The 54,473-nt window shown below is 37.9% G+C and overlaps 3 protein-coding genes and 1 pseudogene across 5 annotated transcripts; 1 reads left to right on the forward strand and 3 right to left on the reverse strand.

Annotated features, from left to right (window-relative positions):
• Positions 1 to 6,794: 6,794 nt before the first annotated feature.
• Positions 6,795 to 42,148, reverse strand: LOC113099766 (adhesion G protein-coupled receptor E1-like). 3 transcript variants are annotated; one of them, XM_026264712.1, is made up of 18 exons: positions 41,841 to 42,148; positions 39,630 to 39,695; positions 35,012 to 35,155; positions 34,801 to 34,929; positions 33,884 to 34,003; positions 31,059 to 31,190; positions 30,922 to 30,971; positions 30,754 to 30,840; positions 30,508 to 30,661; positions 29,095 to 29,211; positions 13,506 to 13,708; positions 13,219 to 13,389; positions 12,941 to 13,135; positions 11,538 to 11,755; positions 10,999 to 11,157; positions 10,738 to 10,909; positions 8,139 to 8,234; positions 6,795 to 8,053 (listed from the first exon to the last, which is right to left on the reverse strand). In XM_026264712.1, the coding sequence occupies exons 1-18, from the start codon at positions 41,866 to 41,868 to the stop codon at positions 8,009 to 8,011; spliced, it is 2,286 nt and encodes a 761-aa protein (XP_026120497.1). In that variant the 5' UTR covers positions 41,869 to 42,148; the 3' UTR covers positions 6,795 to 8,008. The 3 variants fall into 3 exon arrangements, with proteins under 3 accessions (XP_026120497.1, XP_026120498.1, XP_026120499.1); XM_026264713.1 differs by lacking the exons at positions 13,219 to 13,389; positions 13,506 to 13,708 and adding exons at positions 28,524 to 28,694; positions 28,816 to 29,015 and having other exon boundaries at positions 6,796 to 8,053; XM_026264714.1 differs by lacking the exons at positions 6,795 to 8,053; positions 8,139 to 8,234; positions 10,738 to 10,909; ... (3 more) ...; positions 13,219 to 13,389; positions 13,506 to 13,708 and adding exons at positions 23,205 to 23,563; positions 23,641 to 23,721; positions 24,874 to 25,045; ... (3 more) ...; positions 28,524 to 28,694; positions 28,816 to 29,015.
• Positions 13,923 to 20,441, reverse strand: LOC113099767 (latent-transforming growth factor beta-binding protein 1-like; annotated as a pseudogene).
• A 128-nt stretch (positions 42,149 to 42,276) lies between the features above and the next one.
• On the reverse strand, positions 42,277 to 45,950 carry LOC113099768 (zinc finger protein 501-like). Its single transcript, XM_026264715.1, has 5 exons — positions 45,876 to 45,950; positions 45,264 to 45,431; positions 44,881 to 45,147; positions 44,739 to 44,805; positions 42,277 to 44,444 (listed from the first exon to the last, which is right to left on the reverse strand). The coding sequence occupies exons 2-5, from the start codon at positions 45,429 to 45,431 to the stop codon at positions 43,432 to 43,434; spliced, it is 1,515 nt and encodes a 504-aa protein (XP_026120500.1). The 5' UTR covers positions 45,876 to 45,950; the 3' UTR covers positions 42,277 to 43,431.
• Positions 45,951 to 46,171: 221 nt separating this feature from the next.
• On the forward strand, positions 46,172 to 51,558 carry LOC113099769 (zinc finger protein 883-like). The gene is made up of 4 exons (XM_026264716.1): positions 46,172 to 46,229; positions 46,483 to 46,650; positions 46,767 to 47,184; positions 50,527 to 51,558. The coding sequence occupies exons 2-4, from the start codon at positions 46,483 to 46,485 to the stop codon at positions 51,537 to 51,539; spliced, it is 1,599 nt and encodes a 532-aa protein (XP_026120501.1). The 5' UTR covers positions 46,172 to 46,229; the 3' UTR covers positions 51,540 to 51,558.
• Positions 51,559 to 54,473: the final 2,915 nt, after the last annotated feature.

Below are 54,473 nucleotides of genomic sequence, written 5' to 3' on the forward strand. Positions count from 1 at the left end.
GCGTGTCGATTCAGCGTAGTAAGACTCTCGCTCTCTCTCTCTTTTGCATGTGTGAGAAACAGCGCTATCAGTAAAGCGACGGTGTGTCGTGCGCCTTCACAAAGAGTTTACAGAGCATCAAATATAGGTGCGCTGTGCGTCTATTGAGATGAACTGAAAAGTTCAGATCGCTTGATGGAGAGAGAACTCTGAAGCTCAGATGCTGAAATTAATGCAAGCGTCTGTGACAGTGGGTATAAAGATAGTCTGGAAGCAGATGCGAGATTAACAGTTTAATGGGATGAGATGAAGGTAAATACACAAACAAACAATGATGCTGAGACGACAACACTCCGTGGTGGTGGTGAGGAGGTGAGGAATCCTGATGGTGGCGGAGAGAAGGTGAGTAATTAGGGTAAGGGTATTTTTGGGGCCTGGAGAAGTTTTGTCATGTCCTGACATTTGTGCTTTTTTCAGTTTCTTATAAATATCTAAATGGGTAAAGTCGAATTTTAGTGTAATCGGCACAAACTGGGCTATAATAATATGTGAAATGCATGTATGATTGTGTTTTTGAGAAAAAAAATGTTATGTGTGGTTAGTGAAAACTAAAAATGTTAAAACACTTGAATAAGGCAAAAAAAACACACATAAAGAACAATGGCTCCCGGGATTTTTGAGAACTGGAGCTTGTAGCCTAGAATTTTTCTTTCTAAATTACGTGAAAATCATCTTGTTTACTCACTTACTGATTTAAATTTTCTAAGACACTTTTTGTTGGTAAAAGTCATATGCAAGTAGGCGTCAACTATCATGAATATCATTGTGATTTACACCTGAGAAGACAAAGGCCTGCATAATGAGCTGCATAATGAGCCATTCAGTCAGCTGTCACTGAGAGGGAAGGGTTACAAGAAAGAATGTAACCCTTACATTATTATTATCATCATAATTATTATTATTATTAATGTTGAAAAGAGCTGAGAATATTTTTCAGGTTTTTTAGGGGGGATGAATTAAAAGAACACCATTTTTGTTACATTTGTTACTGTAACATTTATTTGTTACATTTATATTATTTACATCAAGCTTTTGAATGATATAGTATTGCATATTGTTATTGAAACTTCATAATATTTCACTTAATTATACATTTAGTCAGGAATTAAAGTTTGGAAAGTCTAACTAGTAGGCTAAAATGTTTACACGTTATGTGAAAACTATTACAAGTATATAAATAAATATAAAGAGACTTACTCATGTTTATGATCTCTGCTGAATAGAGGACTTCATTATTTTTTTTCTGAGGAAATCCATTTCTCAAATCCTCAACCACATCATATCTTTTTGGGGTGAATTATGTCTTATTCCTCTCATCGCGAAGCAAACAGTAAAATAAAAAGAACTTGAAGAACAGTCTTGCTGCTTTTTCTTCTGTGTGGGTGTATTCACCCACTTCAGGTTGAATCTGAATAGCGCGTTCAGCGTGGGGGCGTGGTCACATTAGATATAATGAAGGGAGACGTGAAAAACAGACATCGCATTGTTTTCATATGGATTACTTTATCACAGAAATTTTGTTTTCGGCAGCACCTTATTTAGTTTAAAAGTAGACATGTCAAGCTTTCTATAGATATCTCTCTCATGTCTCTTCGTTGAGTATTCACTGAGTTACAGTTCATTTTAATGACGTGTTTGTACATGACGATCAGCGCAGACAAAGGCTGCAGACAGCACACCTTGTTTGTTATCTTTATTTTATAAGTGAACAAAGTTTTGTTGTTATTATGTCTGTATCCAAAAAAAAGTAGACCCTTTACAGATTCTATTGATGTATTGCTCTTATCTGTACGATTAAAACTGAAAGTGTAATTTAAGTTCCTTTCGGGGTTATCAGGAGAAAATGACTCGTAACGCGTATCCGCGTTAATCGACTCCTTCAAACGTATTTTATAATGTTAACTTCAAATAATACTTATAGTAATTTAAAAATGTGGAAGCATTGGATCTGGACAGGAAGGTTAACTCTAGGAGGGGTGTGATTCTGCCTTCTCACATCGCGATACAGGTTCGTGGACCTGCGTATGGCGATTTCGATTTCATATTGAATATCGTTACAGCCCTAATGGCTACTAAGTTATTTCACTCTCTTAACTTATGATTTTACGAGTTTCTTCAAATCCTTTTTCAAACTTAAAAACATTCAAAGAGAAATGAACAGAAGATATTTTACTTCACAGTAGCCCTTTTTGTAGACTTTATCCTAAATTAACTGGAAAATTCAATAAATCAGAACATTACTTTTCTAATGAACATTTCACTTTTCAAACAGAAAGTTACTTTTTTTTTCTTTCTCTGTGGTGTGTATGCATGTGTTTCATGTTCAAAGGTCCAGTCTCTAAGGAGCCTTAGACAGTCTCCCTGACCTAGTCACCGTCATATCACATATGATGCTGGAGGCAATGGAACTTCCCTGAGGTGTGAACGGATGCGTCGCAGCCGTCCTCCCTCAGGGGTCTCCACCTCGTATGAGCGTGGTGTCTGTGCCTGACTAACAACAGTCCCTTTTGTGTGTGTGGGTTTGATCCACACATGCTGTCCAGGCTGGAGAGGTGGTAAGGTTTGAGTACAGTGACTCCGATTGAATGTTTGTTGCTGTTGCAATTTCAACACTGTGTCCTTTTCTCTGAACCTCTCAAGATCGGGCCACTGTGGTTGTAACTGCTCTGATGATATTGGGACTGGTGTTCGAATTCTCCTCCCCATCAGCAGCTGTGCTGGGGAGCTCCCGTGTGCCAATGGAGTGGCCCTGTAGGCCAGCAGAGCTTTGTGGAAATCTCCCTCTTTCACTAAGAGAGACTTAACTGTTCTAACGGCCCGTTCAGCCTCCCCATTGCTGCGGGGGTAACGGGGGCTGCTTGTCACATGGGCGAAGTCATAATCCTGTGCAAACTGAGCGAAATCGTGACAGGAGAATTGCGGACCATTGTCCGTGACGAGCACTTCTGGGCATCCCTATCTGGCAAACACAGCTTTAAGTCTGGCAATAGTCTGTTTTGCTGATGTGCTGCCAAGTAGGGAACAAACTTCGATATAGCGAGAGAAGTAGTCTATCACAACTAAATAGTTCCCATTCTGCCATTGGAAGAGATCAGCAGCAACCCTCTGACATGGTCTGTTTGGTAGTTCTGTTGTGAGCAGAGGCTCGACTGGTGTTTGAGCTTCACGTGCGCAAATCTCACATCTCTCGACCATTTGCTTTACAGCAGACGTGATACCTGGCCACCAGACTGATTCTCTGGCCATGGCTAGGCATTTGTAGATACCTTGATGTCCCTGGTGCAGTCGCTGCAGGATGTCAGTTCTCATGCACTCAGGGATTATAAGTCTCTCTCCTTTCATAAGCAGTCCTCATCCTTCATGCAAAACTGACCTATTGGGCCAGTAGGGCAGCAGCTGCTCATGCACATCTCGTCTGTGTCCCGGCCATCCATTTGCAATGTATCGGCTGAGACGTTTGCAGGTGTTATCTGACGTTTGTGCACTCTTAATCTGTTCCATCTTTGTTGGTGTGGCTGGCAGGCTTTCAACTATGCTGTCCAGGTAAGCTTTGCATTCTATTTCCAGGTCTTGCTCTGCCTCTGTGGCTGCGGTTGGAAGAGGTGCTCTGGACAAGGCGTCAGCTGTTATCAGATTTTTACCTGGAACATGGATAATGTTAAAGTTAAATCTGAGCAGCCTGAGTCTGAATCTGATAATCCTCGGCGGGAGGTCATCTAATGCTCTAGATTTCAGAAGTGTTATGAGTGGCTTGTGATCAGTTCTTATGGTAAAGTCCAGTCCACTCACATATCCACGCAAGCGCTCGCATGCCAAGGTCACAGCCAAAGCCTCCTTTTCTATATGGGCATATCTTGATTCGGCTTTGCTCAGACTTCTAGAAATGAAGACGACGGGTTTCCACTCTCCATCTGTCTGTTTTTGTGTCAGAACACCTCTGAGTCCATATGACGAAGCATCCGCCGATACCATGGTTTTTTTCATGGTGATTTGGGCTGTACTGGGCTAACACAGTCTCTGATCCCAATTCCTTTTTTGTCTCCAGGAATGCTTTCTGTTGGGGGGCTCCCCATGTCCACCTGTTCTCCGTCTTCAATAGGTCACGATTGGGCTTTGTCAGATCTGGCAGTCGTTGCGAAAATTTGCCTACAAAGTTCACCATGCCCATGAAACGGTGAACATCCGCCACATTCTTTGGCTCTGGCATCTCCAGGATTGCCTTTATTTTTCCTGGATCAGCTCTGATGCCCTGAGAATTGATGACATGACCCAGGAAACGGATCTCTGTCAGGGCAAACTGGCATTTCTCATTTAGAGTGAGCCCAGCCTCTCTGAATTTCTGTAGCACCCTGTGCAGTCTGTCGTCGTGCTCTGCCTGGTCTTTCCCTATGACCAGGACATCATCAGCGTGACATAGGACTCCGTCAACACCATCAATTCAATTGAGAAATCCTCTTTTGAAAATGTTCGGTTGCCGATGACATACCAAAAGGTAACCTTTTGAAGTAAAAGCGCCCTTCTGGTGTGATGAACCTAGTTAACAGCATGGAGTCTTTGTGGAGTGGGACCTGCCAGAAGCCTGATGTTGCATCAAGCTTTGTGAAGACTCTGGCTCCTTCCAGCTTGGCCAGTGTCTCATCCACTGCCGGTAAGATGTGTCTCTCTCTGATGACGCTCTCGTTCAGACGGGTTAAATCCGCGCAAATACGAATTTTCCCAGACGTTTTCACTATGGGGACCATGCCCGCACACCATTTAGTCGGTTCTTTAACCGGAGCTATGACCCCCATCTTCTCCATACGGTTTAGTTCCTCTTTGACTTTGGCCCGGAGAGGAATGGCCACACGCCGTGGGGCCGAGAGGGCATGGGGTGCCGCGTTGTCTCTCAGCTTAATTTTATACTCCCCTTTTAGGATACCCAGCCCTTCAAATACCTCGGGGTAAGTGGAGGGAAAGTGTTTTTCTGCATCATCAATGCTATTGAGCTGAGGGATCATCTGCAGTCTGCGGATAGCTGGGAGACCCAATAAGGGTATGGTCAGGTCCTTGACGATGAACACCTCCTCCTCAATCTTTCTGTCCCCTCTCTGAATGACCGCATGCACTATCCCTTTTACGTCCAGAGGTTGGTTGGCGGGGCCCAGCAGGGGTCTGCACGCCGCTGAGTGTCTGCCATATCTATCCTGTTTGAATTCTGTTTCTGGGATAGCCGTCACAGACGCAACTGTGATACTTTAAAGCATAACGGCCTGCCATTTATGGTGAGTATTTCAGTCCATGTGGATGACTGTAGATAGTCAACCACACCCAGATAAGCCGCCTCATCCACTTCAATTGAATCCATCTTTTGAGCTGATCTGCACACATTTTCTACACTCAACGTCTTTTGCTGGGCATTCAGTCCATGAATGTTTTGGGGTTTTACCACACTTCCCACACTGTTTTGGCTTTGATGAGGTAGGCTGAGGCTGAGAATAGCTTCCGCGTTGGAAAGATTTTTTCCTATGAGCCAGACTTTTATTTTTATGAGACAGTGCATCCATTTGTCCTGGTGAATCAGCTGACCGCAGAACAGCTTGTTGCTTTTTCACTTCCTCGTGCTGCCTCACTTGAACTATAGCTGTAGCTAAATCCAACTTTGGGTTGAGCTGAAGTTTTTCAGACAATTTAGCATCACGTATGCCGACAACAATTCTATCTCGAATCATTTCCTCACGTAAGGCGCCATATTTACAATGTTCAGCTAACTTGTGCACTGCTGTGATAAAGTTTTCTGCAGATTCGCCGACGTCTTGACATCGTTTATTGAACTTGGCTTGTTAGTAAATTACATTATGTACTCCTACAAAATGTTCATCAAAGGCTTTTTTTACCTCGTCAAAGTCCTTTTATTTCTCATCTGTCAACTGCATCAAGCTCAGAATATCGTCAGCCTTATCCCCCATTGTATAGATGAGAGAATTCACCTGGTATGCACCGTCTTTTTCTTTCAGTCCAGACGCCATTCTGAAGCGTTCAAACCTTTTGATCCATGCAGGCCACGAGCTTGGCTCAAAGTTGAATGATCCCGGTGGTGTGATAGTGAATATGTGGTCCATCCTGTGTGCTTTTAGCTTGCCGCTAGCTGTTATGGCTCTCGCCGACTTGCTCTTTTTCTTGCTCTACAGGTCCAGCGTTTTCACTCTACACACCATTAAAGCTGCTCCGACTTCTTGTCTGTGCCACTAGACTCTGTCTGTCATGGGTTATTCGTCTCTGACCATGTATTGTTCCTCTATAACTTTGTATTCAAGGACACAACTATCAGGATGTAAACAGATAACTTTTTATTCCACTTCTTCTTCGTAATCACTCTGCACTCAAACATCTTCAGTGCCCCACCGTGGCCATAACATGCCATTACAGTCTGCTGGTTTTGTTTGACGCTTGAACTGGTAATATATTGTTATTTGTTATATATATATATATATATATATATATATATATATATATATATATATATATATATATATATATTTACTATATATATATTTACTATATATCAGATGTCAGTGAAGTTTATATATATATATATATATATATATATATATATATATATATATATATATATATATGTATATATATATATATATGTATATATATATATATGTATAGAGCCTGTATGTATATATATATATGTGTGTGTGTGTTTGTGTCTAATTTAAACAAAATTATCTTTTTCACACCCTCGATATTTGACGTTGTAATGATCGTTTATTCAACTGTATCATTCAAAAACATTTAGCACTGTAAAAATATTTTCTCATCTGAAACAAGTGACAGCTTGTAAAACTTCTGCTTCATTGCGTCATATTCATTAAACAGTCAGCCCTCAAATGTTTAAGAAATCTAAGTTCTTATAGTTACTGTCAAGTTCAAACTATTTTTAAACGATTCAGAAAATGTACTAAAATTTCACCATAGAAATATATAATTTTTTTTATTTATTTTCAATTATATTGCTGATGTGCAATAACATATCCAAAAGATAAAAAAAGAGGTGTCAAGTTATACATAATAATAGAATCCAGTTTTGAGTCATCTGCTCATTCTGATCGATTTACCTGATTGTTATTGGGCTGATTTTCTCTTCATGTGCTCATATTCTCGCAATACTCTCTCAGATCTGAAGGGGGAGGCGCAACACAGAATAATAAGCTGACCACATGTTTCCTCTGCTTGTGTCAGCTCCTCAACATGTCCACTTTCCAGCACTTTCTGCACTTGTTTCCTCATCAACATGCTAAGACTATACAGAGAGAGCAAATACAGTGTATAAATATCAATCTTCAAATTAATTAAGAATGATAAAAAGTTTTTAGTTATATTAATATATAACATGACAATTATTCATTTATATGCCCATTCATTCCTCTTTCACTCATTAAAATGAATTAATTTTAGTTTGCATGTAGAAAATTGCATATAAAAAGAAATCTTTACCAATGTAATGAAATATAAACATACATATCACTTTTGGTTGCAACAGTCATTACATTTCTGTATAATGGAGGCAGAAACAAGAGAAAAAACTTAGAAATCTGTTAGAAATCCTCATGAGCTAAAATATAAAGATGTTTTGACATCGCTTCTAAAGAATGACTTCATTAACTGGTATAATAAAAATAACAAAACGATGCTCTCCCTCAACACAATGCAACAGTTATCATTATAAAACAACAGTCTGCAGAGGTCATCCTTCTCTGCTGGCCTTAACACTGTCAGAATCACTCAACTTGTTTTAATATATTTTTTCCTTTATATATCTCCGTCTCCAGTAACAGATGATGCATATCCCGTGTGTTGAACAAGCATCAGCAGTATTCATCAGATGATGTCTGTGAAAGTGTACTGTTGAATTAAAGCTTGTGAAAAGACTTCATTTGACACAGAAAGTCTCTATGTGTCTTTTCAGCCCATGACAAGTGCTTTACATCTGTGACTCTGCTGTGCTTCCGTCGCTCCGCAGAGGTTTCTGTAAAAGTCAAAGGAAGAATGAAGAAACTGAACCCAAAAATGCTGCTTTAATGTCCAAAACACTCAAACACAGACTAACGTACCTGACTGCTGTTGGTCTGGCTGGTACTGGTTCTGCGTTTGGGTTTCTTCTTGTGTGGACACATTCGGACAAACAGATTGTAATACTCCATCCTGACCTGAAGGGGGCAACAGGCAAAATAAATGATATTTGACTTGAGGAGCACTAAGTTTCGGACTCTTCTTAAACAAGAAAACAGCCTATTATGTTTGTAGATATTTACAGAAATTACAGTTTCTGGCAACTCCATTTGCATGCATTCAAAATAGTGGTCAAAGACGTGGATTTAGATGACTGATGCTAATACCAATATCTTACACAGCAAAATCCCCAATGTTAATTTAACACTCTGAGTGTAAGTAAAGTAACACTGAAGCAGAGTTGAAGTTAATGAGATAATTAAGAAGTTAATTGAGTTATGATTAAGCATTATTGAAGACACCTGATGTTAACAAGCAGAATCACAAACGAGAAAAATCACAATTTGTGTGTCACCATTATAGTGGTCAGTGTTTGCTTTAGTTGGGATTTTGGCTTGTAACTTTTTACTTTTAAAGTTTGTTTGTCAAACCAAGAGCAAAAATCATCGCGTGTTGATGATTATGTTTTAATGTGATCGTTGTTTCACACGAGTCACTGAACTCATTTACATTCTTTTCTCAAAGTAAAATTTCCATTACTGATTGTCACAGCTTTGATTCCACAATGAAAAAATCTGTATTTTCTATACATTTTGTAGGTATCTCTTGCAAGTGATTCTGATTTTTTTTTTTTTTATTAAAGAATTTTAATTTTAACAGACCAACTCTGAACATCACAAAACTAGATACAAAAAATTAACATAAAAACAGCAAAAATAAAATATAGTTAGAATAAAAAGTTAAAAAGACAGTTCAGCTCATAATTTATTCATGCCGCAATGCATGATGGGAGCCATGGATGAGTTTTTATTGGCTACAACATGCTTTTTTGATGGTCACCGTTGTTGTGATGCTCACGCTGATTCCTGATGTCTGTGTGTCTAAACAAAAGACTTCTTTTTTTACGTAGAACTAACTATTAAAAACATGTCATACTATGTCAGAAATGCTGGGTTGCTTACTTCTCTTTTTCACTTAATTTATGTATGCAGTAAAGAAACCTAAACTCAGGCATTCAGGTCACTCTATAACAAATAGCTCAAACCACAATCAATGGCACACATGATTGCCTTCGCTGTGGTCTGTCTGTATGACATAATTCAGTCACCACAGCAAGTCGGCTCTCGCCGACTTGCTCTTTTTCTTGCTCTACAGGTCCAGCGTTTTCACTCTACACACCATTAAAGCTGCTCCGACTTCTTGTCTGTGCCACTAGACTCTGTCTGTCATGGGTTATTCGTCTCTGACCATGTATTGTTCCTCTATAACTTTGTATTCAAGGACACAACTATCAGGATGTAAACAGATAACTTTTTATTCCACTTCTTCTTCGTAATCACTCTGCACTCAAACATCTTCAGTGCCCCACCGTGGCCATAACATGCCATTACAGTCTGCTGGTTTTGTTTGACGCTTGAACTGGTAATATATTGTTATTTGTTATATATATATATATATATATATATATATATATATATATATATATATATATATATATATTTACTATATATATATTTACTATATATCAGATGTCAGTGAAGTTTATATATATATATATATATATATATATATATATATATATATATATGTATATATATATATATGTATATATATATATGTATAGAGCCTGTATGTATATATATATATATGTGTGTGTGTGTTTGTGTCTAATTTAAACAAAATGATCTTTTTCACACCCTCGATATTTGACGTTGTAATGATCGTTTATTCAACTGTATCATTCAAAAACAGCCACATAAAATCTAAAGTTAATAACTGAAGGGTCAAGATCCCAACTAAAGCAAACACTGAACACTATAATGGTGACACACAAATTGTGATTTTCTCAGTTGGTGATTCTGCTTGTTAACATCAGGTGTCTTCAATAATGGTCAATCATAACTCAATTAACTTCTTAATTATCTCATTAACTTCAACTCTGCTTCAGTGTTACTTTTAACATTGCTTAGTGTTTATATGAGTCCACACTCAAGAGTGTTAAATTAACACTGGGGATTTTGCTGTGTAGGAAGCAAGGTGGCTGGTGGCCGATATTAAGCTGATATATATGATATTACATAATTTAATTTTAAAAACATGTATATGTATAATCTTTTTGTTTGTTTGTTTGTTTTTTGGCCCTTTGTGATGTCAACCACTATTTCTGAGCACTTTATATATGTGGGACAAATTGCATGGGATCATTTTGTGATCATTTTGCATCATTTATTTGTATCTTGAAGACTTGAAGTTACTATATGCTGCCACAAGTATTCTTAAATAAAAATATCATCAATGGCAAATGAACACCAGAGAAACATAAACGGATTTCATTTTCAATTCGGGGGGTTTAACTGTCCCTACAAATCACTGAAATCCAGCAAGATGATACTGGAGGTCTAAAACAAGCCACTGCTACCTAATGTTTAATGTGTAAGTAAATTCTTAATGGTTTTTCTGTTATGTTGCATGTGTAAGTACCTGTTTGGACAGCAGGCAGTGCATGAGGAAGATGAGCGCCCCCTGGAGAGTGTTGAGGATGATGAAGAGGTACAACATCACTTCAGTCCCTTCCTCCTTGAAGAGGAAGAAGCCAAAGACCCACGTTCCTCCGAGAACACACAACTGAGCCACAGCGGTCACCGTGAAACTCCTACACACCAAATACACTTCATCAAAACCACTGACAGAAGTCAAATCAAGAATGACTGAATCTGTTCAATACAATACAAGATCGCACACCTGATCTGGTTGAGTTTGGAGAGGTCTGGATTGAGACTGGAGAACTTTTTAGCCAGTTTCCACACAGTGATGATGAAGACAAAACCATTGAGGATCACAATGATGCAGACGGGTGCGAAAAAACTCAAGATGAAGTAGCGATCAAGAGAGAGCCAACAGCTGGAACATGTTAGAATGATAAATTAATCACAAGTTCATCCCTCTTTCCCTTTCATAATTCCTTTGAAAACGTATTTCTTATTCAGACAAGACTCTGGGGACATTTTTCTACAGGCTTTAGTTTATATATCACAGATATGTACCCTAATTTAAATCACGTGTTTGCACCTAAGATGAGACGTCAATACTTCTGGTACATTTCTGAATATCAGTATTCATAACTGTCAAAACTTTAAGAAGTACTCTAGCATATAGAGCTTTATAGTTGAGTCTTTATTATATACTCTATATTATATACAGCGAGCTGTGTGCATGATTATTAGCCAATTTACTGATCATATATTTTTTCTAAGCGTATTTTACCAATTCCAGAAACTCACTGTCTACTGGTCCCATATCCTGCTGGGAAGGCGATGGCAGAGATGGTGACGATGAAGAGAGGGACTCCGTATCCGACCAAATACATGTAGAGGTGTTTTAATGTGGTGTGAAACACCAGCACAACCATCCGGTAGAGCTGAACCCCCTCCAGCAGCATCCAGCAGAACGCAGACAAGAAGAAGAAATGAAGCAGACCGGCCACAATCCCACACGCTACCTGAGAGAGAAACACACGTCAGGGCATCCTCAGGATTGCTTGCATTTGTCTTTTTTGACTTCTTTTCATCTTTAAGGTAATGTCCAAACTAGTTAATCAAATCAGGTTCAAGTGTGCCAAATATTAGATACCCCCAACTATAAGCAAACCACAAGGTGACACTGGCAAGGAACACAAACTCCATCAGTGACAGAAATGGAGAAACAAACTTTAGGAGAATCCAGGCTCAGTCGAGAGCCAGTCCTCCACTGGCCAGGCTTCAATACAAGTAAGATTGTGGATTGATTTCTTTCAGAAAACTCATACAGTTCCTTGTCCTTGACGAGTAGGATACATCAGGATGCTTCTTTAATGATGATTTGTGCCTATGACTGTATTGTTGACAAGGTCTATGCAGTGGATTTGCTTAAAACCTCTCACTGTCCAGTAATGGACAAGGAAGCCTACTGTGAATCTTCTGTGCTCCCTGTAATGACCATGAAGGCATTATTTGAACTCTGTGTCTCCTGTCACGGCCACTAAAGCTGTCCGTGGACTCTCTGAACTCCCTGCTCCAGCATGGGCTTCTGCTCCACTAGTCCCACTGAGGAAACTAGATCCACCCCTTTTTCCACATTTGTTCTCTGCTCCATCATGGTCTCCAACTCCACTGTGGTGATTTCCTGCTCAATCTTGATGGGCTTAATTTGCATCTGGTCTGCCCTAGAAATCTCCTGCTCCATTTGCTCTGTTCTGGTGGTCTTCTTTCCCATATGTTACACCCTGCTCTACCCTCCTTTGTGGTCTTTGACTCCGCTCTGGCCACCTGCCTTGTTGGCTCCACACTAATTACCTGCATTGCTGGCTTCATATTGGTGCCCTGCACTGCCTTGTTTCCTTCCCCACTTCCACCTCACTGAAGTGGCCTGTCTTCCCTCCCCTGATCCACCTCCACTCTACCACCCATACACATACAAAATTATGTTTTATAAAAACAAAGATTAGTGAAATATGTTTTACAAGGAAATATTACTTTAGTCGGTCTACTTCAAAATGTACTTTTTGTGAAAATTACTAGCAATTTATGAATGAGAAATGCTTTATCACCACGTTTTTCATTGTAAAGGTCATCTTTCTTGGTATTCAATGAGCCATCTTTTGATATTGTCAGAATAATGTCTAAACACTTTTCTTATTCAAACACACCTGATTGTGAGTCATGGAGATCCCAGAGAGGAAGACGAGGTCTGCGATGAAGAGACAGATGCTCAGATGGAGATGAATGCTGGTTCGGGTTCCTTGGATGGAGCGGCAGAACAGGAATGTCAGGATACAGAGAAACAAACAGACCAGAGACAGAACTAAACCCACACGCGTGATCAACACCAAATCAAATGCGTCCTGGAGGAGAGGAAGTGAAAATATGTCATTTAATTTAATCTAAAATCCAAATGAAAAATGTGAAATCTCAGGTTTGCATGTACCTGGATAGGATAGAGAGCCATGAGCACAGCGAAACTACTGAAATGAGACCAGTAACACACTGTATGAGTGCTGTTAGACCACGACCTCTCACAGCCCTCCTCAGACCACGCCCCCTCAGCCTCATCCCAGTACACACAGGAGTAAGCCACGCCCTCAGACTCCACCCTCTCCTAATGAAGAAGATTGATTGACAGTTCAGAAAACAGATTGATTTTCTGTCAATGAAATGTGTGTGTCTCCAGTGAGATCTTGTGCTGGTCATTAGCTGATCTGTCAGTATCTTCACCTCCACGTGTCTAAAGACGAGCGTCACCGACTCTGACAGCTGCTTGGTTTCTGCATTACTGACGACGGCAGTCACCACTTTAGAGTTGAGTTGATAAGTGACACTTCTCTCTTTATCATCTGATCTCTCATTGCTCATCTTGTGGAGCAGATCACTAGATGAGTTCAGATCTTTATAACTGACCAGAGCCGCGAACGCAAAACCTGTAAACAAGAGAACATTCACATTTCGTGAAAATACTGATGGTTTTGTTGGTACCATCATATATGTGCACTGGTTTTAGTTGTACCTGGATATGATTTGCCTACAACAGCTTCCCAGCTGGTGCTGAAGAGGGCAGAGTCTGTGCTCAGAGTGACACGCCCACTGGGCGGAGTCTGACCCTGCATGACTGCAACCTCAGAACTGTCAATCACATGGACATTCAATTCAATTCAATTCAAGTTTATTTGTATAGAGCTTTTTACAATACAAATCGTTACAAAGCAACTTTACAGAAAATTATGTTTCCACAATATTTAGGACATACAGAACAACTGATTTAAGTCTTAATTAAGCACCATTAAACCTGAATGTGCGTGTAAATCCCTCTGAATAATAAATATGCCTTATTTTCAGTATTCAGTAACACAGCCTGACTGTGTCTGAACTGTAATGCATGTGGTTTCTCACAGGTGTTGTGCGTCTCCATCCTGGTCACAGGCTCTTTCAGCTGAGGTCCAATCAGACGCATGCTGTTCTCCACCGTGTCCAGAAACTGATTCAGCGTCTCACTATCAGCAATGTTTCCTTCAGACAGCAGCTCATTGGTGGAATTGCACACATTCTTTGGAATAAATCAGAGACGTTCATTCATCAATGGGCGAGTACATTATCACAAACTACAATCTGAATAAATACTATATCGTACAATGTGTGTTTCACCTCCAGTAATTTCTCTCCAGTGGAATGTTCTCTGCGTGGATCATTCAGAGACTCACAGCTGTTCTTCAGCAGTGACATCAGATACTTTAACTAGAATAAAATACATGGAAGTCTACAGGTGCTTCTCAATAAATAAGAATGTCAATGAAAAGTTCATTTATTTCAGTAATTCAGCTCAAATTGTGAAACTCATGTATTAAATAAATTAAATGCACACAGACTGAAGTAGTTAAAGTTTTTGGTTCTTTTAATTGTGATGATTTTGGCTCAGGTTTAACAAAAACCCACCAATTCACATCTCAACAAATTAGAATATGATGACATGCCAATCCGCTTATCAAATTAAAAACACCTGCAAAGTTTCCTGAGCCTTCAGAGTGGTCTCTGACAATCATTGACACCCTTCACAAGGAGGGTAAGTCACAAAAATTAATTGCCAATAAGCTGGCTGTTCACAGAGTGCTGTATCCAAGCATCTTAACAGAAAGTTGAGTGCAACGAAAAAGTGTGGAAGAAAAAGATGCACAACCAACCGAGAGAACCGCAGCCTTATGAGGATTGTCAAGCAAACTGGATTCAAGAATTTGAGTGAACTTCACAAGCAATGGACTGAGGCTGGGGTCAAGGCATCAAGAGCCGACACACACAGACGTGTCTAGGAATTTGTCTACAGTTGTCATATTCCTCTTGTTAAGTCACTCCTGAACTACAGACAACTTCAGAGGCGTCTTACCTGGGTTAAGGAGAAGAAGAACTGGATTGTTGCCATTGGTCCAAAGTCCTCTTTTCAGATGAGAGCAAAATTTCATTTGGAAACCAAGGTCCTAGAGTCTGGAGGAAGGGTGGAGAAGCTCAATATCCAAGTTTCTTGATGTCCAGTGTTAAGTTTCCACAGTCTGTGATGATTTGGGGTGCAATGTCATCTGCTGGTGTTAGTCCAATGTGTTTCTTGAAAACCAAAGTCACTGCACCCATTTACCAAGAAATCTTGGAGCACTTCATGCTTCCTTCTGCTGACCAGCTTTCTGAAGATGCTGATGTCATTTTACAGCAGGATTTGGCACCTGCACACACTGCCAAAAGCACCAAAAGTTGGTTAAATGACCATGGTGTTGGTGTGCTTGACTGTCCAGCGAACTCACCAGATCTGAACCCCAGAGAGAATCTATGGGCTATTGTCAAGAGGAAGATGAGAAACAAGAGACCAAACAATGCAGATGAGCTGAAGGCCACTGTTAAAGAAAGCTGTGTTTTCAGACCACCTCAGCAGAGCCACAAACTGATCACCTCCATGCCACGCCGAACTGAGGCAGTAATTAAAGCAAAAGGAGCCCCTATCAAGTATTGAGTACATGTACAGTAAATGAACATACTTTCCAGCAAGCCAACAATTTTACAAAATGTTTTTTTTTTTTTTTTTGGATTTATGAAGTATTCTAATTGGTGGGATTTTGTTAAATTTGAGCCAAAATCATCACAATTAAAAGAACCAAAGACTTAAACTACTTCAGTCTGTGTGCATTTAATTTGTTTAATACACAAGTTTTATAATTTGAGTTGAATTACTGAAATAAAAAATAAATGAACTTTTCCTCGACATCCTAATTTATTGAGAAGCACCTGTACTGGCATATTTACACGACTGAATGAGGCTGCTCTGTGCCTGTTTAAATTGGAAAACAGTGATTTGCAACGCTTATGCAACGTTAAAATAACATCCTCTTAATCTTTACTCACAATGCAGCACTTGTATAATGTTAACATTCAGCAAATATCAATAACACAAATAATGTTTTTTTCTAACAGCATATTCTATCAACATTTTATGAGAACAGACATAATGTACAAATAACATCTGAGAATGTTGCTCACAGAGTGTTTTGTCTTTACAATAAGATGAGAATGCATATCAGATATTAACAATTAAAGAGCATTAAATGTTTGTTATTTTAAGAATTTTTTATCATGACATAACTAAAAAAAAAAAAGTGGAGATGTCCCCTGGGCATACTACTACTACTAATCAAAGGCAGAAGACCACATGCTACCTTCTCTGGTGTGTGGTCTGCATCAGACTCAGGTTTAAACTGATCACAGTCCATTTCTGTGCACAACAGCAAGAAAGAGCAACATAAGCAAACAGACAATACTGATGAACTTCCATACAATTCTCATTTGCAAAAATATATCAGTGCATTTAAAATGATGCAAATAATAGTTTGCCCTACTGTTGTAATTCTCACCGAAGCATTTAGTCTGGTTGTTGCCATAATTACTTTAACCCTGGTGACATTTGCAGCTGTAGCTGCCTGGATGATTGAAACAGTCTGCATTTCTGCCACAAACATTTGGATCCAAACACTCATTGATGTCTGAGAGAGAGAGAAAATGGGAAAACAGTCTCTGTTAATGTGTAATTGCACATAATTAGACACACATTGCACATACAGCTGATATGATCTGATCAGCATCATACAGTGCAAACTGCATGGTAGATTTTGTTTAACATATGTCAAATTACACTGATAGGCCAGAAAAACAAAGCTACCTTCACATTCTGCTTCAGAGCCAGTCGAGGTCTGAAACGCCATATCACCAGATCCAGAAAATTCATCCTCGGGACACTTGTTTTTATCTGACCGGAGGGAAAGACAGCATATGGCATGAATTATTGTTTTAGTATAAATTATCTAATTATAAATTAAGCCAGACTGTGTACTGCAATATGATCAAATGCTTTTACAATGTTTTGTAATTCCCTTTGAATTAAATGACTTGTACCTTCACATGGGAAGATCTCTTTGAATCCTACATCACAGATGCAGGAGTAACTTCCCCATGCATTTACACACTGAGTATTATCACCACACACACTCGGAAAAATCCCACACTCATCCACATCTGTGTGAGAGATGGACACATGCCGGGAATCAGGAAGGAAACCTGCATTTTAATGTAGTAAGACTAGAACTACAGGTCTAGAATTCCCTCTTTTAGAGCACAAAAGGACAGACTTTCACTTTTGCACTGTTCAGTTAAACCACAAGCTCATAATTACCAACACATGTGTTTTTAGCACGTTTAAATCCAACGCCACAACCACTGCATGTCGGCAGAAAGAGACCTGGGAAGAGTAGGAAAAAACAGAGATAAACTGAAATCATAGCAAAAAAGTTCAAAGCATCTAGCATGCAAGCCACACAATGGAAATTGGGTCATAATGAAACTGAAACTCTGTAAGGTAAACAACTTCACTTTATAAATGTGGCTTTATCATTTATTTTCACATATACAGTCTTGTTCAAAATAATAGCAGTACAATGTGACTAACCAGAATAATCAAGGTTTTTCGTATATTTTTTTATTGCTACGTGGCAAACAAGTTACCAGTAGGTTCAGTAGATTGTCAGAAAACAAATGAGACCCAGCATTCATGATATGCACGCTCTTAAGGCTGTGCAATTGGGCAATTAGTTGAATTAGTTGAAAGGGGTGTGTTCAAAAAAATAGCAGTGTGGCATTCAATCACTGAGGTCATCAATTTTGTGAAGAAACAGGTGTGAATCAGGTGGCCCCTATTTAAGGATGAAGCCAACACTTGTTGAACATGCATTTGAAAGCTGAGGAAAATGGGTCGTTAAAGACATTGTTCAGAAGAACAGCGTACTTTGATTAAAAAGTTGATTAGAGAGGGGAAAACCTATAAAGAGGTGCAAAAAATGATAGGCTGTTCAGCTAAAATGATCTCCAATGCCTTAGAATGGAGAGCAAAACCAGAGAGACGTGGAAGAAAACGGAAGACAACCATCAAAATGGATAGAAGAATAACCAGAATGGCAAAGGCTCAGCCAATGATCACCTCCAGGATGATCAAAGACAGTCTGGAGTTACCTGTAAGTACTGTGACAGTTAGAAGACGTCTGTGTGAAGCTAATCTATTTTCAAGAATCCCCCGCAAAGTCCCTCTGTTAAAAAAAAGGCATGTGCAGAAGAGGTTACAATTTGCCAAAGAACACATCAACTGGCCTAAAGAGAAATGGAGGAACATTTTGTGGACTGATGAGAGTAAAATTGTTCTTTTTGGGTCCAAGGGCCACAGGCAGTTTGTGAGACGACCCCCAAACTCTGAATTCAAGCCACAGTACACAGTGAAGACCGTGAAGCATGGAGGTGCAAGCATCATGATATGGGCATGTTTCTCCTACTATGGTGTTGGGCCTATTTATCGCATACCAGGGATCATGGATCAGTTTGCATATGTTAAAATACTTGAAGAGGTCATGTTGCCCTATGCTGAAGAGGACATGCCCTTGAAATGGTTGTTTCAACAAGACAATGACCCAAAACACACTAGTAAACGGGCAAAGTCTTGGTTCCAAACCAACAAAATTAATGTTATGGAGTGGCCAGCCCAATCTCCAGACCTTAATCCAATTGAGAACTTGTGGGGTGATATCAAAAATGCTGTTTCTGAAGCAAAACCAAGAAATGTGATTGAATTGTGGAATGTTGTTAAAGAATCATGGAGTGGAATAACAGCTGAGAGGTGCCACAAGTTGGTTGACTCCATGCCACACAGATGTCAAGCAGTTTTAAAAAACTGTGGTCATACAACTAAATATTAGTTTAGTGATTCACAGGATTGCTAAATCCCAGAAAAAAAAAATGTTTGTACAAAATAGTTTTGAGTTTGTACAGTCAAAGGTAGACACTGCTATTTTTTTGAACACACCCCTTTCAACTAATTGCCCAATTGCACAGCCTTAAGAGCGTGCATATCATGAATGCTGGGTCTTGTTTGTTTTCTGACAATCTACTGAACCTACTGGTAACTTGTTTGCCACGTAGCAATAAAAAATATACTAAAAACCTTGATTATTCTGGTTAGTCATATTGTACTGCTATTATTTTGAACAAGACTGTATATAAAATATTAGAAATGTATTTGTTTGATTTGAACTAAGCGTTTACACCACAAATAAGGCAGGAAAACACAAATATGGAAATATTATTTGTAGCAGTGACATTACAACACACACACACACACACTAAAAATATATTTATCTATTCAGCAACTTACATACAATATTTAACTGGGAGAGCATTTGAAGCAGGTTCTGTGAGTAAAATATTTAAAGTGTTACACATTTATTCTTCCAGAGTGAACTTTATTACACTCCGAATTTTTGGCTTGTATTTCAAAAGTGGCTTCATTCCAGACATATGTCATTATTAGACTGTGATCTTAAAGTGTGAGTATTGCTGGAGGATAAATACCTTGAATTTTTGCTAATAGCATGATTGTATTTAAGGTTTAAGCTCCATTTAACGGATGGCAATATGAAGCGACAGTATTTGCAAAAACCTCTTCTTTCATAACATGACAGACATACTTGTGGGTTTCTTTTGTTCTAGTGGTTTTATGTATTAATGGCATATACATATAAGTTATATATGAGTGTGAAGAAAATAACTATATATATATAGATATCACACATTTAACAATCATTTTCTAATCATTAACAGTCCTGTACTGGTTGTTGGTTCAAAACAAAGAGGCATTGTTCATGTTTCAGACTTTTAACAGCTGGTCGAGCTTCATAAGCAGTCTTTGTTACTCAGAAAGGAAACGCAGTTAGTTTCTAACTGTCTCTGAAACATAGGCTATATTTGATCTGAACATCTGCACATCTTCAGTACTTCACAAATGTATTCACCACACAAGTCGAAGTCAAATCTGCTCACCCACAAGAAGTGCCCACTTCAGCTCCATGTTAGAAACCATAAACATCTGCTGTCTAAATCAAATACAGTTAATACTTTTTGCAGGTTTAAGAGATATTAAATTCCTAAAGAACATCTGTCTGCAGCTGTAACTTCGCGTCTCAAACTCTTCAGCTCTTCGTCTGGTACCTTTAGCGGTCTTGATATTCCTCCTGCTGGAAAAAATATATTTCAAAGAAAGAAAGAAAAAAAAAACTCGGCTACTCATTTTCTTTACAGCAGTGGGCGTGTCTACGGTCAATTCGAGAAAAGATAGACGAGGGTATACTTATGCCACATTTCCACTGAAATTACCCAGAACATTTGTACCAAGAACTTTTTTCCCTATTAACTATTTTTCCCCCTAGACCTAATGCTTTCTGTTTTTCCACCGCGGTCTAAAGTACGGGGTTAGATTTGGCAAATAGTCTGGTGACGTAGGTCTGTGTGTGTTTCTCAATACAAAGTGCGCTGATTTTGGACGTGCATCCTCCTCGGTAGTTCAGACGCATTAGTCTCGGGAGTGTGATTTCCGCGACGACGCGAATCCGGTAATTCTGCAAACAGCAGCGTGCTTGATGACATCAGTCAGCTGACTATGGCTACTGCAATTTTCCTCACTGTATATTTAAATAGGATATTAAATTCCACTGCTTACTTTCATTTTTCATTGAAGATAATAGCCGCAGAAACAGAGTCGTCATGCATTCATGATTTTTAGCACTGTATAACTGATATAGGCTTATGTTTTATTTATTTATTTTCCTTTTTATTCAAAACAATTCCAAACATGCTTAATATATCAGTAAATATCTCGATTCTCAAATATGTGTAAGTGAACGCGTTTTGCACCTTTATAGATTGTTATTTGATCAATAAATGGTGATGGGCAAAGTAGTGTAATCTGTTAACTACACATAAAAACCCGACTTTTTATTTAAGTGCCTTTTCATGCCATAAAATATTTTTAATACGACTGAATTTGAATTTAATGTAATTTTTTATAACAATATTGTAAGTAACTTATTTTAACACTTTCATTTTACAGAGAGTAAAGAACGTTATCAAAGAACATTTTCATTCAGTCTAGCCAGAGTTCAGGCACTCTCAAAAACTCCCATTCAAATCACTGAAACACTTCACATTATGAAACGAATATCTTACTTACATTCGTATGCACATCTGCACTTTTTGTTGTTTCTGATGAGAGAATTCGCTAAATAATTCTGTCAGCGAGCAAGAGAACAAAACACCGCGTTTCAGTGATGACTCTTCTCCACGTCTCTGATTGGCCATTGCATTCATAAGCGCAACAGAATCGTTTCTGATTGGTTATCATGAAGCGTTGCACGAACGCGTGTGTCTCTGTCTCTGGCTCAGCGCCAGCCAGCGAACACAGCTTTAAATTTCGCATCTGATGCACACCGAGTACCGACCAAAAGACCCTAGTTCCTGGGTAAAATTCCTGTGGTGGAAAAGCGGCTTTAAATGCTTTATAGATTAAAAGGAATATGATATATGAACTAATTGTAATCATTCCTGCTTAATTCCATAATTTCACTGTAAAAAAAAATAAAATAAAAAAGGTTGAAAACGATGTTAATAAATTAATTCTGTCGGAGTCTGGTTTACGCTTTTGTTTTGGGCTCTGCAATTAATTCAGGGCACGGTTTATGAGAATCAAATTATTAAAAACAAATTACAATTATAACTGATAGGATACAAATGTCTTTTAAAATGACACTTACATGTGCACTTTTCTATGCGCATCACACATGCTAATATATTCTCATACTTTGTACATATAGTCATTTGTCAATGCAATTAATTAATCTGTTATTTGTAAGTGCATTTTTATTTATATGTACTGCTGTAGAAAGCCTGAACCTCACAAAGAGCATTTAAATGATCACTGACAGCTTGCGCATTATAATTAAATTCGAAAGTGAAAGTGAAAGTAAAAACAAGCGTCTCTACAGTGCTGAAATGTAAAAAAAAAAAAAAAAAAAAAAAAAAACTTTAGTTCTGAAATGAGTCCATTAAACTATTTTCAAAAGATTCAGAACAATGTCTCATAATTAAGCCTCTTTAACCTAGCCTAGCAGCTGGAAGAGGACTATATTTGTACTTATTCAACATTGAGACAAAAGCAATAACGTATTGATCAATTAGTGGTTACAGATCTAGAGGAAGAAATGTTTTAGCTTCTATACTAACTGTTATTTATTTATTGCAATTATAAAATGAATGACCTTCACAGTCTAATGTGAACTAAACCAAAAGACCTGCACACACTTAATAATAAAACAACTAGAGAATAAATCAACACACCAACATGTGATCCTAGTGTTTTTATGGGTCATGATTATTAATGATTTATCAATCTTTCTCCCGCATTCTCCGAGCATCCTGCAGAGGTTACGTTTGTCGTCCAAAAACAGAAAAACGTGCACATTGATGTTAAAATATGTGCGTTGCTTGGCTTCGACCTGAAGGGGGAGACAGAATATCACAGAATAATCAGTTGAAAACACTTAAATGTCAGAAGATGAAAGTGAAACTATCTACTCGTCCAGAAAAGTCAATTTCAGCTCCATATTACGAAACAGATGTGATTTCTGTAATCTTTCAAAATCACATTGATTTCCTCTGTCACCTTGCACCCTCGGAGTCTCTGTCCATCTGGCCTTTAGATGTTTATTTCACCTTTTCCAAAAGCTTCTCTCCGGTTTTCCACAAGTTTTTGTTTTCCTGCTCATTTCCCAGAAATCCCAACACTTTCACTTGCTTCCACTCAGTTTTATTTGTGTATTCATTAGTTCTCTCTGTATTTGCATTGAAAAATATCATGTTTAAAAACTGCAATCTTTGAGTTATTTAAGGATAATAATACCAAATCTTAATAATTAAATTATTAATGTCAGTTACTAATTATATCAAACACGGTTGTTCCAATTAATTGACAAAACCAAGAGAAAAACTGACTAGAAATATTAAAGCTTAAAACAATAATCTTTTTCAAAATACATTTTAATAACAAAATAAATTCAGGAACCATTTTAGCCGTTCAGATGACAAGCTTATAACTGTAAATAAAGCATATATATATATATATATATATATATATATATATATATATATATATATATATATATATATATATATTCTTTCTAAAGTTCAGCAGTTTTCAGATCTTCTGATTGGACAGGAATAAGGAGGACGAATTGACGACCTCCTGTCAAACTGAAGCTTTGTGGATAATCTTCATTTTTTACAAAACTGTTCAAGTGCTTAAGGGTTGGTAAAATCAGAATATGACAAGTGCTTTATATCTTGGACTCTCCTGTGCTGTCTTCGCTCCGTAGAGGTTTCTGTAAGAGTCAAAGGAAGAATGAAGAAGCTGAAGAACCAGAAACACTGCTTTAATGTCTGAAACACACACACACACCTGACTGCCGCTGGTACTGTATTCCACTTTCTTCTTGTGTGGACACATTCGGACAAACAGGGTGTAATACTCCGTCCTGACCTGAAGGGATGCAAACATGCAAACTAAATTATATTTGGCTAAATAAATTACAGGTATTTCTGAGCAGCTCCAATCATATGCATTGGCTAATGGCCGAACCAATATGGATTTCTTTTTTTGGCTGATGCTGATATATCAGAAAGCAGGGTGGCATAATATAATATGATATATGTGACCCTGGACAACAAAACCAAGTCTTAAGTGTACATTTTTCAAAACTGAAATTTATAAAACATCTTAAAGTTGAATAAACAAGCTTTCCAGGACAATATATGTCTAAGATACAACTATTTGAAAATCTGGAATCTGAGGGAGCAAAAAAATCTAAATATTGAGAAAATCATCTTTAAAGTTGTTCAATTGAAGTTCTTAGCAATGCATATTACTAATCAAACATTTAGTTTTGATAGGATTTGATTAAGATTTATGATAGGAAATTTAGAAAATATCTTCATGGAACATGATCTTTACTTAATATTCTAATGATTTTTGACCCATACAATGTGTTTTTGGCTCTTGCTACAAATATACCCCAGAGATTTCAGACTAGTTTTGTGCCCCAGGGTCACATATATGATGTTACACTATGTAAATAACATGCATAACCATGAAAGACTGAAAATTACAGTTTTTATACATTTTGTAAATTGTAGACCAAAAATAAATCTGTAATAATTCTAATGTAGTATTTGTCACAAATAAAGAAATTATTTAAATTATGAATAAAAAGGAAGTAAATGCTGTAACCAACAGTTCACCCAAATAAAGTACTGGGATATGCATGAAGTAAATATAACTTGGATACCAACTGAATATAAAAATTGGATATAGCACAGCTCAGTTTGATAAATCAAGAACTTAAACATTATGCTTGAATCTGTGCTCAGATGCGCCTCCCTTAGCACTGTCAAAAGGTTTGGTCACTTCCTAAATAAAAGCTGCTTGTAACACTTATGGCCAAAAGCAAATCTTATCTTAATCTTATCTTAATTTCTCCTTATGTGGTTGGAAAAGTGAAAAGTGATTTTTATTTTTAGGTGAACTATTACTTTAAACCACTGAGATGTTAAATCTAAAACAAACCCGTTAGCAGAAGTTCAGTGGGTGAGTGTGTCACCATGTGGTTTCTGAGTCATGATGTGTTTTAGATACCGGTTTGGACAGCAGGCAGTGCATGATGAAGATGAACGCCCCCTGCAGGCTGTTTAAGATCGTGAAGAGGTACAACATGACTTCAGTCCCGTCCTCCTGGAAGAGGAAGAAACCGAAGACCCACGTTCCTCCGAGAACACACAACTGAGCCACAGCGGTCACCGTGAAACTCCTACAACACCAAATATACTTCATCAAAACCACTGACAGAAATAAAATCATGCCTGAATCAGTTTGGGGATAAGAACACACTCAGACCTGATCTTGTGGAGGCTGGAGAGGTCTGGATTGAGGCTGGATAACTTCTGGGCCAGTTTCCAGACAGTGATGATGAAGAAGAAACAATTGAGGCTAATGACGATGCAGACTGGCACGAAGAAACTCAAGATGAAGTAACGATCGAGAGAGAGCCAGCAGCTGCAACACACATTAGGATAAGATGATGATTACGACATACAAAAGACTCGCTCATCCCTCATTCACATTACCTCCGACTCACACCTCCGACACAGCTATTTTGATGACCTTGATATACTATTAAAGATAGTTTTTATTTTTATATTTTCATTTTAAAGATTTAAGTAAATGTGTTTTTTTTTTCATAATTTTTTTTTTAATATGGTTTGCATTAACAATTTGACACTTTTTTTTTTACAATTGTTTATAATTTGAGTATTTCTATATAAGTTTTTATTAATACTCATTTTGGATTTAGTATAAGTTCATTTAAATGAAAATGAAAAATGCTACTAGCGGAAATAGAACGTTTAACTTTCTTATATTTTATTTCAGTTACCGTTTATTTTTCAAGACTATATTTTTAATGGTTTAGATTTCGTTTTAGTTAATGATAATAATCTTCATGCCCTACTGACTTTCTTTGCTTTCCCACAGAAAGTTCAGTCAGACTGCAAGTCTAATTTTAAAACAGATGAATCCTGATTAGATCTTGCCTGTGTCTCTTCCTCCTATTCTGTCTTTTACAGTCACTGCTGGCACAGAAACACGTCACCCGCCCATGGAAGTTATTATGATGATAACAGATTGTGACTGGAATGGCATTACATCTCAGACACTGTGAATGATTAAACTGGATTTACAGCTCCTGAGTTGATGTTTGACCACGATGCGGCTGAAGGAGTGTTTCTGAAGCCTAGATATGAATTACTTATAAAAGCAGACCTGCCAACCTTGGAATTTTTTTCTTCTGTTATACAGTGTTTAAGAGTAAACAGTAGGGATGAAAAATACAGTCAGCCCACAGTTCAATAAACACCTTGTTTTTTTAACCATAGTTTTCGGTTTAGTTTTTTTTTTATTCTATTTTTTAATGCCATTTAAAAAAAAACTCCAGTGCACTTTAATTAAAACTATCTGTATGAAGACATGAAAACATTGTCTATCATATTTCTAAGTATTGTTTTGGGGGGATTTGCCATTATTTAGTGCTATAAACAAATGCAATGTCCGTTTCATGATGCCAGAGGGCACCCTCGCGCAAAAAATCCCAATATGCATCACATAAGTAATAGAGCTCAGGACGCTCTAGGAAATCCCTAATATGGACAAAAGTTATATTTTGCTGTAACTGAACAAAAGATGACAGAAGCGATTTGAATGATGACATTCAAAAAGAACATTAAGACAAGAAAGTCTCTACTGTGGCAACTTTATATGTGTTCTTAAAACCACCTCTGGTATTTTAATTATAATCAATTGCTAATCGACATAGTCTTTATTACAGTTTATAGAATGTATTTCTGCACCATTATGTGATAAGAAGCCACATGAGATTGCAGTCATTACAAGGGAAGATACAAGGCTCGTGTTGTTTCTCAGGTGTTTCCTCATCTCAGTGCACACACAAACAGAGCCAGCTTGGAGAGAAATAAAATGCTCAGTAATTATTTAAAAGCAAAACCAAAATTGGCTCTGACAGGTAGAACTCTTCATTCTTTTGCTGTTGATTGTTTTGAATACTGCGCATGAACAGAGGTGTCACCAGGTGTTTGCATAGTTTAGACAAATTGTACCAGTGTACTTTGAGATCAAAATGCATACCAAAGTGATATAATGCCTTCTGCAGACACACTTCTACAAATAAACAGTGCTGGATGCAGACACTCACTGTCTACTGGTCCCATATCCTGCTGGGAAGGCGATGGCAGAGATGGTGACGATGACGAGAGAGACTCCGTATCCCACCAAATACATGTAGATGTGTTTTAATGTGGTGTGAAACACCAGCACAACCATCCGGTAGAGCTGAACCCCCTCCAGCAGCATCCAGCAGAACGCAGACAAGAAGAAGAAATGAAGCAGACCGGCCACAATCCCACACGCTACCTGAGAGAGAAACACACGTCAGGGCATCCTCAGGTTTGCTCACAGTAAATGTTTTGTGGATTACATCCACAATGTTATTCACACAATACCAGTAAATTATTATTTTAATTATTTATTGATTACCAATAAAAAACATCGCAAGTAAGCTGTTCCTTTTATTTAGCTTACGGACTCCCAGCGGAGATCCTGACCGATCAGGGAACCCCATTTATGACCCGACTAATGGCTGACATCTGCCGGCTGCTCTGGATAAAGCAGCTACAGACAACCGTCTACCACACCCAAGCAGACGGGCTCGTCAAAAGGTTTAATTGGATGCTCATTTTGCAGTGGAGTATCTCTTTATAAAGCAAGTAAACACTGTAACTAACAGGGTACTCAGTATTCTGGTAAGTTTATGTCCATTGGGAAAGATATTTTTCAAATAAAGCCAGGGTAACACTGATTTAAAAAACAGCACACAGAAAAAATGACATGAATATGACAGTGGCAAATGCATAAAGCACAGCATAATTTTAAATCATGAGTTTAAAATGTTTAGAGCATTAAGGTCACAAGGACCGACCGTCATCCATAGAACATGTGATCATGCTGGATAAAAATTACCAATCTTCACAAGATCTCACAGATGGATTTGATTAAGTTTGCAAATTAAATGTCCATCAGCCATTCAAAGATTTGTTTAATTTATATAAATGTATATTTCCTTAATGATGATGGCAAACAAGTAATACATCGGCCATGGCGATATATCGGTCGACCACTAATATCTAATAACATCCACCTACAACTGTTTCAGGTAAACAATCCATGAATGAATTAAAGATGTTTTTGTGCTTATGTTTTGAGACCATAATTCAAGAGCATATAATTTTGAACATGTTCTATTAAAGTTACTGGAAGAATGTTTGTTTGTAACTTGAAAGAATGAATGTTTGTTTGAGAGAACCTTTCCAGAATGTTGGCCAGAGTTCTGAGAATGTTTCCTGTTAGCTGTAGTTTTTGCACTCAGACACACCTGATTGTGAGTACTGGTGATCCCACAGAGGAAGATGAGGTCTGCAATGAAGAGACAGATGCTCAGATGGAGATGAATGCTGGTTCGGGTTCCTTGGATGGAGCGGCAGAACTTGAAAGTCAGGATGCAGAGAAATAAACAGACCAGAGACAGAACTAAACCCACTTGTGTGATCAACACCAAATCAAACGAGTCCTGGAGGAGAGGAAGAGGGAAAATCATCAATATTTAATCTATAATCTGAATTAAATATGTTAAACCCCTGTTTTCTGGCTCACAGATGTACCTGGACAGGATAGAGAGCCATGAGCACAGCGAAACTACTGAGATGAGAGCAGGAACACACTGTATGAGTGCTGTTAGACTCAGTCCTCTTACAGCCCCGCCCAGACCACGCCCCCTCAGTCTCATCCCAGTACACACAAGAGTAAGCCACGCCCTCAGACTCCACTCTTTCCTGAATATTGATTGACAGTTCAGAAAACGGAAAAAAATACATGAATGTTAGATTTTCTGCAAATGAAATGTCTCCAGTGAGATCTTGTGCTGGTCATAAGCTGATCTGTCAGTATCTTCACCTCCACGTGTCTAAAGACGAGCGTCACCGACTCTGACAGCTGCTTGGTTTCTGCATTACTGACGACGGCCGTCACCACTTTAGAGTTGAGTTGATAAGTGACACTCTTATTATCGTCTGATCTCTCATTGCTCATCTTGTGGAGCAGATCACTCGAAGAGTTCAGATCTTTATAACTGACCAGAGCCGCAAATGCAAAACCTGTGACCAAGAGAAGATCTCCTCATGAAAGTGCTGATGGTTTCATTGGTACATATATATGCACTGGTTTTAGTTGTACCTGGATATGATTTGCCTACAACTGTTTCCCAGCTGGTGTTGAAGAGGGCGGAGTCTGTGCTCAGAATGACACGCCCGCTGGGCGGAGTCTGCCCCCGCATGACCGCAACCTCAGCAACTGTCAAACACATGATCACACAGAACTAGCAATATGCCGGTATCAACTTTTCCTGTTGGGATTATTTGCCCTTGCTTTGATCATGGTATAATCACTGTATTGAAATTTAGTTTTAAAAAGGGGTCATCATACAATATAACAAAAATATCTGAACATTTAAATACAATAAAGCAATACAGAAACATTTTAAGTTAAAAGTTTTACACAGATTAATGTGCAAAAGAACTACAAAGACCAACAGGTATTATTTTACAAGAAGACGTCATTAGTTAACCATTAACATTCACAATGAGCACTATCTACATTCGCTACAGAAGTTATTAATCTTTGTAAAAAAAAAATACAACTCTTAGTTCATGTTATATCATTAAATAACACAGTTGCATCTTTTGATTTTAACAACGTCTAATTAAATTTTGGAATATCTAAGATTAATGAATGTTCCGAATAATTTTTCATTGGCAGTTTATTTTAACTAATTAATTATCTAATGTTAACTAATTAAGCCCTAACGTAAAGTGTGAATTAACAATAAAGAATATAAACTCTAGGGCATGTTGTAGTCCAGATTAAAATGAAAAAAGAAGTTTGAAAATAAATAGCCTATTAAGTCTAAACATTTAAGTATTTGGCTGTGATGAACACCATTGCAAATCCACAATTCTGAATGGCTATTTAAATACGTTTTAGAAAGTAGCACAGCTGCTTTATTTATGGGGTTTCCAGAGTAAAGGCTGCTATTTTTCTGCAGTTTAGCTCCATTTGCTGTCAGAGAGTGAATGTGTTTTCATTCAGCACGTCTCTCACATGTTCCCATGTGCGTCTCATGTGTGTTTGGTTTTTTTGTTTTTTTTACATCAGAGCCACTTTTGTCTTTTAAGCATCATACAGCAGTGTTGTGCATTTTAACCAGCTGATGGGAATAGTATTCTTAAAATGCATTCCAAAGTCGGAATAATTTGTAATATATAAAATTATTCACAGGATTTAGAAGTGCCCACGATAACAATATCGTGCATATTAATTACTGTGATATATCGCATCACCGAATACAGGCACATGTCTACACAGAACTGATTTCAGTCTTAGATAACAATTACAAATGTGTGAAAATCTGTGTTCATAATAAAATATATTTTTCACAACAGTATTTCCATTCAGTAATCAGAGTTTCTGCAAGTTCTATGAACCTAATTTTACACAGCACATCTAAAGTAAAGTATTTGGTTTAAGAATGTTTTCACTGATTGAAGACCAGAAACACAATGAATATGTGTAATGCATGTTGTTTCTCACAGGTGTTGTGCGTCTCCATCCTGGTCACAGGCTCTTTCAGCTGAGGTCCAATCAGACGCATGCTGTTCTCCACCGCGTCAAGACAATGATTCAGCATCTTCCCGTCAGCGATGTTTTCACCCGACAGCAGCTCGTCGGTGAAAGTAAACAAGTTCTGTCAAACACAGAGAGATTTAGAGGAATATTCCCGGTCAAACTGAGAAATGCAGAAGCAAGCAGAAAGAGGAAGAGGGCTGTTTGTTTCACCTCCAGTAACTGCTCTCCTGTCTGATGGCCATTTGGGCCACGCAGAGACTCACAGCTGCTCCTCAACAGCGCCAGTAAAGTCTTCAACTAGAAGAAACACAGAAACCAAACTCTAAAGACTGATTTTTAACTAAGTTCTAACAAAATAATCATGAGGAGTCGTTCTACCTTTGCAGGCGTGTCCTCTGTGTCAGACTCAAAGTGGTCGCAGCTCATCTCTGCACACAGCATCAAAACAGTTAATGTTTCACACATCAGTATCTACACCATGAACACTGATGTGCACATACAAACTGAACACTCACCAGTGCATTTTGATTGGCTATTGCCATAGTTACTGTAACCCTCATGGCATTTACAGCTGTAGCTGCCCTGATGATTGGAGCAGTTGGCGTTTGTGCCACAAACATCTGGCACACCTTTACATTCATCTTTGTCTGTGAGAGAGAGAAGATGGATGAATGTCAATTCCTATTATGATATCGTTTTATTTAATAATATTGTTAGAATTTAGATTAGGTGGGCAGACTTGGCCTTTTCAAGTCACAACCAATTCTTCAAGTAAAATCCCAAGTCCTCAAAGAGGATAATTGTGCTTTAGTGATGAACAAGTGCTGTTATTTAGGATTACAGAGGATCAGATGTTGATGTTTTATTGGTTAAAATTGCGTCACCATAATGGAGATCAGTGTTTGGTCTAGTTGGGCTCTTGATTCTTGATTTTCTGTTTGATGTTTCTATGTAGCAATGTGTGAGGTGTTGTGACACAGAAAGAAAAGTATTAAGCAGTGAGCAGCTATTAGCTCTTATTTATATGATGAGTCATCAACATCCATCATCTCGACAATGGTAACAATCAACCAACTTCTTCATGCTGCAATAAAAATTACCATCCTGCACTGCAGTATGAAAAAATGTCACCACTGTTGATGATTTTATATTAAGTGTTCACGACTAAAAGCCTGAGCCGGTAGAGTTCTTTTTTTTCAACACTGAAGTATTACTCCGTTATTTGTTTAGTGGGACTTTTGTTCAGTAATAGTTGAATGACAGTCAATATACTAAAGAGTCACCACCTCATAAACTTCATTCATCGTGAGTTATAATCAGAAAGTGTAATCTCATCTACTACTTCAAGGTTTGATTCAGCAAAGCACAAATGTTTGCTATGAAACAACATGGCAATTATTTAGAAGCAAATTACTTTGAAATATTAAAAGGGTGAAGAGGCCAACTAAATTAAGTGACGTGACATTCAGCCAAGTATGGTGACCCATACTCAGAATTCATGCTCTGCATTTAACCCACCCAGAGTGTGCACACACACACAAACACACACACACACACACACAGAGGTGGGACAAAGTCATTGTTATGCAAGTCACAAGTAAGTCTCAAGTCTTTGCCCTCGAGTCCCGAGTCAAGTCGAGTCAAAGCCAACAAGTCTCAAGTCGAGTCCAAAGTCCTACCATTTTAGTTTCGAGTCATTTCAAGTCCTCTTACCACAGAAATAAAATGGACATTGACATGATGTTGGCGAGGTTTTCCATCTGAGTGTGCTACACTCATGTACCTCATATAATCCGGGTTCAAAAATCCCTATTTTTGATAGCATGAACCAACAAGGGAGATGTGCATTTACTGTCTCATTGATACAGTATGGTACATCAGATAAGGTGCTTAGCATTCTTTCAAAACTTACCTTTCTTTGTGCAACTTCAGGTGTCGTACGTCACCTGTAGGAGAAAAAAAATTAATCCGTGGCGACAGTTTTGCAATCTGTCCCCTCAGTTTATAAACTGTACTCACGAATTCAGAAACAGTTCCCTCGGTTTAACAAATCGTGCCCACGAATTTCAATCCGTGCGCTCAGATTTTGTAAACCATACCCTCGGTTTTTGAATCCGGACCCACAAATTCATAATCTGTGCGCACGCTTTCACAATCCGTTCCCACGGATCTGTAAATCATACTCACAGATTCAGCAGCAAGCTACGTGTTAACATACAGTTTCACTGAATATTATTATGTGGAATAGGTTTAATAATAATAAAGGAATAATCTTGATTATTATTGTAGCTACAATAAACCTGGCATTGTGATTAACTCTGGAGTAATTTTTTCCTCTGTTGTAAATTGTTTTGGATAAAAGATTCTTATGCATATCCTGTATAATAATATATATTTTATTTTTATAATTTTAATTTGTAGGCTTAATAAATGAGTACAAGAAAATAATTCATGAATTGCTTTATTTTTAAATAACCTTTGACAGATGTTTCACTGTTAATGTTATTATTAAATAATGAGGCCAAAAATAACATTGCATTCAGTTAGAGAGAAAAGGAATAAAAACATAATCGGCATGTTATTACTGCTTTTTACTCTTATTTTCTTCTTCTTTTTAGCATTTATTTTTGGCCATAAAACACAGGCGGCTGTGTCTTATCCTATTGGTGATTAATGTAAAATAAACGCTAAAAAGAAGACTATTTTGTGAATGCTGATCGTGGACTCATTGGATACTATGAAAAATAATGTTTAATAAACAGAAATGAATCTGCCGGTGGGGGCGGAGCTACAAATGCGTGTCAGTTTACAGATTGCGAAAGCGTGCGCACGGAATATGAATTCGTGGGTACGGATTCAAAAACCGAGGGTACGGTTTACAAAATCTAAGCGCACAGATTGGGAATTCGTGGGCAAGGTTTGTTAATCCTTGGGTACGATTTGGTAAACCGAGGGAAACTGAGGGGACAGATTGCAAAATCGTAGCCACGGATGGATTTTTTTTCTCCTAAATGTGACATGCGGGGCTCTGTAAGCCGTGTGAACTTTTTTTCCCCCAGGTTTTCATGGCAAGTAGCAAGTCTTCTCGAGTCAAAAGGCGCAAGTCCAAGTGAAGTCACGAGTCATTGATGTTAAAGTCCAAGTCGAGTTGCAAGTCTTTGTACATTTTGTCGAGTCGAGTCTGAAGTCATCAAATTCATGACTCAAGTCTGACTCGAGTCCAAGTCACATGACTCGAGTCCACACCTCTGCACACACACACACACACACACACACACACACACACACACACACACCTGGAGCAGTGGGCAGCCATTTATGCTGCAGGATAGATGCTCACCTGTACAGGAGCCGTTCTCATGTTTGAGAAACCCTGGAGAACAGATGCAGTGGAAGCTGCCAAGTGTGTTAGTGCAACTGCTGTGAACTCCACACACTGAGGACACACATTCATCCACATCTGCAGCCGACACACACACACACAGACAAACGTGTTCACATGTAAAGTAGTTTAATGGTAGCAGTTAGCGAGATACGCTGGGAAACACATTTATCGCTTCATGTGCAAACATGTTAATGATTGCATCAGCCAGACTAAATGAGGTTATGTCGAGGCAACTCGTACTGTTTGCAAAGTCTCTTTTTCTATGACAAACCCAAGATTATCTAAAACTTTTGTCAAACACCAGAGCTCACGGCATGAAATGCAAAATGCTCACCTTGATCTATTTCTGGAGTGACAAATAAACATCCTTTCAATCTGATGTTTTAACATGTTTTGCAAAGGCAAATATAATGTTTTCATTGGTTAGGTGATAAATTAATGGTACCTGCATGCAAAGTCATATTGCAAATTATGTTGAGAAGTAGCATAATACAGTTTCATGGCATATAATTGCTTTTTCTTCCTCTGATCTGGTGGCAAGAACTGATTCTGTGTACTTATATTATATTTTTAAAACTGTTAAATGCATCACATGGATATTGGATAGTTATAATCAGGGTCAGGAATTAACCGGGGCTTTCGGGGAAAGCCAACATAATGTATAAAAATGTCAGTGTTTTTATCTAATACAGGCCTTTTTAGTTATAGATATAAGCACAGTTTTAACAACATGGCACTAATGGTAAACAAACCTAATTTCTGGAAAGTAAACACAGACCTTTAATGAAAAAAGGTGATTTCTGAATTGTAAAGATGTTATTTGGTTTGATTAACAGCCAATGGAGAAAAGCACTATGAGTGAAGCTGTTCACCTTCACATCCTGAGCCTTTTGTTGGTTCATGAAATCCAGGTGGGCAGATACACTCGAAGGAGCCGATAGTGTTCTTACACTTCATATCACCTTGGCATTCATGTGTTTTCTCAATACACTCATTGATATCTGTTGGGGGAAGCAGCTGATATTAGTTACAGTATTTAAATCACAGTAGTGGACTCTTTTATCCCATAATCCTCTCTCGTACCAATACACTCCCCCGATGTTGCTGTGAAATTGGCTGCTGCTGATCGAAATCCTTCATTACAGTTGCAGTAGTAACTTCCAGGTGTATTGAAACACTGAGCATGATCACCACACAGACCCGGATCTGTCACACACTCATCTATATCTGTAAGACAGTCAGAAAGGAAACATCATTACAAAGTTAAAATAGAACTACAGAACTATAAATAAAGTGCTCAGCTGTAGTTTCTTTGTTCAAATCCAATGTAACATTCATCATATATAGCATGTGCTGCTATAAAAGGATTGTTTGGAATGTCTAAGAATCACTAATCAAGCCAAATAGATTCTGTTTGTTGTATCTGTTTTGTGAAAATAAAAGATTGCTCATTTTCGTTGGGGAAATCACTTAAAATAGTTATTTATTTTTTATTTATAAGTTTATTTGTATAGGGACAGTACAAAAGAAACATTATCCCAGTCAAAACTGGCAAATATGTATTGCACATAGAGAGTATAGCATAAGCTAATTTGCATCTCAGGTCTCTAGAAAGGCTTTTCTAAAAAAGTTAAATAAAAACAAAGAATAAAACTACCACAATATGTCCCTTAAATATATTCAAATACCTCCCTGAATTATATGTATAAGAAAAGAAAAAAAACTTTACATTACATTACACTTATACATACATTTAAATATGCGTGCAGTTCTGGTTTATTTTAAACCACCGCTTTACCTTCAATGTAAAGGACTTTATTTCAAGTATTGCCTTAAACTCATTTGGCAACAGGTTCCAGAGTTTGGAGCCCTCAATAGAAAAGGCTCTTTGCCCTTGTGCAGTTCTACTAAAATGTATCCTACAATTCCCACCTGCCGAACTCCTAGTGATTCTACATGTATCATCGTGTCTCTTTATCCGTTTACATAGAACAGATGGTGATTTATTGTGCAAACATTTAAAAAATAAATTTTATATAGCTTTTTAAAATTTGTAAACTTAGCATATTAAAAAAATGTAAGACGTTGCAATGATGCCATAGATTTGGCTTTTTATCCATTATTCTTTGAGCACGATTATACAACATTTACATTTTTTTGATTAAGGAATCACCTGTTTGAGTCCAAACTGTAATACAGTATGAGATGCAGGACAAGATCATTGCATGCATAAAAAGATGAGCTGCCTCATTTGAGATATATTTTCTAATAAGTCTAAAACAGTTTAGGTTTACTGCTTACTATTTTTGACAGCTTTTTTTTGACAAATTTAACAAAGTTAAGTTGTGAGTCTAAAACAGTACCTAAAGAATTAAGCTCATCTACCTCCTCTATTTCTTTATTATTTACTTGAATTTTACTTTTTCTTTTTGCTTTCTATTAGAAAAGCACATAAACACAGTTTTCTTAACATTCAGACTGAGATAATTTTCCTGGAGCCATATAGATATAATTTCCATTTGTTTATTTAAAGCAACCTTGGCAGATGATTTAGCCAATGTATAAATTACTGTGTCATCAGCATAAAGCTGACATTCAACATCTGGGCAACAACATGGTAGATCATTTTTAAACAAACTAAAAAGCAAGGGGCCTAAGATTGAGCCTTGTGGTAAACCCATTTTATTTGAATGATTTTGTATCCTCAATTTTAACACACTGATCTCTTAGATTTAAATATGAGGTAAACCACCCAATTGAACGTTTACTAAAATTAAATGCACTCAGTTTAGATAAGAGAATAGTATGGTTAACTGTATCAAATGCCTTTCTTAGGTCAATAAATACTGCTCCCATCACATGACCCTCATACACAGACTGTCTAGCTTTTTCCAAGAAATAACATATAGCTGTTTCTGTGGAATGCTGGGCTCTAAAACCAAATTGATGTTTGTGTAGGAGGTTATTGCTCTCTAGATAGTTTATTAATTGTTCAGCTACAACCTTCTCCAAAATCTTTGACAAATCCGGCAAGATTGATATTGCTCGATAATTTGAAATCAGGCTTGTATCCCCTGATTTAAAGTTTGATGTAACTACAGCCTTTTTTCCATGTGTTAGGGAAAATACAGTATCTAATTGATACATTTGTCAGATGAGTTAACGGAGCTATCATTATGGTGCTATTTATTTTTATTAAATTAATATCTAAATTGTAAACATCTTTTACTGTTGAATTCGGTACAAGCTTTTCAATTTCAGTTATTCTATTTTCTTCAAATCTCCGTAATAAAAAATTAATTTGGTAGCTCATCCTCCACTTTATTATTTAATAACACTGGTTTAAAATTTTGAGCCAATTCATCTACTCAACTTATAAAGTATTTATTAAACTAATATGCTAGAGAACCTTTATCATCAATTACTTTTTCATCTATTTGTAACTCTTTGATTGTTTGCTGCTTATTATTCGTTAAATTATTTAATTGTTTCCATAGGGCTGTACTTTGACCTTTGGCACTCTCTATTATTTATATTATATTATATATATTATATTATTATAATGTGATACTTTTGACTTCTGTAATTCTTGTACTACTTTGTTTCGGAGACCTTTATAGATTAAACGATCTGTATTTAATTTAGAAAATAATGCAGTTATTAAAGCTTGGTCTCTTTTTTATTTTATAAGATTACGAATATCACTGTTTAACCATGGTAATGATAAATTTTTCCTTGAGCATTTCAAAGGAATATAATATTTGTTTACCAAGTTAGTTACAGCTTCAGTTAAGGAAGTGCAACAAAAGTTCCTCTCATTTATCTGTAATATAATATCCCAATCAGCGTTGTTGATCTCTAATTCAAATTGACCTAATTTAGATGCCGGTATCCCAAAGTTAATTCTATCTGCTCTCTGGTATTTGAATTGCTTTAATCGTAGTGCAGTGTCCTTTTTTATTCACTAAAAAGGACTGACTTGTAAGAGTCATTTGAAATGGACTGTTTTAATGTCTCACATTTGGGTTTTAATCACATGGTCAAGGAAGGGATAACAGAAGACTGTAAATGTTGCTCTGGTTATTTTCTTTCTTCTAGCTGTTCCTTGCTGAGTCTTTCCTTTGCTGGAACTCTCTTCTCGGGGCCTTGCCCTCTCTCCCTCTATTTCTCCCTCTGTCTATCTCCTCCTCTCTCTTTCCTTATCAGGTAATATTGTAGTAATGCAAGTAAGCAATCTAATTTAAGGACGGAGTGTAATGTAAAGGAAGCAGTGTAATGTAAAGGAAGCAGTATAATGAAAAGGAGCAATGTAATGTAAGGGAGCAGTGTAATGCAAGAAAGCAGTGTAATGTAAAGGAAGCAGTATAATGAAAAGGAGCAATGTAATGTAAGGGAGCAGTGTAATGCAAGAAAGCAGTGTAATGTAAAGGAGCAGTGTAATGTAAAGGAAGCAGTGTAATGTAAAGGAAGCAGTGTAATGTAAAGAAGCAGTGTAATGTAAGGGAGCAGTGTAATGTAAGGGAGCAGTGTAATGTAAGGGAGCAGTGTAATGTAAAGGAGCAGTGTAATGTAAAGGAGCAGTGTAATGTAAGGGAGCAGTGTAATGTAAGGGAGCAGTGTAATGTAAAGGAGCAGTGTAATGTAAGGAAGCAGTGTAATGTAAAGGAACAGTGTAATGTAAAGGAAGCAGTGTGATGTAAAGGAGCAGTGTAATGTAAAGGAGCAGTGTAATGTAAAGGAGCAGTGTAATGTAAAGGAGCAGTGTAATATAAGGAAGCAATGTAATGTAAGGGAAGCAGTGTAATATAAGGAAGCAGTGTAATGTAAGGAAGCAGTGTAATGTAAAGGAGCAGTGTAATGTAAGGAAGCAGTGTAATGTAATAAAGCAGTGTAATGTAAAGGAGCATTGTAATGTAAAGGAGCAGTGTAATGTAAGGAAGCAGTGTAATGTAAAGGGAGCAGTGTAATGTAAAGGAGCAGTGTAATGTAAGAAAGCAGTGTAATGTAAAGGAGCAGTGTAATGTAAGGAAGCAGTGTAATGTAAAGGAAGCAGTGTAATGTAAAGGAGCAGTGTAATGTAAGAAAGCAGTGTAATGTAAAGGAGCAGTGTAATGTAAGGAAGCAGTGTAATGTAAAGGGAGCAGTGTAATGTAAAGGAGCAGTGTAATGTAAGAAAGCAGTGTAATGTAAAGGAGCAGTGTAATGTAAGGAAGCAGTGTAATTTAAAGGAGCAGTGTAATGTAAAGGAGCGGTGTAATTTAAAGGAGCAGTGTAATGCAAGTGAATAATGTGATGTAAGTTAGTTTTGTAAATAGTGATTTATGTGACTTTAGTTATTTCCTATTAAACTGAAATTGGAGTAAAGATTTTTTGGAAAACCACATCCTGGCTTCAGTCTTCATTTGCTGCTGAATTGTGTTATACACACATATAGAAACATAAGGAGAACAAGAGATTGATTGGTAAGAGTCCTTTACAAATGTACTTAGCCATTAATCGATCAACTGAATAGGTGATCTATCCTCATTAATCATGCCCTGATTTAGAATGTATGTAAAACTGACATCTGAAAGATGTTTCTAGACAGATGCTTTCCAGATCAAGAGAACTTTAACAAACATCTTACAGACATGTGTGTACAATCTGGGATACAGACGTTTACTATTCAAACAACATTATTCTTAAATAAAGTCATAATTACCAACACATTTCCTTTTAACAAATGTATATCCACTCGCACATCCACTGCATGACGGCAGAAAGAGACCTGGAGGTGACAGAAAAACAATGTAAAATAAAGATGTAAAATGACTTACTGTTTTAAAAATTTGATATTAAAATATGGCTGTATAACATCATTGAATGTGCATGCAATTTGCAGTCAAATCGTAGATTCATCAAATGAAGATTTTGCAGGTCCTCAATATTAAAAAGTTAAGGTTATTGCTTTTAATCGCCTCACTCATTTATATTCTCTTCTGGATAAATTATTTTAGAAGTGAATACTTAACCTATTTTGTGTGGTTGAAAGGATTTTAATCTTACAAAAAAAAGAGAAGCAGAGAGCCCCACCAAACTGTAATATGTTTAGCATATTGCTGATTTTTGCCAAATTTCCCACATGAAAAAAAAATACTTTAGTAATTTATAGTAAATACTATAGTGTTTTTGAACCTTACTATAGTAAAGTGTAATATATGGTATATATTATAGTATTTACATTTTGTTAATTAATGCTACAGCAAACTAGCATTAGTGAACCGATAAACAGGGACGTAGATTACGCGGGGGACAATGTGCCCCCCACTTTTATCATCATGGAACTTCGTCCCCCGCACTTTTTCGGACAAGTGTGTTCGTATAGAATAAATTCATTACTCCAGTCACACGATCCTTAAGAAATAATTCTGATATTCTGATTTGCTGCTAAGAAAAAAAAAAAAAAAAAAAAACGTATTATGATAATGTTGAAAACAGCTGAGTAGACGTTTTTCAGGTTTCTTTGATGAACAGACAGTTCCAAAGAGCAGCATTTATCTGAAATATAAATCTCTTGTAAAATGATGACTTTATCATCACTTTTGATCAATTTAAAGGATCCTTGCTAAATAAAAGTATTAATTTCCATTTTTTTTCCCCAAAAAATAAAAATTATACTGACTCAAAGCTTTTAAATGATGTAGTGTATAATGTTGCAAAAGCTTTCTATTTCAAATAAATGCTGATCTGTGGATCATTCTATTCATCAAAGAATACTAAGAATTCAGCATATTAAGAATGATTTCTGAAGGAAAATTTATATTATATTGTAATGGCAGCAAATATATATGTGTGTGTGTGTGTGTTTTCTGTCCCCCTCACTTCTGAAAAGATGGCTACGCCCCAGTACAGTAAACTGTAGTATATTTTAGCATAGAATACCCTACAACTGTAGAAATCTTAGTACACTATTGGGTAATTTATTTATATTAGTATGGTTCTATTATCACAGCAACTATAGGATTACAAATCAATTCAAGTATTTCTCTATAGTAAGGTTGAAAAACACTATTTACTATAAATTCCTATAGTATTTTTCCATGTGGGTGTTGTTAATGTTCGCTAAACTTAGCCAACTTCTACAGTTTAAGACTTAATCAGTTTAAGATCAAATCTGTACATCATGATTGCTATCGTGAAATTGAAACTATGAGTGCTACTTTGACAAACTACGAGGGATTGCTGAACCTTCCTATGGCTGTAATCATAAACGGTCATATTTACATAAGCTCTTATTCTTCTAAATTGCATTTTGCACATTTAAAGAAAGATTTTTAAAAAGGACTACAGTTTGAATACAAGCCACACTGCTTCTGTGACGAGTCAGAAATAATCGACGCAGCATGCTGGAGACTGTATTCCTCTTCAGACAGATGCCTTTTTGTGAGGGACATGTTTGCACTGGCTTCCATTCCTTTCAAAGAAGGGGGACTTTAAAGCGATTTATGATAAGACCTAGGAAACGGCACATCTGACAAAAAATTATCTGTAGGTGTGTCTGGACAGTACTGGATGCGTGTGTGTAGGTCACTTTTTATGGAGAAAAACAAACTCCTCATAATTTCCATAACTCCTCAAATTTCCTCATAGGACGATATCATGCTTATTATCAATGGCTTTGTTTGCGAGTGTGTGTCGTGTTGGTGCACAATGAACGCGATACTTTGGTACAGTACACGCTTTCGCGTATCTCTGGTTTAAGATTACTCACAACGGAAATGGACGAGAATACTCTTTAAAACAAACACACACATATAACGCTCTTACGGTCTCTGACACACATATTCCCAGAAGTCTGGCTACTAATCCCACTTCAGTATGACACAAAAACATTCACCACACACGTGAACAGAATAAAACTAAATCTACTCACCCAAAAGAAATGTCCATTTCAGCAACATCTTAGGAAAGCGTTAACAGTATGTTTTATCTATGTATTTCTGTAGGCTTTTTGAAGGAATTCCCAAAGAAAACCAGTCTCTAGCTGACTACTGTTTCACGTCCTGAAGGTCTTTAGATCTTTCAATAGCACTTGTAGACCCCGTTTCTGCCTACAGGACAAGCTCAAAGGAATACATACAGGTTCTTCACATTTCCTAAAAACTAGAAAAACATTCCGATACTGTTGCAATCCTCCTCGTCTCAAGTGAGACGTCGCCTCGTTGTTTCTTCAGACTCTATCACCAGTTTGTGAAATACTCCAACCACAAGGTGTCCCTTCTTCCCTAATACAAATGACTCATCCTCAACTGATTTAAGAATGAACAACAGTTGTTCGTCTATAAATAATAACCAGCAAGACTATTACATAAAAACAGATATTCATTTTATTATGTTCCATCTAATCCATTGTAAATGGAATTAGCAATGCAAAACATTCAATGCAACATCCCTGTTTAACAATAAATCCAACCTTCCCCATACATGTTTTGCGTGTGTATAAAGCTTAATTATGTGATTCTAATTCACATACACATTTTACAGACCCATATTTGCTTAATTCTGGTCGTATAATAATAAGACATTATTACCTTGTTTCCAGGGCTTGAGTGTGCCATATCCAAAACAATACAGTACATGTTCAGGATGTCAACACATTATTACATGCAATTTATTACATTTATCAATGACCCCCCATTATTTCTTTCTCAGTGCATATAAAAGATAATATCTCAAAATTATTAAGTTGATTAAAAAAATGAAAATACCCAACTACTTTTGAATAGTCAATAATCAAACATGACTACAGTCACAGCCTTCAACATTCAGTCCATCTCTAATCCCAAATCACATGAAAACTCAATGGGACTCTGCCTCCTACTGGCATTTAAGGGATAGTTCACCCAAAAAATGTAACTCTTGTCATGAATTACTCGCCTTCGTGTCGTTCCAATCCCATAAATCTGTCGTTTATCTTCGGAACACAAATTAAGATATTTTTGATGCATACCGAGAGCTCTCTGATCCTCCATAGACAGCAAGTGTCCTTACACGATCAAGGTTTAGAAACATAGCAAGGAGATCCTTAAAATAATCCATGTGACATCAATGGTTAAACCATAACTATATAAAGCTACAACAATATTGTTTGAGCACAAAGAAAACAGAAATACCGACTTTATTTGACAATTTGTCTCCTCTGCGACACCCTACAGAGACATTTTGGAGAGTATTGCATAACGGATAAGTTATGTATGTGATACTTAATATTTTAAAGCTCTTCATGCCACTTGATCATGTAAGGATTCTTGCGATCTATGGAGGATCAGGGAGCTCTCTGCATGCATCAGAAATATCTTAATCTGTGTTCAAAAGATATACAAAGGTCTAACAGGATTGGAACGACACGAAGGTGAGTGATTAATGACAGAATTTACATTTTTGGGGGAGCTATCCCTTAAAAACTCAATATACAATTTCAGGATGAGCTGAACGAGTCCTGTTTCCAGTTTGACTGATTAAAGTCACTCTGATGATTCTGGAGCAGTTTGTTCTTTAGCGTGTTTGTTCTGATGGCTCTGAAAACTACCTAAATAAGCGAATCTCTCGCCGCAGATGGAGCAGGAGTAAGGTTTCTCTCCTGTATGAACTCGCTGATGGACCCTAAGGACGTCTGATCGAGCAAACATCTTGTCACATTGGGAACACTTGAACGGTCTTTCTCCAGTATGAGTCCTCTTGTGCTTCAGTAGGTTAGTGTTTTGACGGAATCTCTTCCCACAAACACTACATTGGTATGGTTTTTCTCCCGTGTGGATTCTCTGATGGACTTTGAAATGAGTTGGATCGGAGAAGCTCTTCCCGCAGTCGGCGCACAGGTATGGTCTCTCGCCAGAGTGCATCCTCTCATGGCATTTCAGCTGAGAAATTTGACGGAATCGTTTGTCACAGTGTTTGCATTGGTGCATTTTCTCAGAGTGTAATTTTTGGTGTGATATTAGACAAATGGGATGCTTAAAGGTTTTCCCACATTCGCTGCACTGATACGGTCTCTCGCTGGCGTGCGAACGCATGTGAGACTTGAAATGGGAGCAATCTCTGAATCTTTTCTCACACTGAGGACACTTGTATGGTTTCTCCCCCGTGTGGATTCGCTTATGATTGATAAGAGATTGTTTGGTGCTGAGATTCTTGTTGCATTCGCTGCAGTGAAAAGGCTTTTCACCAGTGTGCGTCTTCATGTGAATTTTCAGATTACCAGACGAGGAAGAAACCTTCCCACACAGTTCACAGCGAAACTCCTTCTTCACGCAGTGGTCCTTTGAATGATTTATTCTTTCTTTTAAGGTAGGAAAGCTGATATTGCATCTCTTACACTTGTAGTCTTTCGGTTCTGTGTGTCTTCTCTCATGCTTCACTAAATTTCCCTTATTGGTGAATGTTTTCCCACAGATGCTGCAGGAGAAACTCTTGGACTTCAGTTGTTTTTTGGATGTTGAGGCCGTTTCTTGATCAGAAAATGAGCTGGTGTTTTCATCTGGGAGGAACATAGTAATAATTCTATTAACTTTGAGTTGCATGTCCCCAAGTTTCAAACACAAAAAAACATAAAAGCAAATATAAGTTCTGAAAATATTTCTCTGTATATTGGTGCAGCGTGACCTATCCCAAACATCTCCCTAAACCTGCTCTCAAACCTCATTATGCCATGAGTACAAGCCAAAAAACATTTGTGGAGCTGCCAACTTAAGCTTGAAGAAACTTCAAATCAGCAGGTAAAACCATTTGTTGATACACCAGTTAGAATAACAAATTAAAGGAAGAAACACACCTGGAGGAATGAAATCTTCATCATCATCATCTTCCTCCCCATTATTCTCAGCACAATCTTCATCATCCTCCCCATTATTCTCCTCCTCCTCCTCCTCCTCCTCTTCCTCATCAGAGTGTTGTTGTTGTTCCTCTGCGGTGGTTTCTTCTCCTCTGCTCTCGATCAGGTTCCTGCAGTCCACCAGTTTGACGGAGCACATCTTCAGCGGCGTCTGCAGCATCTGCTGTTCTCCAGCGTTACAGTCAGAGGTTTGATCAGTGGATTCATGATCCTGAGCGTCAGTATAACAGAGTAAAGTGAGGCTGAGCTCTGAGTCCTGTGTGTCTCTGGATCTCTGATCTCTGACGCTCCAGACTGAATCCTGAGCTTCTGTCCCATCAGTCTCACGCACCCAAACCTGCTCCACATCCTGACAAACACAATCAGTAATATATCTAGTGAGAGTATGATTAACAATAAGACATTGATTCACACAACAATCAGTCCATATTAGCAGCTAAAGATGTAATGAAGATCTGTTCAAACCTCTCTGTTCAGTTTGTCTCCTCTTTCTCTCAGCTTTGCCTCCAGTGAAGCCACCTCTTTCTTCAGCTGACAGATTTCTGTGATGAAATCCTCAATATCCAGCATGGACAGATCAGTTCCTACTGATTTACAGCAGACCACATCCACCTGCGCTTTCATGATCAACATCTGAACACAAACACGTCATGATCATTACAAGATGCATTTATAATGAAATTACACTGATTTAGCCTCAAAATGATTGTTTACGTTCATCAACGATAGCAGGGCTGATCTATACATAAATTTGACTTTGGAGAAATGTGTTTAGGCGTTTGTTTCGTTTAATTTTTGCGCGTTAAGCAAGTGTTTCGTTTAATTTTTGCGCGTTAAGCAAGAATATTGTATGATGAGCAATCTTCATTAAAAACTTTAACAGTCTGAGGGTGCTTTTAATGAAGCCATTTAGCGTTCGGCACAAAATAACGATAAAAAAGGGGGTATGGCTTAATTTTCATAATCAAACCAATAAATGGACAAAACCGACAATCCCAGAAAGAGATCAATGATATAAATAGAACAAACAAATAAATACAACTGTGGTAAATGGTGTAAAATGCTAAAAACACGCACCGGTTGAGGGTTCAAACGGTTATCTCTTCTTCTCTCGTTCGTTCTATGGTTTGTTTCCTCTCGCCGAAGAGCCTCATAGCGCCTCCGTGTGTGCTGGAGCCACAACCTCTACACACATCTGAGTAAGAAATAAGATCATACCTAAATGTAGTTTTGAATAAATTAGTGAGAATTCGTCACTAGAATTAAAGGGCATTTTTGAATGAGATAAGACAAAGACATGAGTTTCAACTAACTTACCCAGACCTTGAGCGCTTGTTATTGTCTCACTCCTTCGTTGGTACGGTAGGAGGCGCTCTGACGATATTTAGTTCACCGGTGAAACCACCGAAGAAAGAAGGTTGGAGCGCTCTGGTGTGTATTTAATTAATACTTTATATTTTTGCGTTTCTGTCTAACTTTGTTATTTACTCTTTTTTTCGCCAAATCATTCCTAATCATAATAAGAAAATAGCGATAGATTAGAACAATGTTTATTTTTCAGTTCTGGAGGCTTGAATCCTTGGAAATGGGCACAATCTTAAAATGTGCTTAGTTTACAACTTTGATTTTGGATTTGATCAGTCCATCGTAAATGTGTATTTTATCACCAAGTGTTTGTGTTCAGATGTTGATCATGAAAGCGCAGGTGGATGTGCTCTGCTGTAAATCAGTAGGAACTGATCTGTCCATGCTGGATATTGAGGATTTCATCACAGAAATCTGTCAGCTGAAGAAAGCGGTGGCTTCACTGGAGGCAAAGCTGAGAGAAAGAGGAGACAAACTGAACAGAGAGGTTTGAACAGATCTTCATTTCATCTGTAGCTGCTAATATGGACTGATAGTTGTGTGAATCAATGTCTTATTGTTAATCATACTCTCACTAGATATATTACTGATTGTGTTTGTCAGGATGTGGAGCAGGTTTGGGTGCGTGAGACTGATGGGACAGAAGCTCAGGATTCAGTCTGGAGCGTCAGAGATCAGAGATCCAGAGACACACAGGACTCAGAGCTCAGCCTCACTTTACTCTGTTATACTGACGCTCAGGATCATGAATCCACTGATCAAACCTCTGACTGTAACGCTGGAGCACAGCAGATGCTGCAGACGCCGCTGAAGATGTGCTCCGTCAAACTGGTGGACTGCAGGAACCTGATCGAGAGCAGAGGAGAAGAAACCACCGCAGAGAAACAACAACAACAACACACTGATGAGGAAGAGGAGGAGGAGAATAATGGGGAGGATGAGAATAATGGGGAGGATGATGATGATTGTGCTGAGAATAATGGGGAGGAAGATGATGATGATGAAGATTTCATTCCTCCAGGTGTGTTTCTTCCTTTAATTTGTTATTCTAACTGGTGTATCCACAAATGGTTTTACCTGCTGATTTGGAGTTTCTTCAAGCTTAAGGTGGCAGCTCCACATGGTTTTTGGATTGTACTCATGGCATAATGAGGTTTGAGAGCAGGTTTAGGGAGATGTTTGGGATAGGTCACGCTGCACCAAAATACACAGAAATATTTTCAGAACGTATATTTGCAACAACATCACACTGATGAGGAAGAGGAGGAGGAGGAGAATAATGGGGAGGATGATGAAGATTTAATTCCTCCTGGTTTGTTTCTTCCTTTTCTGAGATGACAGTATTTTATTTTTTTGACAGTATTTTTTTTTTCAATATATTCTTTCTATATTGATCTCTGAAATGTGTTTTTTAAGTGAGCCAGATTTGCTGTGTCATGCGCTTGCTTAGACCTTTGTTGTGATAACCAGTAAAGTGCGTTCAGCTGAATTCAATTTCCGTTTTGTCGGGTATAAAAAAATGGTTAGTATACTGCGGCAGCAGTCGCGGCAGCCTTCCAGTTTAGCCCTCCTCGTGTGAAGACCGAAGAGTGTAAAGACCATCGACTCTACCGTGTGACTCCACCAGACAGAGGCACCGGCAGGGAATATAAGTATCGTTTTGGTTTTCTCTTTTTCCTTCTCCTTGTTTCATTGCGGTTTCAGTTGTTTTTTGTTTATAACAAATTCTTACTATGTGTTTCCAGATCCCTACTATCACTACCACTAGCGAACCACACATCACACAATGTAGACAGCGCAATCTTAACAACCTGCACACTTTGCCTATGTCTGCTAATACTCTACTTGCTTTTTCTATTGGTCTCTGGAATTGCCAGTCTGTTGTAAACAAAGCCGATTTCATTATTTCTATTATTAGTCGTTCAAAGCTTAATCTCATGGCCCTAACAGAGACCTGGATCAAACCAGAGGACACTGCTACACCTGCAGCACTCTCCAATAATTTCTCATTTTCCCTCATCATTTAGACAGGCTCGTATAACTCCACTACTTAACAATCCCACCCTCAACCCATCTCTTTTAGAGAACTACAGACCAGTTTCCCTTCTTCCTTTCATTGCAAAAACACTTGAACGAGCTGTGTTCAACCAAGTCTCTGCATTTCTCTTTGGAACAACCTCATTGACAGCAACCAATCTGGCTTCAGAAGTGGAGATTCAACTGAGACTGCCTTGCTCTCAGTTGTTGAAGTCCTAAGACTGGCATGAACGGAATACAAATCTTCAGTACTTATCCTGCTTGATCTGTCCGCTGCTTTTGACACTGTTAACCACCAGATCCTCCTATCAACCCTACTGGCAAAGGGCATCTCAGGAGCCACACTTCAGTGGTTTGAGCCTTACCTATCAGATAGCTCCTTCAAAGTATCTTGGAGAGGTGAGGTGTCCAAGTCACAACAACTAACTACTGGGGTGCCTCAGGGCTCAGTTCTTGGACCACTTCTCTTCTCTGTCTACATGGCATCATTAGGTTCTGTCATTCAGAAACATGGCTTTTCATATCACTGCTATGCTGATGACACTCAACTCTACCTCTCATTCCATCCTGATGATCCGACGGTAGCTATTCGCATCTCAGCTTGTCTAACAGACATTTATTCATGGATGATGGTCCATCACCTTCAACTCAACCTTGCCAAGACAGAACTGCTTGTGATTCCAGCAAACTCAACGTTTCATCACAATTTCAACATCAAGTTAGGCACATCAACCATAACTCTTTCAAAAACAGCCAGAAACCTTGGAGTTATGATTGATGATCAGCTGACTTTCTCAGACCACATTGCTAAAACTGTCCGATCCTGCAGATTTGCTTTATTCAACACCAAGAAGATCAAGCCCTTTCTTTCGGATCATGCTGCACAACTCCTTGTTGAGGCTCTTGTTCTGTCCAGGCTGGACTATTCCAATGCTCTCTTGGCAGGTCTTCCAGCTAGTTTTATCAAACCTTTACAATTAATCCAGAACGTGGCAGCAAGATTACATTTAATGAGGCGAAAAAAAATACACGTCACACCTCTGTTTATCAATTTGCACTGGCTACCAATGGCTGCTCGCATAACATTCAAGGCATTGATGTTTGCCTTCAAAACTACCACTGGCTCTGCACCCATTTACCTAAATTCATTACTTCAGACTTATGTACCCTCTAGGAGCTTGCGTTCTGCAAGTGAACATTGCTTGATTGTGCCATCCCAAAGAAGCACAAAGTCTCTTTTACGGACTTTTAAATTAAATGTTCTCTCCTGGTGGAATGACCTCCCCAACTCAATCCGAGCAGCTGAGTCCTTAGCCAGCTTCAAGAATCGGCTTAAAACCCATCTCTTCAATTTTTATTTGACCCTCTAACTTTAGCACTCACTATTCTAATTCTATTTTTAAAAAGTCTGTGAGTGTTTATATATATATATATATAAACACTGGCCAATTTGCTACAACGACCCGGTCCTGCAGGTTTGCCTTATACAACATTAGGAAGATTAGACCCTTCCTGTCAGAGCAAGCAACCCAACTTCTTGTCCAAGCTCTTGTTCTCTCCAGACTGGACTATTGTAATGCTCTCCTGGCGGGCCTTCCTGCATGTACTGTCAAGCCTCTGCAAATGATCCAGAATGCAGCAGCGAGGGTTGTCTTCAATGAGCCAAAAAAGCTCATGTTACTCCTCTCCTCATCAGGTTACACTGGCTACCAGTGGCCGCTCGCATCAAATTCAAGGTACTGATGCTTGCCTACAAGACGACCACTGGCACGGCACCAACTTACCTAAACTCACTGGTTAAATCCTATGTGCCCTCCAGAAGTTTGCGCTCTGCAAGTGAACAACACCTTGTGGTGCCATCCCAAAGAAGTTCAAAATCACTCTCACTGACCTTTTCCTGGACTGTGCCCAGCTGGTGGAGTGACCTCCCAATCTCAATTCGTACAGCTGAGTCTTTACTCATTTTCAAGAAACATCTAAAGACTCATCTTTTTCGCCTACACTTAACCTACTAACACCAGTACTTTTCGTCTTTTTAATTTAATAAAAAAACAAAACAAAAAAACATACCTGGCTATGCGTTCTATACTAGACTTGTCATGGCACTTGTATTCTGTTGTTGTTGTTCTCTTGTTGACCTGACTGCTTCTATTGTTCTCATTTGTAAGTCGCTTTGGATAAAAGCGTCTGCTAAATGATTAAATGTAAATGTAAATTGTTTACTCCTAGATGTTAGACTGATGTTCTGAATTTCTGTATGTTTCTTGAGTGACAAACAAATATATATTTTAAAACCCAGAATTGATAACCATTTTGTTCATTTCAGATGATAAAGTCTGTACATCTTCTGATGAAGAGACAGACTTAACATCAAAAGAGCAGCTGACGGTCAAGAGTTTCTCCTGCAGCACCTGTGGAAAAACACTGAGTTCAGAGGGCCATTTAAAGAGACACGAGAGAAAACACACAGAACAGAAAAGCTTTAGATGTAGGAGATGCAACATCAGCTTTCCTACCGCAGAAGAGAAGAGACTTCATTCAAAAGAGCACAACGGGAAGAAGGAGTTTCACTGTGAACAGTGCGGCAAGGTTTTTTTCATTCGTTCTAGTCTAAAAGTTCACTTGAACTGTCACGGTGAAAAGTCTTTCCACTGCAGCGAATGTGACAAGTATTTCAGCACCAAAGGAAATCTTGATATTCATAAGCGAATCCACACGGGAGAAAGACCTTACAACTGTCCACACTGCGAGAGAAGATTCAATCACGGACCACATCTTAAGAGACATGTCCGTGTTCACACCAATGAGAGACCGTATCAGTGCAGTGAATGTGGGAAAACCTTCACAGACTCAGGCTCTCTAAAGTCACACCAGAAAATCCATTCTGATGAGAAACTGCTTCAGTGCAAACACTGCGACAAACAATTCCGTCATATTAATAGTTTGAACATTCACGAGAGGACACACACTGGAGAGAAACCATATCTGTGCTCCTACTGCGGGAAGAGCTTTTCAAATCCGTCTCATTTTATATTTCATAAGCGAGTCCACACCGGAGAAAAACCATATCACTGCAGCATCTGTGGGAAGAGTTTCGGTAAACATGGCACATTTCGAAACCACAAAAGGACTCATACTGGAGAAAGACCGTTTAAATGCTCACAGTGTGAAAAGACGTTTGCTCGATTAGACGTCCTTAAGGTCCATCAGCGAGTTCATACAGGAGAGAAACCTTACTCCTGCTCCATCTGCGGCGAGAGATTCGCTTATTTAGGTAGTTTTCAGACCCACCAGAACAAACACGCTAAAGAACAAACTGCTCCAGAATCATCAGAATGACTTTCATCAGTCAATCTGGGGATAAACTTGTTTGGCTCGTCATGAAAGTGTTCATTGAGTTCTTACTGAGTGAACTTTTTTAATGCTGTGAACTGATCCAAGTTCTGTATATAATGTCATGTTTGACAGAGTAAAGCAATGATTTGATGTTAAACACGACAGAACTATTAAAAATACTAAAAATAAAATACTACAATAATATGATCACCTAGGTTTCATAATGCATGTTTTATGTGTTGAAATGCATGAAGGAGAGTCTGGTAAATACACTCTGCTTTTTCATTGCTGGACCGGTTTCTTTTAATCAAGAGAGAGCCATGGTTAAACTATCCATTTCATCACTGTTCTTCAAGAGTATTTATGCTGCTGTGTAAGTTAAGAGATTTACTTGGTAGAAACGAATCATCTGGGAGGAAAAGTTTGTTGGTGCAAGGACTGGAGTTGAAAATATCTGCCAAAGACTGAGCTATACACAGACAGTAACCACTGATGGCAGATGGACTGTTCTGACGATGTCTTTCATACTTTTCTGGACCTTGACAATGTCATTTACTTAGCAGTCTATGTGAAAGTAACAATCTTCCAAAAACGTAATTGTGCATTTTGGACTTTGCAAGCATGACGGTGTACACTGAAAGTAAATATGCGGTTTTTATTTAAATGAGAAAAGCAGGTGCAGACAGAATATCTACTAACACGCAGTCGTTCTGACTCAGAGAGATTAGCACTTCTCGAACTGTAGGAGGCGCTGTGACCATCTTAGTCCAGTAAATCCACCGGTAAAACCACTGAAGAAGAAAAGACGGTTGGAGGCTTACAGACTCAAGAGGGTCTGGCTGCAGACATATGGGCGAGTGGAGCTCCACTCAAGAGCGGAAATACGTCACCTCCACTAGCGACGCCGCCGCCATGTTGGACCGGGCCATACTTTCCGTGGAATTACGTCGCCTCCACTAATGATGCGGCCGCCATGTTGGACCGGGCAACACTTTCCGTAGAATTACGTCACCTCCATGGCGGCGAGTGGAGCTCCATTCAAGAACGAAAATACGTCAACTCCACCAAACTTTCGTTTTATATTATTACTTGTTATATACATGTATAAGGGGTGCTTTGCAAGTTATGTCACCTCTTTGTACGTAATGTTCATATGTCCTGTACTTTTATCGTTGTTACTTTTACCTAGTAGAAATAATAAAAATAATAATATACTAATCTTTCACGGTTTATGACACGACAGCAATTTTTTTTTTTTTATTTCCCTCAGCAATTTGCATTACCGACATCCACAATCCATATTTTTAGGGCTTCTGCCTTTTGTTCATGTTTGTTTTACCAATGTACAACTGACAATGTAACATTCCATACATTTTAGAAAGTTAACCCTATGTTTGTAATATTTAGCAGTGAAAAAATAATGAAATATTAAATAAATTATTTAAAATAATACCTCAACCAGAATTTGTTTGTTGAATTTTGTATTTTAATCGAAATAATAAACATATACAAAATAACCACAGTAACATAATGAAGAATAACTTCCACAATTTAGAAGTTTAATGGTTTTTGAGTAATAATAATAATTAACACATCTTACACTACACTAAAAACAAATTAACTGCAAGTGACCATAATGTTACAGTAAAAACACAATGTGTGCGCACGCACGCACACTTTACTCTTCAAGACCTCCATCTTCTGTGAAGCAATCCCAGCTACAGTAGCCAGGGTGATCATTTGAGGAGTAAAACCCCAAAAGCACTCCCTGTTGTCCATTTTCCTGGTGACCAGCCCCACAGTCTTTGTGAAGCTGGCTGCGCTGTAGGTGACTGCACCTAGAGATGATGTAGGCTTTCTGTACTTTAGATAGTGATAGTGTTTCTTTAAATATCTTCACTGCACCGTTTAAGTATCATTTTCATGTTTCAGTCAAGTTTTCATGTTAGGGAAATGGAAGAGAGGGAGTTTACTTAGCCTAATTATTATAGCAACAAAAACAAGAGGGTCAACCACACTTACTGAAGTCACCATCAAGCCAGTTGAGTGTGGCTCCTGTTAAATATGCTCCTGACTGACAGTGTTGTTAAATCTCTGGCATGAACAATTACGTCAGATGGGTCAAGTTTAATTACAATACTGACATTTCATTATCATTAAAGTTAAAGCAATTTACTTGTTGCTGAAGGTGCCTGGGCCACCACAGTTGTGCTTTGTTGTTCTGATGCATCTGATTGCTGGGCTGGGGACACAAAGAAGACATGAGCACAGCAAAACTGGAACAAAAACTATGTCTGTGTACTGACGTTTTGTAAATTCAACACAGAATAGTACTGCATCATTCACCTATGACAGTCCCATAGCAGATGGTGATGGTGCTCAGAAGTTCCAGTCTCTATTTGTGGAGGTGTTATGAGGATGGATAACACTTGATATACATTTGATCTGAAACAAAAAGTAAAACAATAGAATAACAGAACAAACAAAATAGAAAAAATAAATATGTACATGTTAATGTCACATGTAAAAAGACTTTGACTTCTAGGGTGGCAACATAAATTTAAAATGTAAAGAGTGCTGCATCTTCCATGCCAATCCTATCCCTGGAAGTGAATGAAAAATTTAAATATGAAAACAACCACCTCATATGACCTTTTTAACATTATATAACAAATGCTAAAGGCATACACATACAAAACAATCGTGTCCTTTCATTATTTACTACATTATTTTACCACAAGCCACCAAAAACTAAGTTACACCTATGCTATCCATCATGTACTGAAGGTAAAAATTTAAAGAGCAAACAATTAACAAATAAGTTTTTCAGAAATGTATTATCCAAACTGTACTTCCCCAGTCAACTGAAAAGAAAGTATGTTCTTCAAGAATTTAGTGAAGAAGAGGCAAAGAAAATAGGAAGTGTTATTTTACTTA

The sequence above is a fragment of the Carassius auratus genome, unplaced genomic scaffold, assembly GCF_003368295.1.
Source record: "Carassius auratus strain Wakin unplaced genomic scaffold, ASM336829v1 scaf_tig00217030, whole genome shotgun sequence".
Lineage (NCBI taxonomy): Eukaryota > Metazoa > Chordata > Actinopteri > Cypriniformes > Cyprinidae > Carassius > Carassius auratus.

Coding starts and splice junctions, on each gene's coding strand:
- LOC113099766 (XM_026264712.1), bottom strand. CDS start 41,868: ATGTTGCTGAAATGGACATTTCTTTTGG. Junction 35,156..39,629: donor TGTTAAAAGGAAATGTGTTG/GTAATTATGACT, acceptor ACTGTCTTACAG/ATATAGATGAGTGTGTGACA. Junction 11,756..12,940: donor TCTCCATGACTCACAATCAG/GTGTGTTTGAAT, acceptor TTTCTCTCTCAG/GTAGCGTGTGGGATTGTGGC.
- LOC113099768 (XM_026264715.1), bottom strand. CDS start 45,431: ATGTTGATCATGAAAGCGCAGGTGGATGTGGTCTGCTGTAAATCAGTA. Junction 44,806..44,880: donor TCGAGAGCAGAGGAGAAGAA/ACCACCGCAGAG, acceptor AATAATGGGGAG/GATGATGAAGATTGTGCTGA. Junction 44,445..44,738: donor TGAAGATTTCATTCCTCCAG/GTGTGTTTCTTC, acceptor TGTTCCTCCCAG/ATGAAAACACCAGCTCATTT.
- LOC113099769 (XM_026264716.1), top strand. CDS start 46,483: ATGTTGATCATGAAAGCGCAGGTGGATGTGCTCTGCTGTAAATCAGTA. Junction 46,651..46,766: donor GAGACAAACTGAACAGAGAG/GTTTGAACAGAT, acceptor TGTGTTTGTCAG/GATGTGGAGCAGGTTTGGGT. Junction 47,185..50,526: donor TGAAGATTTCATTCCTCCAG/GTGTGTTTCTTC, acceptor TGTTCATTTCAG/ATGATAAAGTCTGTACATCT.